Source organism: Theobroma umbraticum, unplaced genomic scaffold (genome assembly GCF_002168275.2).
Source record: "Theobroma umbraticum cultivar Fairchild unplaced genomic scaffold, ASM216827v3 scaffold_30.0, whole genome shotgun sequence".
NCBI classification, from domain to species: Eukaryota; Viridiplantae; Streptophyta; class Magnoliopsida; order Malvales; family Malvaceae; genus Theobroma; species Theobroma umbraticum.
The window spans coordinates 2,211,814-2,281,406 of NW_018397254.1; the positions used below are offsets into that span (position 1 = coordinate 2,211,814).

Genomic DNA, 69,593 nt, shown 5'->3' on the forward strand with positions numbered 1-69,593 from the left:
AATATTCTCAAATTGTTTTCATTTAAAACGTGTCTTATATATTTTGTTTAATCAGGTAAAATCTTGACTCTTATAGTGATTTTATTGTATTTTGATCAATTATTAAGATATGTGATAGATAATATTTCATTAGACTAATATGTCATATATTAAGTACTTATTTGATTTAATTTTTTTTTAATTTATCTATCTCTTAAAAGTTAAAATCATGTTAAACATGAATTTTAAAAAACTCTTAACAAAAGTAATTTTTTTTAATTGTTTAAAAAATAAAACTTAAAAAAAAAAGAATTTCAGGAAAAGTTTTTATGATAAGTTTTTTGTTAAATATAAAAAAATTTTATTTTTATTTTAAAAATATCTTTATCTGTTAAAAATAATTATAATATTATCTTCTTAAAAAGAAATACTATTTACGATAATTTTAACTAAATTTATAACTTATAAAAAAAATTTACTAAATAATTTTAATTTAATTTTAAAAATTATTATTTTTTATAAGAATTTCATAATAACTTTTAAGTTAAAAAAAAATCAAACCAAACAAACTCTAAGTTAAAAAATTATAAAAAGAATTCTAAACTAAGAAAGGACCGATCATAATTTTCTTTTTTATTTACTTTTTGCTTTTTCCTTCCCAAGCAATCAAGCTATTATCATTTTTAGAAAATTCAAAGAAAAAAAAAAAGACCCAAATATCATATGCACTCCTACACTCCATGAAAGTCAGTTTATCAAAAATTTTCATGTTAATCTCTTCCATCCATCATCATCCTAATCTCCATGATTTCAAAATCACTCACTCACAATTACAAACTTCATCCTAATTATCAAAATTCAAGTTTGAGAAAGAAAAAAAAAAGCCCCCAATTTTGTACAATTTTCACATTATTGAAGTCTTTCCCTCAAAGTTGACACGTGGCATATATTGCTACACTCCATGACATCATTTTCGAATCTGAAAAGGAAACTGAGTAGAACTTCCTGACTGCTTTGTCTGTTTTGACTTAGTAAAACGGGGACAATATATTGCTAATTTCCTCTTCTTTCTTTAAGGCTTAAGCAGCGACCCTGTAAATACGCACACCACACAACGCCATCATCATCGAGCGGACAATTTATTCATTTCAGCCAACAAATGAATAAAATTGCAGAGAAAGTTGGTGCTGTAGTTGGATTTGGAAATTTATATAAAAAAAAAGAAAGAAAAAAGGATTGAATAGAGGAAACGTGACGGACACAAGGTAGGGAAAAGACTAAACTGCGCCGTATATTGACTGCCTTGGAGTTGGAAAATCCTGGAAGTTGAAGTTGCGTGGATGTGGAGTCACGGGCGGAAAACAAAGGTTTATCTGCCACGTTTACTCCTTGTCAGACGGAAAATCCATGCATTCATATCTGCGCCAGTAAAAGATCAGATTGCGTTGACGCATTTGATTAACATTTCCCCTTTCACAAGGGTTTCCGAGCTCTTGTGATCAAATTTCCAGATGGAGAGATCATTGAATTTGGTAAAGAAATTTCATATACAACGAGATTGTTTTCGTCTCTATAATAAAAAAAAATTTATAATCCTACTAGTTTATGATTAATTTAATTATGTCCAATTGTTGGATAAAATAATAATTTTTTTATATTTTGTTTCGTTTAAATTTAAACTTGATGAATTTTAGATTGGAAAAGTATGACAGAGTTTGAGTTTTCCTTTTCTTTTCTTTTGTTTCAAATCAAGGTTATTATTGAATCATGCTTTAGCAAGCGTGACAACGGCACCATACTAACCGAAAAATTTGTTTAGGTGAAGTATCAGTGTTTCTGATTAGTTTTGGAATTATTTGTTATGGAACCCACTGTAGGCATATACACTTTTCGATGTTGACCTTTAGATTTTACTCCATGGAAGGCATAACGCTTAAAAATGGTTTTTGTATTAGTTTCATTTATTTAATTAAAGTTTTTAATTTTTATTTTAAATCAAATAATTTCTTTTATTTAATTAAAATACAATTATTGTTAGATTCAATGTCAATTGTTTATTTTTTACTTAGGCGACATATGATTTGATTAGTGTGAAATTAGAATATTCAAAAAAGTAAAATATCCTAATCTCTTTAAATTTTGATCATAATTTCATATTTATTAATATTAAAAATAAATCATTCATCTTAAAAAAATATCTTTTTCTAGTTTAATCATTAATGTTTTTGTTAGTTTGATAATATGATAATATTTTTAAAATATTTTAATATTTTATTAATTTTTAAAATTATCACTATATAAATTATAATTTTTAATTTTTTTTCTTTTATTCAAAAAATTTTCTTTATTGACCAATCATCCCATGATTGGATCTAGCTGAGAAGCATCAGATCTAGCCAGATAATCAACCTTCCTTTGAGGAGTACTATTGCTGAATCTGGCATTCCACTATTAGATCCGATCGTAAGGTGGTTGATGTAAAAAAGTACTGCTAGCTGGTACGAGAAAGGAAAAGAGTTTAAAAAGAAAAAAAACATTTTAGATATTTCACGTTTAAGTATTAACATTATTTACATGTTTAAGATAAAGTATCTATTTGAAAAATTAATAGACTCACATAAAATTATAGTTAAAATTTAAAAGATCATGATATTTTTATCCTATTCAAAATCATAAGTTGGCAATTGCCAACCATCGTCGAAATTACAAGATAAAATTATTTTTTATCTATCTCCTTCTCCTCTTCCTTTAATGATAATGATTTCCAAAAATTCATTTTTTTCCAAACTTAAAAAAAATAAAGATATAAAAATCTTACATTTTTTGGTTTTTGGAGATATGAAGAAACATGAAAGAGTTTTAAAAAACTACTCTAATTAAAGGAAAAAGAAAAACTTAAAGAATCAAAATATGGTTTTTCTATGATTTTGTGTGATTGTCAATTATGTACTTTAATTTTTTCACATAGTCTTTTTATCGGTCCACATCATATACATACCATAGGCCCACACAAGTAGAAAATACATTGAATCTAACCGCGGTTTGTTTTTTAATTTGAGTTGAAGACTTGTTTTATATATATATATATATATAATTAGAAAAGGGAGATTCGAATTTCACTTTTTTAATAGGAGATTATGTACCAAGCAATGAATTAAATGTTCGGGTGCAAATTGAAGACTCGTTTAATTCAAAATAAAAATTTAAAAATTCTTTTTAATGTAATAAAATGTGAAGAACTTAATTGAATAAACATATATAATATTGATGCTTTTTTAGGTTTTAAACCTCAACACAATATTGAAAAAGAAAATGAGAAATTTTCAAAGAAAAAAAAGAAAAAGAAAATGAGAACCGAAAATGTCATGAGAAATAGAAAACTAGAAATGTAAGAAAAAGAAAAGAACAATATTAATCCATTATTATCTCGTCATTATTTTTTTCTTTTATCAAAGTATAGTTGGTTACCCTAACCTCTCTTGAAAAGTGGTAATCTAAATGCAAACAACAAAATAAAAGGAAATTAATTTGTCTCTTACATTGTCCTCTCTTTTAATTCTATATTTCTCTTACCAATAAAACTCTTATATATATTTTTTAATTAAAAGATAAAGAATTTAAACTTTACTCTCTTTAAATAAAAAATTATACATTGCATAAAACTCTTATATCTTTATACTTCCAAAATATTGTATGGGACCTTGTGGGGTTCAATTGTGAGACAGAAATGAGGAACTGACGTGGCAGCTGGTAGAAAAGCACCCGCCGCTATATATGGAAATTAATACATATGGAGTTAATGCCTTTTATGGCCTTTGTAGTATACATCGGATTAAGCAACAGCGAAGCACGTGACAATTCTAGGAGGGAAGAAAGAAAACAAATTAAGATCAATAATTGTGACGGTTTAACAATTAATAATATTTAATTTTACGGCTTAATTTTCCCTTCAATCATGTGTATGAAACTATCTATCACGGTTTAACAATTAATAATATTTAATTTTACGGCTTAATTTTCCCTTCAATCATGTGTATGAAACTATCTATTTTTAGAGATTTATGCATAATTAAGCAGGAAAATGGAAAGAAGACAAAATCTTGGCATCAAGGTAGCTGTCCTCAACGTTGATGCGTTCATCATTTCTACCACTAGCCCACGCAAGGCATCTAAACGAGCGGTGCTCCACCATCAGCGCCTCCGATCGATATTCTTCCACCAATACTCATTCTAGTAATTAATGGGATGAATAATGACAAGTTTCTTTTACCTTCCACAGAATTATTTTTTTAAATTAAAAAAAAAAGAAAGAAGCAAATTTTATACTAATATTATTATTAAATTAAATTTTTGAATATCAATAATTTTATATTTTGGTTTCATCTTAAAATAAGGAAAAAATATAATAAAATTAAGGATGATATATATATATATATATATTCGTAATTTACCTAATTATTTTTTAAAATTCCACCTCTATCTTATTAAGGCTTAAATTGTCTTATGATTTTATTGAAGCAATGAATTGTAATGCGATGACTATTAAATAAGTACATGTATTAAATTGACTGTAAAAAATTATATTTTAATTTAAAATTTTGAGAATAGGTATTTTTAATATAGTATAAAGATTAATTATATCATTGTAAGTAATGTTTATATGTAGAAAAAATAATAAAAAAATTGCGATACATGAATAAAATACTACAAAGACTCGACCAAATTGTTGATGCTACTTCTGTCATGTGGAAGTGGAACTTACTCCCGAAGCTCACATATGAATATAACAGGAGAGATAGAGAGAGATTTGTTTGAAAAGCTAGAGCCCTTGCCCATGACTCGTTCCTCTTCCGTAAACGAAGTAATTACCCGAGACTCAGGGTTGACTTCTATGATCAATTAACCCCAACATCAAAGAAACATTCAGCGTTTAAATTTCTCAACCCCGGTTTTCCATGTCACTCTCACTTATTCTACACGAAGCTGCACTCTCAGTAACCCCTCTTCAACTTCCCCAAGCACCCCTCCCTCCTCTAAATTTCCGGTTGCCTTTCATTCGATATCTTGTTGTATTCCATGTGCTATAAATCCAAACCCCAAACCAGATTCGTCTTTCTCATTTCCTTTCTCCATCCCATCAAAACAAAAAATCCAACATGTTGGATAACGCCAGTCATCACCAGTTCACTTTGGAGATGACAGTGGTTTCAGCACAGGGTGAAGAACACCTCTTTCTCTCTTCTCCCACCGCTCCGCCCCTTCTTCACCATCACACCTTCCCGCCAACCCATTCAACGGTGATAATGGGCACCACATGTATCAAACGAGGGTCGACGATCAAGTGGAGATGAACCCTACTTGGGGTGACAAGTTCATGTTCCCATAGATGACACCTTCTTTACCAATAGATATTCCTGTGTATATCTCCACTTATTCACCAAAAGACTCATTGCTGGCCAGGCTCAACTGGGTTGGTGCCAGATTCCAGCCGCCGACATAGGTCTCCCACCGGTGGGTTCAGTCAGGCAACTCAGCTACCGGCTGCGGGCTGGGGACGGTACGAGGACTCAGGGGATTGTCAATGTAGCAGTGAAGTTGGAAGGTCCAGCAGTTCCGGCTGCCACTCATGACCAGCTTTCCGACAACACGTGTCAGACTGTGATAGGTATACCGGTGAGGGTAATGCCAGTGTGAGGGAGATGGGTGCTCGTTGGAAAGGCAGAGAATGTGACAAGTGGGGCAGTTGTGGGCAGTGGAGGCGTTGGGCCCAATCGGATGGAGCGGCGGGGCAGGATTATAGGGGATGTATAATGAGATCGAGTGTACTGTATGGATTTTGAATGTTATATAATTGTGGATAGAGGGCATTTAATTGTTTTATCTTAAAGGATGAAAACAAAATATGCTTTGACCCTTTTAAAGTGTGCAATCATTGTTTGTTCTATGATTTTATATTTGTGTTGGTTCCGATTACAAATTAAGGTAGGGTTCTTTTCTTTTTCCCCGAGAGTTGACATGATTGATGACTAGGGTTTGTTCCTCAAAAGTTTTTACCATCTCCATCCAAATATAAAATTTCTTTTCATGAAATTACAAGTGTGATAATTACTTGAATTTGTTTCAAGTAATTGGCCAATGGGAATGAATGATTATATTAATTAGATGAAAATTTGAAATTAAAGGTTCTACCTTTTCTATCAATATATAGTGTTATAGTGATTATATACGGTATGATATTATTAAATAATAATTAAATATAAAAAATTTGATAGTTTTATTCTCTAATTTTACCTTTAAACTTAATATTGAGTTAATTTTTAACACAATCTTTAAGGTCTGAACTCTAATGTTGTTTATGAATTGAAATGTAAGAAATTAATGTAAATACCTCTAAGCTGAATTGAGAAATGTAAATATTTTAGAATGGTTTGGTTCTATATTCCAAGAGATGCTTGGTCTAAACCTTTTTTTCCAAACCAACAATTGGTACCATGAACACCTTTATATAAAAGTATATATTTAATTCTCTATTTCTTCTTTTACATAAAAAAAAGAGTATAAAAAAATGAATCTAAAATCTAATTGGATTTAGAAAAAGGTATTGCCTCATACTAAAAGTTCATTCCATTATTGGAATGACATTAATGGAAGAACAAAAGGAACATGGTATCCCATTGAAGGAAAGAGGGCAGGGAGGGGAGAGGGGGATTTGAGCATTTTTCTATTAAATCTTTGAAATGGTTCATTTTTCTTCTTAAAGACAGTGACGTGACTACTAACTTAAAAAAGAGTTGTGATACATGAATCATCACCCACCTTGTAATCAATATTGGGAGTGTGTTTTCCTTTTACACTAGGAATAATGCACATAACATTTTTCACATTTCACATTACTAGCAATTCCGTGTATACAAGTTTCTAACTAATAAGAAAAAGGGATTGCTGTTATGACAAGTGATTTAATTATTGCTTGCTTGATTGGAATTTTAGGTACAACAATTAGCAATGGAGAACATTAGGTACAGAAAGCTAATAAATTAGGAATCTTTAGCTGGAAGGGGACCATTTTCGTCTAGCTAAGCCATACCAGTTTTCTCTCCACGTATCCATTCATCCGATGCCACATTTCTCTGTTAAAAAGGGTCCATGTATACGCCCCAGTGAAGGCTCCACTATCCATTAAAAACGTACGGATTAATTTCCAACAATATATGTCAATGTGTCAAACCGTCTGAAATGGGGCATCATCAGGTCCTGAGGAAGGATTCACGAAGTTGCATGTAAATCTATACCCTAAATGAACAACAAGATACAATTGCAGTGCTGTATACTGAGAAATATCAGTTCTTTTTATATTATTTGAAGAAGGGCATTCGTCGTGGACCATGCAATTGTTGAAAAATTATTAGTAAATGATTGGGAACATTGAATTGATTGGGAACATTGGGAGGAACTTTCTCCGGTACTCCAATTCAAGAACAAGAAGGAAGAAACCAAAACATTTCCTTCCCTTTCCGACACTTGCATCCCTTTTGGACAGGACATCTTCCACTCAAATGAAAATGGTGAATGGTGTCATTTACCCTCTCTCTCCTTTGTTAAAAAAGGGAAAAGGGTTTATGTTCCTTTATGGTTTGCTGCAAAATTAGTTGGTTGGTATCCGATCAAGATTCTGTGATGAGCAAGTGTGACTATATAATATATATCTTCACTAAAAGTGGAGGTAAAACAGGTGTGACTATCGAAGTCAACAGTGAGTGGTGGCAAATTACTAAAAGGAAACCTTAAGAGAGAGAGGGAGGAAAGTGTAGATCACTGAAAAGTAATGTCAATGTATAATTGAATCTTAGCCTACAAATAATTGAAGCTAATTTTTAAAGTATAAAAATTCTGTTGAGTGACAATTGATGTGGAGACATGGGTTAAGCACAGTTATGTTAAAGTGATGATTAGATATACAATACGTATTTAAAGAGGCAAGAATTGTTTGGTGAAGGATGTTGACATTAAAATGATTAAAATAATTATATAAAATATCTAATTAAAATTATTATATTTATATGCATATATATATATATATATATGTATATATGCATGAAAGGATTTGGGTATGATGGGCTTTTCAAATCAAGCTTTGATAATCAATCCAAGCCTAGTCCATCTAAAAAATAAATATATTCTTGAACTTATCGCTTTGTTTTGAAAATACGTAAACATTAATTATTATTATTATAGTCTACCAAGTTTATATTTAAATATATGCACTATACTATAAGAGTGTCCAAAATATATACTTTTTCCATATTGTATATACTTCATATAAACCTAGTCCACTTCACTCTCTGTCTTCCCCTCGTATAAGGGCACCCAATATTCAACAATATCATAATTAGTCCCTTTGATACGCTAAAGGCCTCAATGCTTAATTGTAATCTAAACTAGTATCAAACCCAAATTCAAAACAAAGATAGATATATAATTAGATTGTTCGAAGCAAATCTCAATGAGTTCTCATTTTTTAAAAAACAGAGAAATTTTTATAACGAATTCAATCATTAGTATGTCAAAATTTTATTTTCAATAAGATAATTCATGATAAATTTGATATCATTTACTATCTCTTTTATTTTTGATAAATGTAAAATATTTACTGCTCGCTTCACATCATTTACCTTGTTCGTTTTGATAATTCACATCATCTATTATCTATGTAATTAAGCTTATGGAAAGAGGTAAATTTTACTAATATATATGAATAAGACAATCTAAAATGAAATGAAAAATGATTTTAATAATGCAGTAATAAATAAAAGAAAAAACAACTAACTCAATATTGTTATTTTATTCTATCTTCTTATCCATGACCTGTTATAAGTGCGAACAAGCAATCATATTTAATATGACCTGTAGAGTCAACATTGACACGACTCTAGAAATCTTTAAAGAAAGTTTTTGTGGTTTCAGTGTGATGTTGGTAGCTGCATTGGTTCGAAACATCAGAGGTATACTATATCGTGTCAATGAAATTAACTTGGCTACCCATCTCCATCTACGAAATTAAATCCATTGTTTCTAGGCTTGCAAAAAAGAATATGACAACCCCTTTTGACATTAACCAAACAATTCCCATATCCAAGTTTTGGCGTTCTTTGGTTTGCTAACAATGACCACAAAGAAGAGAAAAAACGGTCATAAAAGTTTTTTCTCAGCATTGACAATTCGGTTGTGAATGTGTCATTAAGCCCTTTGCTAGGACTTATCATTGGGGTTTTCCTAATATGATTTTGCGTTCGTGGACTCTTCTTAAGGCGTTTGCTTAACCTTTGGATCATATCGTAGTGGTTAGTCTAATTCACTCATTTGTGTACCTCTCTCGACTTCTCTAAGCTAAATCTCTTGCCTCTGAAACGTCCATGGCTAGCAATTACCCACAGTTCGTAGCGGAGATCACGGTCTTGTCAGCAGAGAATCTCAAGAAACCTTCTTTCGCTCTCTTGTCCCGACGTTTAAGACCCATCATCTCCTTCTCCATCTCCAAGTTGAACGGCAACAACCCACGGGCTGATTACAAAACTGATGCTCTCACATCAGGTGACAAGTTTCTTGTACCGATAGAGGCCAACTTCTTTGCCAGTAGATGCTCTCGCATACATCTCCAACTACACACCAAAATGCTCCTTGGCCGCCAAGCTCAACTGGGATGGTGTCGGATCGGCGCTGATGATATTGGGGCGCCGCCAGTGGGCTCAGTCCGGTATCTGAGCTACAGGCTACGGTCTAAAGATGGTACAAAGTGTAATGGTATTGTTAACCTTAAGCTCAAGTTGGACAGTTATGGTTGCCCAGCGAACTCACGTCAGGAGGTGTTGCCACCAAGCAATTACGCCCACAGAATCAACTGGCCGGACGAGAGTTGATCGTTGATCACTCCGCCCACAGTTGCTTAATGTTTATAGTAGTTTCTAGCAAAATTCATGTCAGGGTTCAATCTTGTTTCATGCGGCTATCTCGTTCTCAAACTTTCTTTTTCTTTCACTTTCATTCTTCTTCACTAGAACCACCAACATCCGCTTTATAATTTGTTTGTAGGAAAGCGACATTAATGCTGAAAATACTAGTGGTACAGCAAGCTAAATGAATATGATAAACATCGTCTTGTTAGAAAGGCCATGTATTAAATTCCAAAGAAATACTAAGTGCGACACGTTAATCATCTGTTCCTTTCAGAAGAAACTAGAAGTGAAATGCTGAGCAGATAACTTCCATTCAGTGGGCATCATGTCACTGAAATATGCACCCCAAAAAGGGTTCCATGCTTTCTTAAGTTTTCTGTGTTAAAAAAGAAAGCCAAATGATAACCTAAGATGAAATTCTTCGTACACTTTTAAGAGTAGAGGGTAATTGAGATGGATTCAAGTCAAGCTATCACATCGTCAGGTAAACTGCTTAACTATTTCAAAACACAAACTTAAGATTCTCACTCCCTTCCAACAATTGCTTAATATGTAAGTCAACTGCATTGATCCATGCCGTTTATCAAGAAGGGGGGGTAAAATATTAAAAAAAAAAAAACAGGAAATGAACATTTGTTTCCAATTTAATCACTATTAAAACAAAACATGATACCTAGTTATCAGGGGCCTCTTAGTGTTCTGAATTTGTCTGGGTAGATTTACATGAATTTGTGCCGACAGCATTACATTCTCAGGCCAGTTGTTTACATGTGGCCTAACTAATGTTACCTTTTACTTGTATCGAACCACAAAAAAAATTGGATTTTGAGGACTAACTTGTTACCAAGCACAAGGAAACAGCTACAAAATGCTCTATTGAAATTTGAGGAAGACTTATGAAAGCATTTATAAAAACACCAGTCTGAAGCTACATTACCTTGCCACATTTCGGATTTCGTTTGTTGCGCCTTGAAGTTTCTTCTTCATTGACTTTAAACCACTTTGGCCTTTCTTGGTCCAGTGAATCGAGGTGCTTCGCTTTAGAACATCTGATATAAGAGGTGATCTCGAGGTTGAATCCCTTGATGCAGCATCATCATAATCTAGTCAAAAGTTGAACAGTTGAAATTTCAGTAGCTGAAACTTGCATTGATAACCAGGAAATAATCAGCACTTCCAACTCTCAGAATGTAAATTATTTCAAGATACCCTTGGGTAAGGTTTCCAGCTAAAGTTTGATGATAATCATATACTGCTTAAATTTCTAAACATCAACTGAGCAGATATTTAGGCCTCATTTCTTGACCAAAGTAAAGAAAAGAACAGAAAAATTCCTCCCTTTCCCTTTAACCAAACCTGTGATATTTCAGATTACTTCTTGATCAAAATAAGCCCAAGCAAGAAACGCTGGGATCATAACAATGGACTGCTTTGACTTACCATTAATTAATAAAAGTAGCCTGATAAAGTATGCAATCTTAAATGACAAGCATCACTCTGTTTCTTGCATAGCCTTTTCTTTTAATTCATTAATAGTTCTGAAATAAATTGTTCATATATTTGTTCGAACAACCGAATAGGATCAAATAATCATTTAGCATGTAAAAGACAAGCACTGATACTTTTTGCAACCACATTGCATAGAAGCTATCACCTGAAGACAGTGGTAGCTGATATTGCACTTTCAAGAACTTTGATGCCTCCCTGTCTTTCTTGTGGCATAATACTCGTACTAAAGTGTGAGCATCTCCCAAATGCAAATGGTCATGTTTGTTTGAATCTAGTCCCATTGAAATGAGCTCACTTGCAGTCATCAGCATTTGAATAACAGTTTCAGTCTGCCAAAATGCAATGATTAAGCTGCTATACTAATGATTCACTTATAGATAAGAGACCCTCAAGTATGAGCTAGAAAACCTGAAGAGAAAACATTTGAAGAATGCGTTCGGCAAATTTTGCTTCCTGTTCAACTAATGAGCGAGGAAGGCCCTCTCCATCAGCAATGAAGAATTCCTAGAGCAAATCAACACAGATCTATCAACTAGCAAAACATATCATAAAGATGACAACATCCTGAATACATGCAGCAAGTTTTGTGGAAAAGTTTGTTGGGTATTAACTATGGATGTTACTGACCATCAACTGCATATGCAGATGGTCACACAAGTCTTTCTGACCATTGGCTTCAAAAAAGCACATGGTCACCAACTTTCAGTGAAAGGTTAAGTACAAATACGATCAGCACCTATCTTTTTGCAGGAACCTGTTAACTGACATAGCTAGAAAGATCACCCTTACTCAACATTTCCAGCCAAGACATAATTCTAGGTCAGTAAGCAAGTAAAATCATAGCCACTGCCTCTTGTTTTACTATACCATAAAATGTGAGGAGACCATTTGAATAATGGCTATAGTCATTTTTTTCATTATTCAGGAAACAATTACTAAATATCATTCAGAAGAGATCCTATCATCTTGTTTACTTCAGGTGGGAAGATGGTGGGGTGGTGTCTTGCAGCTTTACAACAAAAAAACACAAACCTTCAGCATCACAAGGTCTTCTTCCATAAGGATGATATCTGAATCAGAAAAGGCACGGCAAGGGCCTCCATCAAGCAATACCCAAACAAATCCTTCCTGAATCATGAAAAGTAAACAAAATTAATACCACCAAACACAGGGCCCTAACAGATCAAAAGAGAAGCGAACACACAAGGGCATACCAATGAAGCCTGATATACACTTAAACCAAAAGTCTCTGACAGAATCATCAATCAAACACATACATTGTCCAGCACCTGCATTCAAGCTAGCCAATATTAACACAATATATCTTAACAGGGGTAATGAAAATTAAAACTAATGGAAGTGCCATAAAAAAGAAATTGTAAACAGACATACCAACACGCATAGGTGCTCAGCAGAGAGAGAGAGAGAAGGGGGGGGGGGGGGGGGGGGAAGCCGTCTACTTTAGAGTCTCACCGTGTCAAAGTCGGTAAGGAAATTTTCCAAGCGAGCACTTTCAACATTGCCACGATATAAATGGAACAGGAACACGTCTCTAAGATCCCAAAACACAACTCTTGTTCCTAGATGTTGAGATTAATAATAACAGTATTATGCATAAAATTATCTCAGTAGCTTACATGCCAAAGCAAAGAAGAAAAGGGTGAATAAACATCTTTTGGACGCTATATAGTTGATAAGGTTCTTTGTAGCAATAATAGATTTAGTATGCTAAAAGAGTGTGTTACCCGCTACACTAATGCCATAGTTCAGCAAAGATGTATTTTCCAAAAAGGAAAAAAATCAAAATAAATATAAATGATTTTTTAATGACAATCATTATATAATGAGACCTAATTGGTTTCAGTTAACAGATCTTTTATAGTTGAAGGTTCCTGCAAAATAAATAGACTTCAAAGCTAAGTTTGATCTCTGTCAAACTAAGAATTAAGTTTAAGATAAAGATAAAAAAATAGTTAGATTAGAACATAAATAGAATACTTAAACTCATATTTACAGCCCTTAAATGAAAATTCAACTGGCTCACCAATCAAGTCACAAATCTTTCTGCCAGTATCTTTAGCAGTATCCCTTATGATGTTAAAGGTGGTTACAAAGAGTTCATCTACTGCTTCATGATGTGTTAGTGAATCACTCTCCAAAATCTCCACAGGCTCTTCTTTAGCTGGATGAAACAAAGAAGACTATCAAAGTTATAGTAATCAACTTCACTACTTCAATTATCATTGGATATAACCAGCAAAAAGTGGAAAAAGGAGGGAATAAAAGAAATAAAAGATCCTTTTATTTTGGATATAACCAGCAAAAAGTGGAAAAAGTTCTTCATATCATCATTACGCAACAATCGCCTAGAATGTCCTTGAAAATCTCAACTGCAAAGTTTCTTTTCCCTTCAAAAGGAAAGTTTGTGCTGAATATGACAACTACTGTTAATGCTATTTCAAACTAGTCCCATAGTCCATCTCGTATAATTGATCATTCATCTAAATAGCCAAAACTAGTGCTATTAATTATTTAAACCATATCCATAATGGTGTGGTTCTCAAAAATCTTTTGACATATCTTCACCCAACTTTACCTAGTAAATACTTCTTATTGTTTGTACTATAGCTTCTACAGCTCATAGATGTCACTAGAGGAAATTAAAGGAAAAATAAACTAAACAAGATCTATACATATAGAACTTACCCTGTCCTTGATTAAGAGATGGCCTCACAAGTGCCCAAGAGTTTCGAATGCCATCTTCAAGTAGGCCAACCTGTTTCTGAATATACTGCATGGAAACAAGAAAAATGATGCAGGCATAAGTTTTGACAATGTACCGATAAGGTTAAATTGTGATACCAAGGCTATAGATATATCATTAAAAAAATACAAACTATTATCGAAAATAAAAGCCAGCAATACAGAAAAACATTGAGGAGAGATTAAAAATAATTATCTCAAGTAATAACACAGTTAAAGGCCCATTTTGGAATTCTCAAACTGTCAATCTAGTTATAAACCAGCCTTTAAGTATTGCATAGTCCAAATTTGAACGAGTTCTAAACCAAATCTTTTAAATTGTGTAACCAATTTGGTAGAAGAAAATCATGCAACTGGCTAATCTGGAGGTTTACAAACAAAAACGAATGTTTCAGACAAAAAAAATAAGTAAAAAAATTGAGTTATCCAAAAATGTTAGAATATCACCAGGACTAAATCAACACCTAATAGGTATGAGAATAAATACAACTGAAAACAAGTTACATCAAATACAAAAATTCTTTGAAGACAGGAAAGTAAGTTGGGTACGTTATGTATTGGTCAAATCGATCTCTAGCCTAACCTGAAAACCAGGTACCCAGATAACCTGATGATGAAATGATGGTTATTAGATTCCATTCAGCTTGAAATTTCTTGACCTGACTCAATGTAGGGTTAGTTCATACTAGATAAATTGAAATGGCAGGTCTTAGGTTGCATTCAGCTTGTAATTTCTGGACCTGAACTCAATGCAGGTTTAGCTCAGACTTCGAATTGTGGAAAGTCCACCTTGCTGTGGAAGAAATAGAATTTCAACTTTTATCTTGATGTGTTAAATTCTGTATGTTCTTAAAAACTTGAAACATATAAATTCCATAATCCCTAAGGATAATTTCTCCAACAAAGAGATGGCACCCTTATTTTGTTTGTTTGTATCAAAATGCATTATAAGATCTAACTATTAAAGCTTTTAACGGTGGTTATGCTTACCTGAAGGGTGTTCAGCCGGATACAGAGTTTAGGTATTGTCAATTCATTCAATCTATCAAGCACATTGTCTTCTAAAACTGTGTACTCATTCAACCTTTTCTTAATTATAGGAATAACTGTCTCAGTGTAACGAGTCAAAGGAGGGGCTGATGGATAGAGATGATTCTTCTCAACTGCAATATTAAACGTATTATCATCAATATGTTCTCTCTACATAAAATAAGGTAAACATGCGCATATTGACTTGAATGAACTTACAGAATACAGAAAAAGCAAAAACATTAAGGTTCTTCATTAATTGCTTAAACAATAATCTTGAAAGGGCATACAGAAGAACTCCATCATGTTAAAAACAAAACATAAGTAAATAAATGAAGAACAATCTTCCTACATAGCTACCATTAGCCATTTAATTAGACCAAAAGAATTAGCTAGATCTTAAAAGAAATATCAAGGATTTCAAAGAGAATGTAACTACCCCTTTGAGCATAGAGAGGTCCTGCTTTTAGCTAATAACAGTTAGAAATCACCATCAACAAGATAATTGCATTAACAATGCCCAACTTTTCCAAGCACAATGAAATGAGCAAAAGTAGGAAGCAAAATATAACAAATACCTAACTGGTTGAGCACTCTTGACAAATACCCATCCAAGCTGTGAAATACTATAGATAGAAGGGCTTGTAAATGTGTGATATCCAGAGGGAGATTCATCCCAAAAAGTTGATCCACAGTCTGAAAGTTAACACAGTTATGAGAGAGAAGCAACAAAAGAGACCACAACCAAAAATGTCACTACGCAAATATGATCCAACTATTGCCATTTAAATATAAAATAATAGAATGCAAATACACAAAAAGGAACAACTACACAGTTATTAGTATCTTCCCGAGTGGAAGTTGTTTTACGTTTTCTATTTAATAGTTGTATAAGTTAGTAAGAGTGAAGATTCCCGAGGCAAGGGAATGAGACGACAAAGAGCAACTTATAGAGATGGAAATTCCCATGTCTATAAATCACACAAGAGAGTTGCTGCATATCTAACCAGAAATGGCATACCTCCTCTAGTATCCTAAAAACTTCAATTATCGATGCTGCCTGCCTTTGATGAAATGACAACGGCTCCCAGTCCTGCACATGCCAAAAGACCAGAAGTAGTTCAAATGTTGTTCCAGGCTTCCAGTTGTTTTAATTTGAATCAACTCATGATGATTGTCTATTAATGGGACTAAGACAGGATGTTAAAACATGTTTTCATTGAACATCATCAAATCCAATCAAACATCCAAAAAAAATCTTCCTTACAATTTCCCTAGCTCTGCTCAAATAGGCAGGTAAGTTTTGTCATCTTGATCAGTCACTCATCGATGAAAGAAGCTCATGAGAAAAGAACCAAAATATATGCAACCACACCACAACTTTTGGAGGGAGTAAGAATGGAAGCACAGTGAAAGGGAAATAGAAAACAGATGACATTTTGTTTGTGCGTGTGTGTGCATGCATGAAAAAGCCGACTGCTGACAAAGAAAACAGAAAAGAAAAAACGATACAACAATATCAAAGACACAACAAACAAGAGTTAGAGACTAAGGAAAAAACAAGTTCTTTAGTACATCAAATGTTTCATTTTCTCATCTTTCTCTTAGCAATTCCTAACCCAGAAAAGGTACAACATTATACAGTCTCAATACAAATTGATACCATCCTACTAACCAGCAAAAGAACAAATTAAAAACATCATCCTACTCAGTCTGGAACCAACCTCAAGATCCAATACTCTTCCAGTCCATTCCAATATATGAGCATGCTGACCAATCACCCAATCAAGAATTATTGGCCCCGCGACTTTTTCAATCTGTAACACAAGGAAAATTAAAATTTAATTCTCCAGCTAGGCATCACGTCATTAGCTAAAGCCTTATAGGAAAAGCACTTTTTTCTGAAATGTTTGGCTCCAATTCCGTGTGGAACTTTTTCCAGCCTGAACAATACCATTACCCATGCTATTACTTACATTGACCTAAACAATGTTAAATTAACAAAGAAAATCAAATCCAAGACCATCAAAGCCCTGAATCAAAAACTTCTTTGATCACCAGAAGTTCAAAACAGCAAGCGAACCAATACCAACAAGCAAAAACATGTATAGGAAAAGCACTTGTTTTTCTAAAATGTTTGGCTCCTAAACATTTCCATGTGGAACCTTTTCCAGCCTGAACAATACCATTACCCATGCCATTACTTACATTGACCTAAACAATGCTAAATTAACAAGAATCACATCCAAGACCATTAAAGCCAGAATCAAAAACTTCTTTGATCACCAGAAGTTCAAAACAGCAAGTGAACCAATACCAATAAGCAAAAACATGCCCATATATTGTACATAATCTCTGATCCCCCCCCCCCCCCTCCTATTCACTGCTCACGTCATTCTAGAAAAAGACCTATAAAGCTGCTTATGACATAATATGGATCATCCTATATAAGATCCACAGCCACTCAGAAATGTAGAATGTTCAAAATATCAGAATCCTGAGTTTAGGAAGCACTAATCCTTAGAGAAAAATGATTGCTTCTCCATTAGAAAGAAAAACAAAATTGTAATCTACAAATCATGAACAAAAAAATATGGCAGAAAAAAATCAATATGGCAGGAAGAAAAAGACAGAAGAACTGAAAAAACACATACAGTTAAATGACAGCAGACATATAGGACAACAAACATGATTCAAAGCACTTAAAACTTGATAGGCAACACAGTATCAAAAAATGCAAAACAACCTGATAATGGTCCAAATATGGCCTGACAGAGTGGTGCGCTGTCTGTTCCTCAAAAGCAGAAGTATAAAGCTGGCCAAGTTTCTGATCCAGCATAAAAGCAGCAGGAAGTACTGATCTAGCCTCTCAGATAGAGATGAAACTCCCTTCAGGAATGGAATCTACACATCGACAAGAATAATTTCCAATAAAGATACAACCTACTAATTGACAACTACAAAGAGATTCTGTTAATTTCAATGGAACAAACCAGTCGTTGCCCATAAACACGGTGCAACTGCTGCATTGAGATCATTATAGATTCAGGAGACCATTGGCGAAACACTGGGAAAAATATATTCATCTCCCTCTCAGCAACCAGTCTTAATTGGTTTGCTAGTAGAGCCAAAGGATGTGTCTTTTCAATTTTAGATTCAAGAATGGATTTTGCCACCTAACAACATAATTCAATTAACTATCAATAAAGAAAGGGGAAAAAAAACAATATGACCTTGGATTATAAAAGAGACTCACCCGCCCAATCGCAGCTTCAACAGATCTCTCCACATAATTTTTAATTTTTTCACCAGAAGAACTCTTTGATCCATTCATAGTTAACTGCATGGAGGAAAATTGTCATTAGATATACATAAGGTCTGTCACCAAAATGGGATAAGACTTTCACTTGCTAATAAGTGTAGAAAGTGCACACCAAATCATCCAACTGAAAAGTGCTCAGCCATAAGAAAAACACAGGTTCATGACATGAGTTTGGTTAAAATTGCCCACTTACAAGGGAGGGGGGCGACACTAAAATGAAACGGGATGAAAACTATGATGGAAACAAGTCAAGACATCACCAATTTGATCCTCCAAACCAATATGGCCTCAGCAATAAGAAAATAGTATCATTAGTTTGTTGACTTACTGCACAATGAACCAAGTGAAGCTGCACTCAAACTTAGAAATTTAACTAGCAAAGCTCAAGCCATTGGTAATAAGCTCATATTTAACTTGAGTTTAGCTCAAACTTTAAATTTATGTCAATCTGAGCTTCAGTTTTTTTCCAGTCCAAACTTTTAAAAACTTATTGGGTTATTAATAACATGGTTTGTTAAACAACCAAATATGCATATGACAGAGTAACATCACGGCAGACTTAACCTTAATCTCAGCACAATTGACAGAAGTGAGCATTCCTATCGCTGACGCCAAAGCCATCACTCTTCTGAAGTTAACAGGTTTCTGGGAAAAAATGTTCAAAGTTAAGGGGGAAAAACCTCTGAAATTATGAGCTCATTTTAAAAGATGATATTGAAAGAACCCCCAAGCAGGTACCTGGAATTTTCACACATAATCAGCAACAAAAAAACACATAAAATAAATGTACAATTATTTAACAAACTGGAGTGTTGGCAAATAGAACCAAGGAAAGATTACATGCAATTTATTAGCCAATTCATATGGCAGAAAAATAAAGTGTAACCCAACCAACCTAAACTAGCAACTTACCTCACTGAAATGTAGATGATAGTCTTGTAGTCTACTATCACACCAAGTGCCTATGGACAGGAAAATAGCCTGCACCAGATTTAGGTTTGTTTCACTGCCATTGCATTTCTTCAAACATATTATACTATGCATATATTGCCCTTCATTCCAGTCATCTTCTTCAGCAGATACAACTCTCTGCAACGGGAAAACAGCATGCTCCAACAGAGTGCCTTCATCTGTGCCAGCAAACTTCAACAACAAAAGTAGCATTATACCAATGGTCAAAAGCTCATACCAAACGATATTTTAATATGGTTTCCAAGCATAACTAGGTTCGTAATTAAAGCGATGAGTGAAATGCATATAATTTATATGGTCCAGACACAACCACAAAAAGGAATTTTGAAATTTCATCTTTTGCACAAGAAAACAAAAAAAAATACAAATTATTCCTTTCACAATATGATGACTGAAGAATGTAGTTATGCAACAAAAAACAGAAACATTACAATGACATAAGACATACCTGTTGAAGAAGGACCCACCCATATAAAGCATTATGCATTTTCTGAGTGATGCCTAAAGTGGACCATGTCAGTTTGATAAGCGACTGAATTGCATCAGCTTCCTAGCATAATTTTAAAAGTAACAAACTAAGCATCATAAAAAGCACGAATACTAGACAATATCACCAAAGTTGTGCAAACGAAAAATCAAGCCAACAATGCAACTAAGGGTCTAAGGTGGTACCTCTATGAGTTGGCCTTCATCAAGAATGTCGAACATGACATAAAGTAATTTCTCATAAAGTCTAATGTTCAAATGATAAACAGCATGCCAGTAATAGGTTTCATTTTGGAGACCAAACAGCCCCTGCTGAGAGGAAACTTTTGATGCCACCTGTCTAATAAATGATATAACCTCGACTCGTTGAGAAGGAGACATTGCAACATCCCATTCCTAGAGCATCCGATGAACAAGAACATCCTCATTTCAAAATAATAAATAGGCGATAATGACAATTGAGGCTATTTCACTGATACATCAAAATAATTGTCCATGAATATCAAAAACCCACAAAGAAAACATACCTTTGTATCTCTAATCTTTGCAAGACAACTTTTAATGGTTAAACGTTCAGTTTCTGGAAGTTTAGCAGAGAAGTAGAGAAGTTCTTCTAACATATTCACCTAAAATAATAATAAAACAGCACAGTCAGTCCTATGCTGAAACTCTTCCATTTTTCACTCTTTGTAGATTTTAATAACTAGCCAACATTTAGGCTCAACATAAATGAACACAAACATACCTATTTCACATTTTGCAGCATCATTTTGGTAGATATAACTCAAATATACCATATAATAGCCCTAATGCTTCGCTAGGAAAGTACTTTAGGCTTAATCGCTTTTTATTGGAATACATTTTGATATCACCAACGTTGCCCAATGCACCATGATTTCAACGAGGTGATCCAAATAGCACATCCATAAGCCAGCACTGTTATTGGTGCCTCGATATGTTTAGCTTTCCAAATACATTATTTAAGTAGCATTGACTTATGTTCTTAGCTCCAACTACAAGCATATTTAGTTTCTATTGGGAAAAGACTGGTACGAAACAGTACATAAAGCTGATAATTACCTGTCTACTCTTCCATTGGATATAAGACTTTTCATTAAGAAAATCAGATCTGAAAATGCCAATAAGGAGCTCTAACGAGATCTGAGGAAGATCAATTTGCCCACATGTTCTTCTTGCAGCCAGATGTACCATATTTCGCCGAATGCATCCATCCATTGCTTCTGAAATCTAGTAAAGGAGCAATATTTACTTGTAAGATTTAATTAGCAATGCAAGAAAGATAAAATGATTAACAGTTGAGACAAAATAGCATGGTTAATTTGTAATTGACTAATAAAAGCTACTAATAATTGTCAAATAAAATATCTGAATAAAAATAAGAATCCTCATATTTTTCCTTATTCAATATTTAAGGTACCATTATTTACTCAAGATGACAGTTACTTCAATGGATGATAACTACAGTTCAAGAGTTAGAAATTCAAATGTTTTTACCAGCATGAACTCTATAATTACTAATGTGATTAACCCATGATTATAAACAGACAAAGATCAAGTCTTAACACCCACAGTCAACATTACATATACCAGATAAAGAAAGTTTTTGCAAGACGGGATAGTCCATTGAAAATGGATACTAACAATAACTTAGAAACTTTACTGTATTTTCTCAAACTCCCATACCTATATTCATAAGATATCAAAGCTACACCAGAAAAGAAAAGATTTATAGCTTGCCTGCATCTGTGCACGGATAGTATCAATAAGTTCTGATTGTCTCCCAGACAATTGAGGTTGCAAATGGGGTTTTTCCCTTTTACTCTTTAATCTAGACAAAAATTTAGAACTCTTATCCTTCTTTCTATCCTCAACTGGACAAACTTCAACCCTGATAACAACAAACAAGAGATAGAGACGGTAAGCAGACATCAAATAAAGAGGCAGAAATATTAGGATATATATCATTGGATTTCATTGAATTTACTAAACTAACTCACATTCACGCACACAGACAGAGAAAGGAAGACAGTACCCAGAGAAAAGCATAGATGCAAGCAATAACTCGTAGGCTGATTCCCGCAAATCATCATCGGACAATCCTTCAAAATTCCTGAAGCTATGTATCAGTTTATTCAAACAAGAAAGGACAGGACTCAAGAATAAAATATAGCCTCTAAGTATCTCTACCACATCGTGGGTATAAGTAAATACATGATAGGAAATAAAAACTTAGACAAATTTCCCACAATTGTTTTAAAAGTCTCAAATTAAATTGTTAAGCACACAAGAAATACAAGTTTATCCAATCAATACCTGTTTTCAAGGGGGGTAACCCAAGAGAAGGAATTCCAGAATTCCCTAAAGGTGCCCTTTCTACTGCTGTTTCTGCTTTGTGTTTCAAACCATAGTCATCCCCAGACATTTCAACATTCTTAAACTTGGAAGAATCAAGCTCACTAGATGAAGATGAAGCATGATTATTAGTTCTGCTGACGATAGTTGGAGGCACTCGTCGAGGAGGAGATCCAGCCAAATCTGGATCAGAAGTAAGAAAATACGAATCCCCTAATTTAGAATGGATCTGCAATTTAAGAACCAAAGACATAAAAAAAATAGCAATAATAGTAAAACACAGTTTCAGTCATTCAAGATTAATGTTTCAGAAACACAAGGACAGAGATATCCCCAATAATTTATAGCTTATTTTTCGTTCAGTGCACGATACCCTGCATCAAAGATCAAACTCAGTGTTTTCTAGACTCTAATGCCACAAGTTACACAATGAAACATAGAACTTCAAAATTATAACTCTAGTTTTTGTCTCCCTCTTGTTCCATGATTAAAGAAAACTATAGATAAGAATTAGCTTTAAGAACTCCTCATTCCTAATAATAGTTATACTTTTCGAAAACCTAATCTCGTATTACTCGGCAACTAACAAAGGAAATAAAAAGTATATACAAATTCATTCAAAGGCGTAGCAATAGTAAAAGACTTAAAATCCTAGTGCATTTTTGCAGGAGATAAAGTGGTTCAGTACCATTATTGGATGAGTAGATTCCGCATAGTACTTCTTAGTGGCTTCAGAAACATCGACGATGCCACCTGCAAATATTTCAGTATCCAAACACTCCTTTACTCTCAGAGAAAAAAGAAACATAAGAAACGTGACGGATATTAACAAAAATAATTCTACAAAATTTCAAAATACATTTTCCAGCTGAATTCCTTCTTTATTTTTCTTTCTGATTCCATTTTCTCGATAAATAAACGCGACGTAAAGGGAGACACACCGGATTTAATGCAGTGAAGGATGTAATCGGCACTGAGGGTGTCGAAGTCCGCGTCGGAGAGAGAAGGAGTGGAGCCAGACGGTGTCAGAACTTCCTTTATCAAACCGGAAGAAAACAAGAACTCCAAGAGCCTCCGGCGATCGCGACGGTAACATTGCAACAGAGAGTCCTGTTCCATCTCTCCGTCCGGTTACACAAACACAAGTACAACAAATCACAAATACAAGTTCATGTGTTATGGACTTAATTTTGAATTTTCAGATGCTAAAAAGAAAGCAGAAGCACAGGAGGCGTTTGCACTGAGGGAAATTTGTTTTTTCTTTTTCCTTTCCACTTTGGAGGGTGGAATCAAGAAATATGGTTTCATTACACAAGAAAATGTCTATTTCGGGGAGCGCGAAAAGCCCACTCCAAAAAGACAATATAGATGGCGGAGATTTTATCTTTTCCAGCCTTTTGTCTTCCATATTTTGCTTATTTCTACTTCCGCCATATGTATTTTGGGTATTTCATTTTCAGCCGACCCACCTTTTTATTTTTGTCCGTTGTTTATTAATTGTATGTTTGAATTATTAAATAAATTAAAAAGAAAAGAAGACCTACGCTGCCTAACACAAAGGAAAAGAAAATTTTGATAGGCTTTGTAACTTTCACAAAGAGGTGGCCGTCGAAGTCATCTGTGTTTCTCAATTATAAATTCCGAGAATCCATGGGGTTACTTCTGAAGACGTGTTATTCAAGAAACATGTTCATGTCGATGTCGTCAGGACACACTACAAACAGTCCTGACCGCATAGAAAACGACGGATCTTTAGATACCCAGATTTGAAGGAACACGGAAATGGAAAGGAAATCATCTCAATAGCCATGAAACTCAACCCCCATGCACTTAGGGATAGGAAGCTGATTTTCCCCCACGCAAAATACTGCTACATATGGTGGACATCATTCAGGCAGAAGCATTTCTTAACATTACGCACTTGGTAAATAACACCTCTTGCACTTGTTCAAGATGGTTTCACCTAAAACACTTTACAAATGAAATTCAAAATACAGAATGAAAACCTTAAACAAGGGTAGACCATAGACGCCGACATGTTCCTAGCAGAAGAAAAAGCAAAGTGAACAGAAGCAAACGAGTTCTTCAACTCAGTTAGTGCTTTAGATGCCCCAATAAACATTAATATACACAACAACTCCATGAAGGCCAGAGCTAAAACAAGCACATCATGACTGTCGCCAGCACTATGATGACAACATCTACAACTATAACCACAAGAACAACAACAGAATTGCCTGTATCAAGTCTACACGACATGCTGATGCTCTGCATCATAATTCTCTCAGCCAAAATAATATGCAGAGGCCGCAGATGTGACCACAAATAATTATTTCCGTTCTTCTACACTTCCTCATGGCTACTACTCTTTAAAATGTTATACTTGCAGAGAGGACAGGTTGCATTGATGTACAGCCACTTATCTACACATGCACAGTGAAAATGGTGACCACAAGGAAGTTCCCTTAGCTCAACTCCGTCATCATAAGGAGAAAGGCAGATGCAACATTCCTACAAATTAACCCAAGAACGAATATCAGTTGGCTACTTGACTTAAACTTTGTTTAAGTCACAGCATGACAAAAGGAATTATCACAACAACAAAAAAAAAAAAAGAAACAAGCCTAGCTTCATATCATATCATTTCCAAATAGGCAAATCATAGTAGGAAGGAGATAGGTAATAAACGGCATAAAAAACTAAAAACAAAGAGATCAACTCACTGCATCATCCTGTGAAAGCACATGTTCCATGGGGGAATCAGTACCACATTCAGTCATTATTCCCCCAACAGGTCCTTCAGCATCACCAGCAATCTTCTCATCATTGCCAGTTTTTCGATATTTGAATTTTGACAACTGATCAATGTCTTCCTTGGATGCTCCTTCCTGCTTCAAAAGGTTGTATGATGTAAGGAAAAAGAAAAGTATATCAAAACAGACAAAATAGAAACATCAAAAAGAAAAAACATTCCAACTAAATCCATCTTAATTGCCAAGAGCCATAAAATTGTAGAAATTGTAAATTTTAACTTGAGAGTGCTTAAATCTTTCCAGTCAAATGCAGAAACCAGTCTTTCTTTAAAAGTGCTTAAAGCATGGTCATAAAGTAAAATTCAACATTCAAAATGTGCATCATGCCAAAGTCCACTATCATATTGTATGACTTTCTGACAACAAACCTCTATCAACTTCACTTCAATCATGTGTTCTGCCAGCCATATAGAACATTAAGACATTGGTGATGCTAAACATGAGCTATGACCAAAATGACTTGAAAGATGAGAAAACCTTTCTGAACAGAAAAGCAGGAATGGAGCTTGGTCTACAGGTTTGCTATTTTCTATATAAAGAAACATCCAATCATAGCATAGACTCCTATGAAACACTTAAGCCAGAATGTATATGCCAAAAACCCATGAAATCCTATAGCCATAAAAAATTTACTCCCCTCAAAAAATGAAGTAAGAAACTGCATCAGAATGCGAAAGTCAGAGACACTGATTCCAACATCATCTAAACACAGAACAATCTTAAATGCTCAAAACATTCAAAGCAAATTAAATTAGAGAAAAGCACCATGCTTTTGCACTCATGTTACTTCTAGCATACCAGAAATTTTTCCATTCATAGAGCAGCCAAGCTTTCAAGATATGTTTGCCAGCCATTTCATAACAAAGATGTGAACTTAGATGTGATTACATCAACTACAAGAACAAAAGGAGGCCCTCCCCATACTAACTAGGTGATTCTCATGTCAACTTCAATATTTACTGACCATATTTACCTACATTAACCATCTCATTAGGAAATTAGATATTCAAGCACAAAATCAAGCACCAATTACACACAAACAAATTAATGACACATATACGATCATGATAATCTTACATGCAGCAGGAAGTGATAGTTACCTGATCTGCCACAGCATATAGGATTGCAATAATACATGGAAGACAGCAGCAAACAGCAATGCCAATGATGCATGCCAGTGCAACACAGAAGACAACAAAGAACACATCAAATCCAAGAAAAATTATACAAAGCCTGCAGAGAAATTTGCATTGAAAGAGTTAGGATCCAGTTACAAGGCCAAATCTTTGAACACCAAAAGAGCAGCAGGAAAAACGACACAAGAACTAACCAGTACAGCTGAGGGGAGCCACGTGCCAATGCTTGGCCACCTACCGATACCCAGTAGAATCCAATGATCCACCAGATGAATGAAAACATCGTATTTGCAGATTCCAGGTGCTTTGCAACACTACTGAAAACATCAATTTAAAATGGTTAGCCACTAAATGAGAGACTGCAGTATCATATACAACTTATGCTATAATATGTAAGGTTTACTATATCCAAGATACATTATAAAACAGACATATATCCCAAAGATCATAATTAAAATTTTCAAAAAGCTAACTTTACTAATGTCAAATGCATAGGGCAGATTCTCATAAGTCATAACACGATACAACTTGAAGGTAAATGATTGATTTGTACAACTTAACCAAGTTACATTGAACAGATAACTGAGAATTCCCAATCTGGAAATCTCTATCAAGTACCTAATTGCAATCTAGACATCAAAAGAAAACATGTACTAAGTTACACTTTCTGCAATTAGAGCCTATGTATTCCAATTTCCAAAATGACTTATGAAACAAACTGTCCCATTTCCTCTCCATATCCCCACAACCTAAAAAAAGAAAAACCATCATCTCACTTATCACTACAGAAATAATATCTTCCATCTCAACCACCAATAACCAATAAGAAGCAACATCTCCAAAGTAATCAAAAACTATCATTAACTTCTGAAAATCATCAAATACCAATAAACTCTTATCAATTAAAAATATACCTTCCACCATCCTCTTCCAACTGGGCCAATGTCACGTATTGCTCTGAATCCGCCCTCGATCCAGGACTCAAAACCCCTTCCTCACCGGCGTTAAATGGTCTGTGCTCCAGGCTCTGCCGCCTCCGCCGCCGCCTATACTCCACACAAACGCAAACCATGTGCAACAAACACTGCAAAGCGTACCCAATTATCCACAGCCTCAACGGCATATTGGGCCTCTCGACCCTACTCCAAACCAAAACCCCAACCGCCACCGCCACGAACGCGAAATTCCAGATAATATCGAGGATCACCACGGGCTTCGAATACGCCCAATCGCTCTGGCGCTCCTCGAGCTGCTCGGCGGCGGTTTCTCGAACCAGCATAGACGGCTCGCGCATCATTCTTCGGCTGCTAGCTCGGCGCAGGAACCGCGCCGCTTCACGAAGGCTTTGGCGACGCACCGTTCGACGCGCGGTGGACTCGTCCCGTGACACGCTGCTTGATGATGAGAGAAACGGCGTCGTGTCGATGATGTCATCGGAGGAGGATCGGTTCGTTGGAGTTGTCGAAGCCATCTTTGGGAACTCTCACGAAATTCCTAGAATGATTCTAATATAAATTTAAAAAAATAAGTGGATTTCAAAGGGCCTTTTAATTTTTATGCCATGGAAAAACGGATTAGCGGATTTTCCTTTTATTTAAATTTTGAGGGAATTTTGATAGTTAGGGTTCTGTGGAATGTTGGAGATGGATAGATGACGATGATGAATTGATGATGCTGATGAAAACAAACCAATGGCCGCTTGTCTTATTTTTTCTTATTATTATTATTATTATTATTATCTTTTTGGGTTTTGTTGTCAGGTAATGTTTGGTCCAGTTATTGCGCTACCATACCGTTAGCAGTAATTGATGTCGTCACTCGCACCTATTTAGGCCAATTAATTGTACATTCATTGTTCTTTTCTTCTCCTTTAAAAGTACTCGTAATTTGATAGGCAATTTATGATTTTACTACTAATATTGACAAATCATCAATCAAATAACGTGCCACCCTTGTATTCCCAGTTGAAATAATTATAATGCAGCCAAAGTTTTGTTTTATTTTCATTAATAATAATAATCGGATGACGAGAATCATGTGAGCCCGCTTTTTAAAAAAATAGCTTAATAAACTTGCATGTCAATTTTTTATCCTCCGAAGATGGTTATATTAATTTACATATCATAATTATAATTATAATAGGTATCTTCTAATATCTGATTAAATTAAATAAAATTAAATATTTCATAATGAGATTTGAGTAAGATTTTAATAGTAAAATTGCTATTCCTTAACGATCACATGTTAGATTATCTGAATTTGATTATAAATTAATATTAAAATTTTATTTTTTATATTTTTATAAAAAATTATAATGTAATACTTGCTAAAAATTATTATTTATTCTAAATATAATTTCAAACTTTAATACATTTTTTATAAAATAATTTTAAGTTATATAATTTAATTTTTATTAATAATATATATTAATTTAAATCTATGTTTATCTTAAATTTATACTTTTACAAATATTAATAATTAAATTCAAAGTTTAAATATATCAAAATTAACCAATATCCTATCCATCGTGATTCTTACCAAAGCATTTGATTTACCATAAGTAATTTTAAACAATATACTTAGTAATTACTTAAAACAACATTTTATTTTTATTTTCTTTTAAGGTTAGTATAAATGTGAAAGCTTTTCCTGGTAATTGACTATAGAAACAATTCAAATTCTTGAACTACCTTAAAATATATATATATATATATATAATTCTTGTACTAAGTTTTGAGTTGTGATTAATATTTGCCATTAACTTATCCATTGTCACGATTTAGCCTTGAATCTTAATTATATCTTCAACAAATCTCATTTACAATCGAGATATAGTTTTTATCCTTGAACACTCTACTATTGAGTAATTGAAATTACTCAGTGGATATATATATAGTTTCATATTTTAAATTTATCACTTTAATCTAATCATCTAGTCTAATGTAATTTAAATTCGGTCCATCGTTCCCTATTTTATGGTAATGTTGAAAATTAAAACTAATAAAATTACTAGTACAATGGTCAATGGATAAGAGATTATATTAATCAATTTTTTTGAATTCAACATTATGAATTTCATACATAAACAATTATTTTATTAATTGACTTAATTTTCTTCCTTTAACTGGGAGAATTTTCTAGAGGGAGGGATTGGCTAGGCTGCCTTAATGCAAACTTGTTCACTTTTTTGCCCTTTTCAGAAGCATGATAAAAAGGGGTAAAGAATAATACATAAGAGTTGCTACCTCATTTGCAAATTTATGCGATAATTACACAAAGGGTGCCTCAAAGATAAGTCCAAGGTTCAATAATCCAAGCTATATAAATGTTCGATATACCACTTTAATTATAAAATGTTTGTCGGTTTTCTCAATAAACTAAGACCAGTAATTTATGTCGGCAGGAGTAGATTCAGAAATTTTTTAAATAATGTCATAACATAAACAATAATAAGAAAAAGAACAATAAATTATAGAAGGTAATATTTTGAAAGAAGAAGAGTAGTTTAGGTTTAATTATAGAAAGTAATTTTTTTGAAAAGGAAGAGTAATTATGTATTAACGTTTTAATAAAAATTTTATCGTTTTATATAATATATAAATATTAGTATATAAATTACTTTTTGATAAATCTATTTTGATTTGAAATATTTGACTTCGCTCTTTATAAAATAAAAAAATAATAAATTTATTATTGTCATTAATATATACAAATTTAACTAAATAATATACTAAATTAAATTTTTGTACATTTCAATGAATGAGTGGTGTCATTCCAATGTAAGTCCATCCATATATATCGGTGAGGTTTAAGACATCTTAAAACTCTAAAATATAATTGTTTCAACTTAAATAACCTTTTTGAAAATAAGATGATTGGTTATATGTGAATCCAATAAATACTATTAAGACAATTCAAAGTAATTAATAGAATAAAACTCATAAGTTAATGATATATTAAATCAACAACTTTTTCTACTTCTTCAAGAGAAAGAAGGTGGATTATAAAGACGAGAAATAGAAATGGCATACCAAGTATAATAATAATAATAATAATAATAATAATAAATGAAAAGAGAAGTTTTAAAACAAATGTCTTTTGCCGCAAGTACGTGCCAATCTTACATCCGTGATAATTTTAGATCTAAAGAGGAGATACCCTTAATCCTTATAGAAGTGCATCATCAGAACTGTAAAGCAAGACTTGATAATTTTAAACACGATACAAAAAACTTTAAATATGCCAAACATACTTATTGTGTTGTCATATAAGTAGTGAAGTGAACACATTTATTGATGTTATTTATGTTAGATTTTATTGTATTTGATGATATTATTATCTTGTTATTATGATTGTTGATTTTAAATTTGACTAATAAATTTATATTTTAATTATATGTAATTTAATTTAATAGTGTATTAACTGTATTGAATGCGTTGAAAATTATATTGTATTAATTATTTAATCTTGTTTTTAATAATATTGTATCATATAAAATTTAACTTAATACGTTTAACAAACACATTAATTGTATCGTGTCATATTACATGATTAATAAGTTTATGTGTGTACATGTTTTAGATCTGAATTATGTTATGTTTGTGTTGACTTATATAACTATTAATATTTTATGTTTACACTATACGGTTTAGATACGAAAATATGAATTATCAAATCTACCAAACATGACATTTGTTTGATTAAATGCAAACTATGATGGTAAATTTACATAATTTAGTTAAAATTTAAAATTAATTTGAATATGGAATGTCTTTTGAGAGAAAAAAATTAAACTAATTCAATTTCAAATTCGGTTGGATTAATCAAAACATATGAAAACTTTCGGTAATGTGATTGCAGGTAATGTGATTGCAAGTAATGTGATTACAGGGAAAATAACATTACAGTGTTTGGTATGTAAGCAAAATAAAGGTTAAAATGCAGGGAAGATAACATTGCAGTGTTTGGTTTACAAGTATTTTAGTAGGAATATAATGTTAATTGTCAAAATTACCCCTAATTATTAAAATATAAGTTAATAATTTTATTATTATTTTTTTTATATAATATCATTCCTAAATATATTTTTAATATCATATATTTTATTTTTAATTATTTAAATATTTATATTTATTTTTAAATATTTATATTTATTATTATTTTTAATAATATCATTCTTAAATATATTTTTAATGTCATATTTTTTATTTTTAATTATTATATAATTTTTATATTTATTTTAATATATTTATATTTATATTATTAATTTTTATATAATATCATATTTTAATATATTTTTAATGTATATATTTATTTTATTTATTATTAAATTTTATATTATTATTTAATAATTTATATTTTATTATAATTTTATATAATCATTTCTTAAATATTTTTAATGTCATATTTTATTATTATTATTATTAAATTTTTATTTTATTTTAATATATTATATTTATATTATTAATTTATATAATATCATATTTAAATATATTTTAATGTCATATTATTTATTTTATTTATTATTATAATTTATATATTTATTTTAATATTATTATATTTTATTATTAATTTTTATATATATCATTTCTTAAATATATTTTAATGTCATATATTTTATTATTTATTTATTATATTTTATATTTTATTTTTAATATATTTATATTTAATTATTAATTTTATATAATATCATTTCCTAAATATATTTTAATATCATATATTTTATTATTATTTTATATATTTTATATTTTATTTTTAATATATTTATATTTATATTATTAATTTTATATAATATCATTTTTAAATATATTTAATGTCATATTATTTATTTATTTTATTATATATTTAATTTTTATTTAATATATTATATATATATTAATTTATATAATATCATTTTAAAATATATTTAATTCATATATTTTATTTTTATTATATAATTTTATTTTAATTATTTTATATTTTTTTATAATTTTATATAATATCATTTCTAAATATATTTTTAATGTCATATATTTTATTTTATTTATTATTAATATTTTATATTTTATTTTTAATATATTTATATATATTATTAATTTTATATAATATCATTTCTAAATATATTTTAATGTCAATATTTTATTTATTTTATATTAATTTTATATATTTTATTTTTATTTCTTAATATATTTTTATATTATATATTTTATTTTAATTGTTTACCTATATTAATAAATATTAATTTTATATTTTATTTTATTTAATTTGTTTCTTATATTATATATTTTATTTTAATTATAATATATAAAATATTTTAATAAAGTAATATTGAAGGTAAAATTGTCTTTAAAACATTGCAGAGTGCAATGTAATGTGATTGTATTGGTTTTGGACTGCAATCACATTACATCCATTGGTTGCAATGTGATTGCATTGCAATCTTCATTGCAGTGATCTGTTACAAAAAAACGCTGCAATGTAATTAATAAGTCACATTGCAGGTAAGGCTTTACATTGCAGCATAACAAACGGCCCTTATTTTTAGATGAATACAGTAGACGCACAAATTACAATAGTAGGCGCTATATTTCCTATTTCTGACGCCTGGAATGTAAACCCCTCCGTTTTGGGGGCGTTTGCAATAATACTAAAAGATAAGGGCCATTGCTTCAATTTTACAAATTTACAGACCCTCCAAGGAAAAGAAGTAAAGGGCGGGGAAAGGGCCGTGGATTTCGTTCTGTTTCCCTCCAAATTGAAGCAGTGGCGTGTTTGGGCCCTTGGTGAAAGGGGTTTTCTTCATAGTAAATACCAGGCACTTCGCAAAGCTTTCAGTGACTCAACACAAAAATGGCGTCCTCCTCATCATCCAGCAGCGGCGGTTACGACGTGCCGTGGGTGGAAAAATACCGGCCAAACAAAGTCTCGGATATCGTCGGCAACGAAGATGCCGTGTCTCGACTCCAAGTCATCGCTCACGATGGCAACATGCCCAATCTCATCTTATCCGTACGTTTTGCAACCTCTAATTACGATTGAATTGCTTAATAGCTATCTAAAATGGTTTATAACTACGGGAATTATCCGATTCGGTTAATGTAGTAAAATCCCCAAGTCATCATAACGAAGATTTTGCTAGAATAACTGGTGGATTTTGATTAAGCGTTGGAAAATGTGGTAATATTTACTGTTAGGTGAAAAATTTAGGAAAGGAAGATTTTAAGCATTTTGTATTCGAGACATTTTATCAATTGGGAGTGAAAAACCTAATTTTGTTGCAAGGACAATAAAATAAGTAGGATGGTCTTTTGCCCTAGTTGTAGGTGAGTTCTAGTGTAGTGAAAACATGTTTTCTAGATTGTTGTTTATTCAAGGGTTTAATGAGTTAATGAACAAAAGCAAATAAAAAAGCTCTAAGAAATGAACAAGAATTCTTCATTGCGTGAATATTCTGCATTGCATTTTTCAGGGTCCTCCTGGAACTGGTAAAACAACTAGTATTCTGGCTCTTGCACATGAGCTTTTGGGGACAAACTATAAGGAGGCTGTTTTGGAGCTTAATGCATCTGATGACAGGTAGGTGAACGGTTGGGCTTCCATGGCATTTTAATTTCTTTAACTTTTGAATTGCATGTTCGCATATTCCCTTATCGCCTTCCTTTTTCTTGTATAGGGGTATAGATGTTGTCAGGAACAAAATTAAGATGTTTGCTCAAAAGAAAGTAACTTTACCTCCTGGGCGGCACAAGATAGTTATCCTGGATGAAGCTGACAGGTAAGAACTGCTAATAATGTTCCGTGAATCTTGATGTTAATCATCAAGCTTGGTTGTTCTGATACTTTGCTTTTATCTGCTAAAATTTCTATAATCATTCAACTTTCATGTATTTACATTGGGAGCGTCTTCTGATTTTGAGTTTATATGTACTGCTATAACTTACAGTTGAATTAACTATTGTGTTTTCCTTTGTTTTGGATTGAGTATATGATGGGTATATATTTTATAATGGTTAGCATGACATCTGGTGCACAACAAGCCTTGAGGAGGACAATGGAAATATATTCAAACTCTACTCGTTTTGCTCTTGCTTGCAATACATCGTCTAAAATCATTGAGCCTATTCAGAGCAGATGTGCCCTAGTCCGGTTTTCAAGGTTATCTGATCAAGAGATTCTAGGCCGTCTCATGGTGGTGGTAGATGCAGAAAAGGTACAAAGTTTTCCCACAATGCTTTTCTCAATCCTGCATCTTACCTGCATATATTGGCAGAATGTGTGAACTCCTGTTTAAGGTACTTTTTTTTCTACTTTTCTCATTCTTATTTATGAGCCTCTATCAAATGCTAACACTTCTGTATGTCGCCAATTTCACCATTTTTACTTTCGAGGGAGTGGCTCCTTTGTTTAATTGCTTTATTACACAAAATATAGTAACAGATGGTTCCATTTGTTAGCCAAAAATAGGAAAGAGATGGAAAGTCCTATCTACTTACTTTGAAATGATTGTTTAAATTTTCTGGTGAATGACTTAAAAGGTTCATTGGTCTGAAATATTGGAAAGCTTATTGTCATTGATTGTTCTTTAAGTAGATGCAAATGCATAATTGACCTAATTTTGCAATCAATGAAGGTTCCATATGTTCCAGAAGGTCTTGAAGCCATCATTTTCACTGCTGATGGTGATATGAGGCAGGCATTGAACAACTTGCAGGCTACATTCAGTGGATTCCGTTTTGTCAACCAAGAAAATGTTTTCAAGGTTATAACTCATAAAGGACTCCTAACATTTTGGTATGTTATTTGACTTTGGGAATGCTATTATATGTCTGGTTTCTTTTCAGGTTTGTGACCAGCCTCATCCATTGCATGTGAAGAACGTGGTCCGCTATGTACTTGAAGGGAAATTTGATGATGCGTGTTTGGGTCTGAAGCAGCTATATGATTTGGGCTATTCTCCTACTGATATAATCACAACACTTTTCAGAATTATAAAAAATTATGATATGGCTGAGTACTTGAAATTGGAATTTATGAAGGTTCATTTATCTTGCTAGGCCTGTATTTATTTCATATTAGCACAAAGTCTAGTTTTGTTACAATATTTATTCTCATTTCTTGCTGAGTTGCAGGAAACAGGGTTTGCACATATGAGAATCTGTGATGGAGTTGGTTCATATCTTCAGTTATGTGGCCTGCTGGCGAAGTTTTCTCTAGTTCGTGAAACTGCTAAAGCGGCATAAGTTAGTTGGTTAGTAAAATTAGAACCTGCTACATCTGGGGTCCTGATGGCAAGAACCTTTAGCATATAGCAATGTTGCTTTAACATTAGGTTTCTTGCAAAGACCTTTCGTTCATGGAGTGCCGAAGTTGCTTTTATATGGGAACTTGTGGTCGAATTCCGGAGCTTATCACCATCCAATTTGACTTCTCCACCTTGGCTTCTTTATTTCAAGGTAATGAATGAAGTTGGCGAATCTTTTGATTGTTTTACTTTAGATGCCACTTTCCTCATACTTAACATTTGTCTTCAGAAATGATGGGACACTAGTTTGGTTCACTAGTTTCATAACAAAATCAAGTTGCTTTTAGGTTCAATTTACAGTATACCAATGCTGATTGTTCTGTCATTCATAGCTTATACAGAGTACTGAGAAGAACAGCTTATTTAGTGTCAATAACTTAGGTTGGCATGGCTTCGGTGGTTCGGCCTAAGCCCGTGAAGTAGCTGAACAATCTGATGATGGGCAAGTGGGGTGTGGGCCTGTGACTTGTGCATGAGGGAGTTTCGGGGATTGTAGAACATGGACCAGGGTAGGAATGGTAGCTGGGTAGAGTATGCTTTAATTCTGAGGAACCGAATTCTTAAATTTTGAGGTATCGAATTCGAATTTCGTTAAAATTTAATTAATCATATTTTACCTATACTCAATTAAAATTTAACACTTAACATTTGAATTAGATTACTAATATTTGTAAAAAATCAGAATTTGAATTTGAATTCAAAATAAAAATAAATTAAAATGTTTTATGTATAGTATTAATGAAAATTAATTCATAAAAAAATTAAAATTTAAAATCATATTTAGAATAATTAATAAATTTTTATAATTATTTTATTATTGACAAATAATTCATAAATAAAAAAATGTATAAAATTAAAATTAAATATTAAAAAATTATTATTTACAAATAGATTCAAGAAGTAGTAGGCATCTTATAATAACAATTTAAATCTTATCTGAACTTGTTACGGATCATAGTTTTATTATTCAAATCTTTCTCAAATTCGATTAGGAAATAATTTAATTTTTCTTAAGTATGTGGGTAGAAGAGAGGAGAGTGGGTCGGCGGCTCACGATGGTTCCACTGGTTGTTAATAGTTGCTAGTTGCTACTTCTGTTGAAGAATTCTCTCTGGCCCATATAGGCTATAGCTTTCACGTCTATAGGTAAAAAATTGGTATTTGCTTAAGCCGTTGGTTTAATCGGTAACTCTTTCTCTCTTTGAAGTTTGAAGTAGAAATTTCCATTCCCAATTTTTCATTTTTTGAGAATATAACATCGTGATATATTTGAAGCTACCTACTCCATAAGATATGAACTGATAAGGATTTACACTGCACGTTTTAGGAGGAAAACAGTTTTATTCGTAGAATATTATGTGTGCATTTATTATCTTCAATGTGACTTTCATCGAAGGTGCTTCATATTCTCATTAAAATGGAAACATGATAAAAGGGACCTTCAACAAGGTGCCATGATGTAGGGACCTTGATTTGATCATACCATTAAATAATTGAGAAATACTTTTGTTTGGTAGGATAGGAACTTGATTTTCCAAATGCTTTAAGAAATTGTTTCATCCGGTAGATAGAGACTTACTTCCAAATGACTCGAATTTAATGCCACTTGTTATCAATCCACCTCGATGTTATTTCTACACATAGTACTCGCAAAATTCGTTGTTTTATTGATGTGGAACTGAAACAAAATGAACAAAAATTCCAAGACGGAAATGGGATTATTGTTGAATAAAGCTGTGCTTGAGAGTTTTTAAGATTTCCCAAAACAAATGCATTTTAGTTTTGTAATGCTTTGAAATTCGAAATCATTCTAAAATTGTTGCGGTCACCCACAATAGACTATCTAATCTAAACCTTGATGAGGCTCGAGGTCGATATTTGGTGGATGAGAGGGACTGAAAAGAAAGTGAGAAAAGGCCAATTGGCAGAGGCACCAAGAGTAGCTTCAAAGCGACCAATTCAGCTCACAACTCACCAACCTATACAGCCAACTCATGCCTCAACACTCTTAAAATTTTCCTTTTTCGCAGATTCACACTCACAGTTCCTGTGCTTTTTGCACGCAGACACACGCTTCTTACAAACAACTCCTCCCTCCGCGTAATCTCATAGTCACATGTTTTCCCCTCCTTGGCCTTTCCCAGTCGGATCATCCATACGCGTCTTTACTCTTTATAATAATTTCCTTCACCTCACCTGCCATTCACTTGTTTTTCTTCTTCAAAAGGACTAAGCTACCCTTTTGTAATCCTTCCAACACCTATGGAAACTATTTAAGCAATTTGTATGGTTAAAAAAACCTCCAATTGCCACCCTTAAACCTGTTTCATTAAAGGTTTTATTGACATTTTCGTGTGTGAGATGAGCCATTGACCGGAAAGGCTTGCGCTACAAGGACCATACTAAAGGCTGTCCTCTTAAAGATGCAAATTGAGTAGTATATATCTTGAAAATAGTCTAACTTTCACATCAATCTCTACCTGAGGTTGCTTATGATAATTTTCCAATATAAAATCAAGTGATTTTGTTATTTTGTTTGTCGTTACGTATGTTTAGCCGGAATGCTTGACGCATTAGATAACAATAAAAAACAAAAAGAAGAAGGTGTTGTTCATTTTCTTAATTGGTTGACTTAGTACCTTCAACCCATAGGAGAAAGACAACCACAAAATGCGTGGATGGAGGGCCGTCCACGTCCTTAAAATGAGTAAGGTTTAAGAAGACAAGCAAGTCATCCAGAAGTTGATCAACATTTGTTGCTTAAAAGAAACTGTGTTGGAAGATGATGCAAGTTGTGAATTGTCAAAGGTTTTTCGATTTGGAGAAGGAGTCATGTCTTTGGCAGGATATATAACATAATTATGGAACCGAGACAAGGTTGTGTTTCAGCTAAGACAAGCTGCATTTTGCTTCTCTAATGACAATAAAGGGGCCGACCACAAATGTCATCTCATCCAAAGAAAAGCCTTTGCCTGTCCAGACCACAACTCCACAATGCATTACGATGATATCATTCCAACGAAAAAATTTCCACTTCTATATAATTAAAATAATTTGATGCCAATAATGAAGTGGCTTCAAAATAAATATACATATACATAATTACGGTTTAAGAAGTATTGTCAATAATATCATTTTATTTATTTATTTTTCAGGGTTTACCTTTGAAATTAGTCATTAACTAACTTAATTTTGCCAACCTAAAAGCAAGCTAATATAATCTAAAAATGGTAAAGGGGGGTGGGGGGTAGTAAAACAGTTGAGCTAATGAAACCAAAGAATGCAACTCAAAATAAAAGTTGGAAAAGGAAATAAAACTAAAACTCAATCAACAAACTCCAAATACAAAATGATGAACCGATTCGAAAATGACCTTATGGAAATATGATGCAAGCTTGACTTGAACGTGATTAAACTTTTTTTTCCAACGGGATTTGTTTACCACACAATCTAACACTTTAGAGAAATACATATTAATCATTCCATTGACAAGAGCTACAAAGGGAAAGATATAACTACAAAGTGGAGATTCACATTCCATAACGTTCGGGTCTTGCATGAAAAGGTGAAAAAGAAGGGAAAACTGCATCACTTTATAGGATTTGGGGTTCACTAATGTTATCCAAATGCTCCAATTAAAAGGATCAAAAGAGGAGAGAACCCCAAGTTTTCACTGCTTTTTATATCATCATTTTGTCTCACAATTTCCCTTTCTCCCAGCCTTCTTCTGTCGAATTATTATGAGTATAATTAATCACTATCTTATTAGCAATAAAAGGAAAATTAAAACCCTTACTCTCATCTTTTGTACCCGACAAATTAAAAGAAAAGGGCAAATAAGTAATTTGAAGTAAACTATTGTTTTATTTAATTTTCTTTATTGCATACAACAAGTGGTGATTCTATCAAACCCCACCGCCTGCCTGACAAACTACCGAGAAGCAACCGGTGGGGGGAGAGAAAGGGATGTTTTAAAACCAATCGGGAATATAAAAAAAACTCAGTATTATATTTTAACTTCAACGGTTAAATCTGAAAGTAACAACAAGAAGAAGAGGAAACAAAGGAAAGCTCCAGAGACAGGACAAAACCCAACTCTCTCTCTCTTTGTTTTTGTCCATTCCTAGCCATTAGTTTTTCCTTTCAAGCCACTCTTTTCACATGCATATATAAAGTTCAATTCGATCTCAATTTCTTTTCAAAAAGAAAAAAGACCCAGAAAAAAAGATCAGGAATTTTTATCCATTAAGCAGTGGAAAGGAAGGATTTTCTTTTTTCTGAAGGAGAATGGCCAGTGGGGATCTGGAGAGGGGAGGAGGAAGTAATGGGAAGAACAGGGCAAATAACTATTACCAATCATCTTCTACAGGTCCATACTATATGGAAAGTGCTGAAAAGCAATGGACTTCGTGGCTTGTTCCGATGTTTGTGGTGGCTAATGTTGCTGTTTTTGTTGTGGTGATGTATATCAATAACTGTCCTAAGAACAATCTGGGATTCGAAGGGAGCTGTGTGGCTAAGTTTCTTGGCAGGCTTTCTTTTCAGCCTTTGAAAGAAAACCCTCTCTTTGGTCCTTCTTCTAAAACGTAAGTCACATCGACCCATCTCTAAATTGACGTCTTTCTTTTTTGTTGGTTTTAAACCAACTTTCTGGAGTCTTTGGTTTGGTTTTGCTTGAGTCTGGGATTTTTGGTTTCTGAGATTTTGTGTTTTTATGCATTAGTTTTGTGTTTCTATTAGTTTATTTCTAATTTTAAGAACTTGTGATTTGGTAGCTAATGTATTGCTGCAGTGAAAGAGGGAGTTGAACTAGAATTGAACTTGAGGCTACTTTTGCATCTTTCAAATTCTAAAACACCAATTCTAAAGAGACAATATTATACAGCCAAGTCCCAGAACCCATTGATTAATTATCATGCATAACGAATGAAAAAGGACAAAAAGAAGAGTGGTTGTCAGTTTTTGGGATTAGTCATAGATTCTGAATTGCATGTTCCTGAAACTTTTTGGACTATTTGTTAATGTCTTTTAAAAGTTGTCTATGTAGGAAGATTTTCTTTGATGATTCAACTTCAGTCCAGTTGATCCTCTCATAGGATCCTCCTCTGATTATGCAAGAGGATTTATTAATCTGTGATTTATTTGATTCTGACTATGAGATGATGGATAATAATACATACTGGAAATTTGTGTGATTTGGTTGGTACTTTTTAAACTTATAAGGTCTGTTACTGCTTGTTGATTTTAATAGTATTCATAATTCTCAATATGGGATTGTTAACAAAAGTCCATTACTTGGCTTCTGGTATGTCATGGTTTGCTTTGTCTAGCTGAAGTGTAGCGGGACAATTTTATGATTAGGAACCTCTTCAGGCTTAATAGCAATCGAGTGTGGGTGGTTTTTCTGTTAATACCTTCAGGGTTCTGGATTTTGATTTGACTTCTTGCTCTTTTGTCAACTAGTGAATTCCTCTTGCTGCTTGCCATAATGTAGTAAATGAACAGAAGGGTATTGAGGTTGCATATTATTCCAGGATCAAGAGGTTAATACCTGTTTATTTTACTTGTCATAATTTCGGAACAATTTTGACATACTGAAGGGAATGTTTCACTTTATCAAATATTACGAGAATGCCAGTGTGGGAGTCATTGGCTGGGTAATGCAGTTACTTGCTCAATTCATTTAGGGATGCATGGTTTTATTGAAGTTGAAGTAGGAAAGACATGGGTCTTAATCAAATAATAGAGAGACAGTTTTGCTTTTGTTTTTGATTGGTCTAATGCAAAATCTGAACTTTGGTTAAGGCTATTTGCATTCAATATATGTATGTACATAATTTTCAGTTTTTCACTGGATTGAAGAGGGAGTAATTGTAAACATGAACATGCTATATCTCAATGGCATGTGTCCTGTTCTCTTCTTTTTCTATCTCTAGCAACCTTTTTTTTTATTAGGCTGCGACATTGGTGATAGTTGTAGCTCTTGTAATTTGCTAATACTCCTCCCCATTCTTCTTCAGATTGGAAAAATTGGGAGCACTAGAGTGGAACAAGGTAGTGTATGGCGATCAAGGATGGAGGCTTATCACTTGCATCTGGTTGCATGCAGGTGTTATTCATCTGCTTGCAAACATGTTGAGCTTGGTCTTTATTGGGATTCGCCTTGAACAGCAATTTGGATTTGGTATGTGATGTGTCCTTTTTTTTAATGTTTGATTGATTATTCCAAATTTGCTCTCGGGAAAATTTTTGCATTATATAATATCTTTTTGCAATATGTAACATTTCAATCTGTATGTGTTGGGTCAGTCTTGATCGATCAGCAAAATGAAATATCATATATATTTATGTGTATGTGTGTGTGTGTGTGTTATAGATGATCCATTGATTGTATTACTTGGTAGATGAATTTTGTTTATTCCAACAGTATTATGGTACAGCTTCATTTTGTAAATTTTATACTTTGGATATCTTTCTAGAGGGTGATTTTGTAAATTTGTTTATTTCATTGTGGTGTTATAGCTGATATGTGTTCTTTCCCCTGACAGTGCGAGTTGGGCTTATCTATCTATTGTCTGGATTTGGTGGGAGCATACTATCTTCTCTTTTCATTCAGCGTAATATTTCTGTTGGTGCCTCTGGTGCTTTATTTGGTCTTCTTGGAGCAATGTTATCAGAGCTTTTGACTAACTGGTCTATCTATACAAATAAGGTATGTTACTTGCCCTTTGTTTCCATCAACTTAGGAAGGAAAGCTTTTATATGCTAAATGCAATTTGGAAATAGTTGCCTTGATGTTTGGAGCTTAAGATAAGTAGATCTTGGCACCCATGATCTAAGGATCAGCAAATGCTATCAAAAGGAAAAAAAAATGGGAGGAGAATGGGTGGTGATTGGTGAATGTGGTTTTGTTGCTATATAAATGTTTGCCTTGGTTGTGTCATTTAAGTATTTATTCTAGACTTTTACCTATTGCTTGACAAGTAATTTAGGAGATTAAATTCTTTTGTATTGTAGGCTGCAGCTCTCATCACACTCGTAATCATCATTGCCATTAACTTGGCCGTAGGAATTCTTCCTCATGTTGACAACTTTGCACATATTGGAGGTTTCTTGGCTGGCTTTCTCCTTGGGTTTGTTTTGCTGCTCCGTCCCCAATTTGGGTGGGTGGGACGTCAGCATCTTCCTGCTGGTGCTCGTGTAAAATCTAAGCACAAGGCATACCAATATGTTTTCTGGTTGATTGCTGTGGTTTTACTCATTGTTGGGTAAGTTGAAACCCCAGGTTTTGCTTGACATATCGGAAATGAATATTCATTTGGTTTCCTTATTGAAACTAAAATTGCCATAGATGGTTCTTCTAGTTACTTGTGTTTAATACTTACCCAGGGTTTATAATTTACACCAGTGATTTTATCCTGGTGACAAGAAAGATTAATCAACTGTTTTCTTTTTGAATGATGCAGTTTCACAGTTGGGTTGGTAATGCTGTTTAGAGGAGAGAACGGAAATGACCATTGCAGCTGGTGCCATTACCTGAGTTGTGTGCCTACATCAAAATGGCACTGTGGAAACTAATGCAAACATTACGAATACCACGATACCTAGACTTGATCTCGCTCACTAATTCTTTCCTGATTTCCCTTTTTTATAGTTTATTCATTTGTTAATTTCTTCGAGTTGGTATTGCTTATGTATATGCATAGTTTTTGACTTCTGAGATTATATATCTTTGGACACCATAGAATCCGTTGTTATATATTTGGGTATATATATATAGATATTCTGATTGTATGCAAATTTACCTACAGATAAAAGCATTTCTCTCTTTTTTCTTTTCCTGTAGTTGCAGCCAAAGATGCTTTTTTCGTTTTTGTCCCTGCCGAAGCCAGTGCCAAGGATTTCTCTGTTCTCTTTGCCTACGTGCATACCTTTAAATGACAGTTTAGTTCCAAGTGTAATTCAGAAACCCTTTTCTTTCTTCAAGTAACCATGGAAAAAACAAAGAAAATCACTTGGCAAACGGGTAAAGCAAACCTTCACTGTGATAACCAAACTACACGACAAAAGCAGCTGACGGATGCTGCATCAAACAGTACCTGTTGTGTAAATCTTCAGATATCTTTGAACTTCCAAACAACCAGAGGCATTGTACCAACAATTGCTGCCCATTGAGCAAACCCACTGCTCTGATCAGAACATGGCCACATGGCACCTACAGGAATGCATGGCCTTTGGCACTCTGCCATAGGACATCCGCTGCCTGCTCTCCAATGGAGACATTTCAATGCGAGGTGTACTGTTTGTTTTTGACTTTCTGCATACGATGCCGTATTTCCGTAAACCTGACTGGGATTTTGGGTCAGCTTAGTACACCCACCGACATCATCGACCGAAAATCTTCCAGTACAAAACCTTTTGTCTATGTAATCTTGAGTGGGGCATCTTCAAGTACCCGTCTGCGTCATAAATTCCATTGATTGTTTTCGTTTACACATAGCCAAATGTAAAGGCCAAAGCCACAAAAACGACTACAAACCAGAGTTCAGAGTTCCACTGCTTTGTATCATTATTTATTTGATTGGGGCAAGTCACCAAGCCATTATCTAGTCTAAGTCACTTAGTAACTCCAAAAGTTCAATATTGCAAAGGTCGCTCAAGGAAATGATGGTTATGGGAAAAGATGTCACAGGTTTTGCCAGATCTAGTTCACATGTGAAAGTAATTTTTCACGACTTGGGGCCTTTTGGGTTTTGTCAGCATGCAAAGCTTGCATAGAGAGTAGCAAGCAGGAATGAATCACTTTAATCACTTTTACTTAAAGGGAGATAAAAAAGGATAAAAAGACAATTATGATTATGTTTAACCACCCGTGAAACACTGTTTGAGCACATATTCTTTGGAAGTCACATGCACCTAAAACATAAAGATGGCTACAAGAGTTATAAAGCTAAGGTCAGATTCTTCATCATGACTAAACCTAAACATAAAGAGCTAAATGTTCCTAGAGCCAGGGGTAAAAACAATTAAAGGACACGAGTTAGCAGGATTAGATAAATACTAACACCAAAAATACTTGGGACATTACTTGAAACCACTGTTTTTAGTATCTATACCCAACAGGCATTCCTAGCCTGTCCAGACGACCTGATCCTGGGTAAGCTTTGCTGGCGAAGCTTGCATGCAACGAAGACCTCTGAGTGTTTGACTTCAGTTCAGCAAAACCGTGAATGGAATACCTTTTTGTTGAACTAGATCTCTCATATTGGGGCCTCTGCTTCGGAGCACTGAGAGACCTCACCTTAGCCATTGAAGATTCAGTGTAAGCCATGTAATTTGGGTGGTCTGAGTAGCCGCTTAGAAAGCTTCTGGAGCCATCACTCTTAGCAGGAGTAAACGGGCTTCTCCCCCTAGAACTACCCCCTTTAGATGATGCTGAATAGAATTGTGGACTGTTATCAGCAGTGCAGAAAGCGCTTTCCTCGACCTTGTGGGAGCACTTCAATGGACTTGTAGACTGAACTTCACCCGATGAAGGACTAGGAGCTGTTTGGTGCGAGTCTCTGGAATTTGTGAAACTACAACTATAGAGATCGGAGTTGAGAGCAAGGTGTGTAGAATGAAACAGGTTTCTCCTTTTAGAGCTGAACTGGGGTTTCCCAGTATCAACCTCAAGGATCTTGTCATTCTTTTCATCATCCATAGGACCAACTCTTGTTGAATGCACTCGTTGGTCCCATGATTGTTCATCAATCCGACGGTCTGATCGATTCCTCCCTAGAGGTATTTTCTCATGATTATCAAGAGTCCTTCCACTCGACTTTGACCCATTTCTCTGAAATTGTTGGAAACAGGTTAATTAAGCATGTATATTCAATGCCAAACGGTACTACCATAAAGTTTCTTTCTTTTTTTTTATTCCTATTTCTATTTAAGGTTCAAACACGGGCAAAAGACCATACCTTCAGCATTGATGATTGTTCATGTTTTGTACTCTTAGATCGAATAGCATGTTCAAATTTTTCAGGGGTTGGTGGACCCTGCGTATAAAAAGAGATTTCATGGTCACCGACAATTACAAAACAGACAAGCTGATATCAGTCTAATATACAAAGAAAAATGTGACCATGCAATAAATCCAACCAACCCTTGTCAATTCATAAAGTAATGAGAGGAATCTAAGATAATATGCCCACCAAATCGCCTTTCAGCAATAAGTTTCAAGATCGTACCATTTAAAGATAAACACAAATATCTGCAGCACATAATTATTGGTAGGCAATATGCCTCAGAAAATTACTTAATTTCTATTATATTCAGACAAAATGTTGGATTAAAGATGTAAATGCAAGCACTGTCATTGGGCCAACAACTCGTAGGTCCCTTAATTTTGATAATAATATTGCCACCAATTTGTTTTAATGCCCTCCATATCTTTTAATTTAAATTTAAAATATACAGTGTATAATTGGGCATGACAACTACTGATCATAATTTCTACAAAATTGAAACCATAAATATTAAATTCATACATGCGCTGGTTGTCAATAGGTATAAAGGAAAGGAGCCCACAATCCATAAAGCAGGTGTACTTGGGGCAAATAAATTACCATGAGAAATTTCAAAAAAATACAGGATGGAAGAACAAGTCTGACTTACAGGATGGTGGAAGTGGGAAGATTTGCTGCTTGATTGTGAAGACTCGGAAATTTGGGCCCGCCCAGCACGAGCACGTGCTTGTGCTCGCAACAATGCTTGCATCCTTCTTACCCATTCTGCAGTTCTCTTCCTCTCTATATGACCTCTAACCAATGCCTGAAGCCTCACTAAACCTTTTAGTGCACGCAGCGCCCTCCTCGCCTTCAAAAGCACATAAGAAAGGTATAATGTAATCAAGCTAGCATATGACAAAACATCTTAGGGTCATTAGAATTACATTATTATTAGCATATCAAACTATTGCGTTAAATCCTCCATTTTCTATCAAGTAAAGAGCTTTACATTAATGGCTTTGTGCACAACACAGAAACAGGTGAGGAGCAGAACAACTAAAAAGCAACTGAAAAGGCAAAGAACCATCTGCTCAGGAATCAGGGGCAATCACAAAGACGTAACAACCAAGGTTCAAAAGACAAGGAAACAGGACCACATTGAACCATTTATTGAATTACTTTTAATATGTAAGGGAAATGTTTAAATCTGGCGCCAAAGGCAAATGCAGAAAACAAGTGACATTGAAAATTTAAAGGTAGCAGGCGCCATGAAGACGATAGATAGTCATAGACTCATGGTAGTAGTGGTATTTTTTTTTTCCAGAAATTTAAAATTCTGACATAATATGAAAGGGGAAAAGGACTTCCCACTAGCCGCCCGACCCCTCCGGTAAAAGCAATCCCCACGAGGCTCTGACCATAGATAAAGGGTTTTGTGTAATCATGTTCACACTATGAAGTACACAACTAACACCAAACCTTTAATATCATCTCCAAAAAGTCATACAAATGCACTTAAGGAAACAGAGATATTACCCACGACAAAGTTTCCACTGGTTCGGAGCCACCTTTCCGGAAAAACCAAAACTTTCCATTACCCAGAAGATTCAACCCAAGGTATACTTGGACCCAGGTCATCCATTGCTCAAAAAGGTTCCATTGCATTCAAAGTCTTCTGATCAGATAATGCTGACAATTGGGTTGATTCTTAATTTGGTATTCTAATAAATTATTCCATAATTATTGAGCATGGCAAAAGAGTTGTTGGGTGTATCCTTTTAAGCTTTCAATAATTAGACAGCAATAATAATCCACAACCTAAGCCAACCAAAATATCGTCAATACTAACTAACCCACATTAATTAACACCCAAAATTAGATAATCCACTTTCATTTACTATAGTTACTGCCAGTACTATTTAGATATAAAATGAAAGATTACCTAAATAATCCCAGAAATAGAACCAAATGACTCAACCTCGGAAACTATATTCTGCCCCATTAAATGTTTGAAAACGCCATGGCTCAAGAAACACGAGGAGGAAATTTCTAAAGAAAAAGTTTGCGGAGGTCCAAAAGGGCTTTTTTTGGGGAGGGGTGCGCAATGTGCAACACGGTGCAAGGTAACGACATGTCTATTTTACAAAGTACTTTTAAAATGGAAAGGTTCTTTTGGAGATGTACTTATTGAGGTTTTCGAAGATAAACGACACAAGAGAAAACAGCTCGGATGTAAGAAAATGGGAAGCTTGGTCGGTAGCTTCCTTGCTTCCACCTGCTGGTGGGGAGGACGAACTGGAAAACGACATCGTTCTTGTAATTACACGAATCTCGAAGATAACTAAATTCAGTAATGGGAACAAAACAGTTCTTAGCTTTGATTCCTATATGTTTTCGTGCTCTCTTCTTCCTTTCAAATAAAATAAATAATTAAAAAAAACGTTTTTGTTCGCATGGAAAATGAATTCTTAGAAGAACAAAATTAAGGTTCAACGAGTTCAACGCCTCGGAAGCGGAAGAATCAGGTGTATAAAATGAGCACGAAGGACACGTGTCGCGCATTCAACAGGTTGTTATTTGTCAATCCCGGAAAAAGCTTTCACCAGAATCGATAGTAAAAAACGATAAAAATGAACAAATTTTAAAAATAAAAACTAACCAGATATCCGCGAAATGCAGATTGTATCTTAACCGCAGCGAACTCCTCGTGTGCGCCGCAGCTGCTGCTAACGTGAGATGCCGGGTCACGCGCGCACCTTCCGCTACTACTAGTGAGCCTAACCACCGCCGCGGCAGCTTGAGCAGCCGCGACAGCCGCTTCAGCAACAGCGGCGGTAGCGGCAGCGACAGCGATCGCGTGCTTGTTAGGATCCACTACTTGACACTCGCCGTTCGCGCCGACGGAAACATGTTCTTTCTGTTGCTGCTGAAGTCCGTAAGGCGACGACTTCGCAACACTGCTACTGCTGCTGTTTGCGGCGGCCGTGTGTTTGGTAGTGGAGATAATGGAGTCTTTTTCGCGGAAGGACTTGACGAAACTCCAACGGCGTTTGTCTTTATGAGGTCGTTGTTGTTGTTGTTGCGGTGGCTGGGAAGAAGAAGAAGAAAGCTGCTGGAGGGAGTCGGCTTTTTTCAGGCCGAGGATGCTGCGGAACCACTTTGAAGCCTTGCCCATTCTGTGTTTCTTTATCTTTATTCTCTCCTTGTCTTGTTTAACTTGGTTTGGTTTAATGGTGGAGAAGTTGAAAGAAGAAAAAAGTATTGGGTTTGTGAGGTTTCTTGGAATACATTTGCAGAGAGACGAGAGACGAAAGAGAGAGAGGAAGTGGGGAAGAGGAGACGTTTGTAAGTTTGTTCAGAGTAGGAGTGAGAAGGAAGGGAGAGAGAACATGATTTGTATATAAATGCGGAAATTATACGGTACGGTGTATGTGTATTTTATTAGTATTACTATTTACTAACTCTATCATAAACTAATATTACAAGCAAATAAACAAAAAAAAAAAAACATATTCTTGGACTTGATGTGATAGGAAATGGTTAAACGATAAACTTAATAACGTTATGCGTTTGTCCCAGATGGCGCGTGTATCACACACCCCACAACCGGTTTACAGAAATAATCAAGCAATTTCAATGTTAAATTCTTATGCACCATGTTAATAATAATACGTATACTATTTAAAAAAGTTTTATATTTATTTTTTTGACAGGCAGGTTCTTGATGTATTTAAAAAATGAAAAAAATTATTTATATTTTATTTAATTAAATTTTTATATTTTTATTTAAATTAAATAAAATTTTATGAATAATAGTAGTATTGATAATCAAAATATTATTTATAATTTTATGTTATATTATATATTGATGGGATATGATAATATAATTATATGATATTTTTATTTTTTATATTAATATTATGTAGATATAAAATAATATATTATAATGATAATTAGTGACATATTAAAATGATAAATAATATTTTTATTAATGATAATTAATAAATTTTTAATTATAATTTTTTTTATATTATGGTATAATGATATATGAAGACTAGTCAAAGTTAAAAATTTGGTAATTCCCATCCTAACCAATAACTTAAATATCAGGCATGTGATTGAAGTTGAGAATTGGATTCTTCATAATCTTCAAATGTAGAAATTATACTATATTCAAACTTTGCTTATGTATTTGACTAAGGTCTAAACTATCATTATCAATTACCAACAACCCAGGCCCATGGCAAATCAGCCCAACCAGCAAAAAGTTATAGTAAAAGAGGACAACGGGAAGTTTCCTTCGATCGAAACACGAAAGGAACCAACGATCAACAGAAAGTAGAGCTGAATGGTCAGTCGGAGTCCGAAGGGAGCAAAGCTAAAACGTTTCTTCCCAACATTTCCGCCCACAACAGCATGATCAACTGCATCGATCATGAACACTACAAGTGGGTCACCACATCTGATCGATCAAATCACAAGGTGGAAAGAAACTGAGAAGATGTTGGTAATTATTGTGTCTCGTAATCCCACCTGATGGGTTAATCAGGTGGATACGATTAGATTTGTTCAAGCCTGTGCTTTTCTTTTATATATATTACATATATAGGAGGGTAGATGTGTGCAGTGTAGCTTTGCTATCTATGGCTGAGCTCTGACGTCAGAGCCCGGTCTTACAGGTGATGATAAAAAGAATAATAAGTATTAATAATTAATTTCCTTGAAGGTCTGATCAAGAGAAGACTAGAGAAAGAATTGTTCGTTCAAAGAAGCTAAAAAGCCTTATCTTATTCTTTGTCAATTTTTTTTTGAATGTTGTTGTCTTATCAGAGTGAAGGGAAATACACAGAGGAAGGATTTCTATATTTTTATAGCCAAGCAATGTACTCATATACTTCCATCACAAACCAACGAATATACCACTATCACTAATATTTTCGTTTAATCTCTTTTTCTCATGTGAAGTTTTAGTTTAACCAGAGTTTGCAAATGCCCTCCTCTTCTCTAACATGGGATGTGTATGGAATGGGTGCTCCTAGTAGTGCCTACTTGACTGTTTGAAGCAATCGGCTACCCTTGGTTATAAGTATCTATGTCTGTAAACTCTAGAGACTAGACCCATTGTTGAGGTGTCCAAGGATGAATGCATTTCTGAGAGTTCACGGGCCAAATTTTCTTGGAAATATAACCTCAGACGGTCTTGTTTCCTGAGAGTTCACTGAGTAAAAGAGCAGATAGAGAAATTGTAGGTCACCCTACCCTACTGCTTAACGTATAGGAACTAGGATCTCCCCTTAGCCTCCCACTTGTACAATGGTTAGTGAACCCATAGGACTCGAAGAATAAATGACAGACATGGTCAAAAACAGACAGAGGATAAGGTAGGGTCGTTGTTTTGGAGTCTAAAAATCGGACGGATGAGAAGGGAACTGAAACCCTAGAAATCTTGGACTTTTTCCCTGTGATAACCAACAAAAAGAATCCAGAGAAAAGATACCGTGGCCTCATGCCGACATCCATCAATTTGGCTTCCAGCTCCGTTTTGAAATTACCCTCGTGTAAGTTTCTTATATAATAACAGGTACTAGACAAGAATGGCAATTTCTCTCGTTTTCAGGCCAACAGATAATACTGATACCCAGCATTTGTTCTTTTCATTTGATGGAATGGAAATATGGATGCATGTTTGGGCCTGAACCTGCTGAGTTGCAATGGGAGGGTAGGCTTGGATGCTTGTCTACGTTGGGCTGTAGCCCTTACTAAATCAAGAGAACAGAATTTGATTAACTAGAAACTTCACTTCTGCTCTTTCAGCTGCCACGTCCAGCTATGACTCTTGAGTCTTTTGAAAGCAGATGTTGTAGAGGATATCTTGCTCAACTTAATCGAGAATACTTTAGTCTGTGGGTGTAGATTAGCCAAAAATAGCTGCTAGATGTTATTTTCTCTAGAGATAACCTTTATGGTTTTGTTGTGCTGTCTTGGGCTTGCATCCTTTGCCAATTTTATTTAGTTTATTTTGTTCAGAAAAAATGTTGTTCTCATTAAATTTAATTTCATAGGGGAAAGATGGAAAAGAATCCTCTCACTTACAAGGAGAAAAGACTTCAATAATAATAAGACTATTTTTCTTTGCCATGCACAACAGTTTTGAATATATTATATAAGAGGATAAACAGATTTCTATAAAGAAACATGTTTCCATTGTTGTAGTTTTGCTTTTTCTTTCTCTTTTTAGAGAAAAATGATACCCCAAAATCTAACACTTCATCCCCCTTCCCTTATTTTCTTAAAGGAAAATAAAGAAACAAAATGGAGGAAAAAATGAAGGTAGGACAAGCTATCTACTACTAAGCTATTTGTACAGTTGACTAGTTTGATTTCTCCTATAGCCTAAGTATATCTATGACTATCCACTAAGTGAGAGTTAACAATGGTGCTAACTCCCTCCCATTGCAGTATTTATTCTTCGAGCCAATCCTGTGGCAGATTTTGGGAAAATGCCTGTCATTCTATTGATTATGTCTTCAAAAGATGGTCGATTTTCTGGTTCACTGCTTGTTTGAACACAACAAAATGGTTAGTTTTTTTATAAGCTTGTAAATGTTCGGAAGTAGTGCACGATTGACATACCTTCGCCAGCAGTCACTGATAATTGATGCTACCTGAGGATCAAGGCCTTCTGGTAGCTCTAATCGTCTATCCATGAAGCCTACAACTCCAACAACCTACATTGTGGTTTTAGTAAGCGTAGAGATTAAGATATCAAAGAGGTTATGTAGTTTTGTGATAAAGAAAATAGAGAAAGCTGTTGTAGTGTTAAGAGGTAAAAGACCTGTAAAGAGTTCAAATTGTTCCACGGAATGGAGACAGTCATTAGTTCCCATAAGATGACTCCGAAACTGAACACATCAGACCTGTTTAGATTGATTTCGGTATTATTTGATGTCCCTCTAGAAGAAAATAAAGAACCAGCTAGAAAAAAAGAAACGGTTTCAAGCAATTACGTTTCATTTGAAGGTTCATTCCTAAGGACTTCTGGGGCCATCCATTGGGGCTGCAATTGGAAAAATATATAAAGAAGTTGAGCAACATTTTGTATGATAAGTAGTTGTTAGACACAAACATTGATGCAAACAAATTCAAAAAATGCAGTGAAGGATATTTCTCGTCACTTTGCTGCTACAAGATCTATTAAAGAAGAAGAAGAAGGGATCATTACTGTTCCTCTCCCAGACTTTGTGGTTAAGAAAGTTCCATTTTTCCACCTTGACAGGCCAAAGTCTGCTACCTAAGACATTATACGAACTGTAATAAGCAGTCTGCAAATGCTCAAACCTGCTTGAACTATTTGAAGGAATTAACCAGTATATGTGCTACCTTGACATTCCAGTTTCTGTCAACAAGGAGGTTGGAAGATTTCAGATCCCTATGCACTATTGGCGGATTCCTATGATGCAAATAATTCATGCCTCTGGCCTGCAGAAAAAGACAAATGTGAGGTTTTATTTCACAGCTAATAAGCAGAGAACCTGGAATGAAGGGAAAGATAGAGAGAACACGCACAACATCAAGGGCCATCTTCATACGCCTTCTAAGGTCCAATGCCTGATTATTCTTGTGAAGTGTTTTGAAAAGGCTTCCCCTGATTACAGAACAAAATAAATATGAGTGGTACATTCATCATGAGGAGCAGCATGCATAGGACCTTTCAAGAAGCTGATCCCTGCAATGTACACAGGTATCAACTATTGGAATGAGTATTGTATAGAACCAATGCTGTGTGTATGTTTAAACACACATTCACCCATACACAGTATTCCTTGCATAAGAAATGGTAGGAAATAGCATAATAGGACACTGAAGGACCATCTGTAGATGGAATAATTAACACAGGATCATTGGTTGAGTACCCCTTAGACAAAATAACACGTCCGTTACCTAGGCAAGTACTCTGTGACAATGGCAAGTCGTTCTTGTGAGTACACTGCTCCCATGAACAACAGTACATTTGGATGTCTCAGTTTCCTCATTATATCAATCTGAAGCGTAAGCAAAAGAATCTAAGGATCAGCTTCATTTCCCACATGATATTGTTTCATTGAAAACTTGAAGAGAATTCGGAGTACCTCTTTTTTGTACTCTAGTAATGTTGACTCTCTGTATTCACCCGCAAAATACACCTTAACGGCAACATCCTTCAGGAAGCAAAAATTTTGCCAGGCTATTAAATACTTTTACATGCTTATTTGGAATAAGAAATTGCAAAACTTGGAAGTGAAAGAACTTACTGATCCATTCCAAATTCCACGATAAACAATTGCATATGAGCCTGAAGGCAAAAGCAAACAAAATGATTTGGTATATTAAAAAAAGTTTAACATGTATGCTATCACTCCTCTGATATTAAAGAAGGCAGCAAATTGATCGCAACCAATAAGCAATTACAGAGTTTATTTAATGACCAACACTTCTTGGAAAAGGCACTTAAAATGGATCTGTAACAAAAAAAATACTGAACTTCATTTAAAAATGTTTGGTTTCATGGAATTGCTGCTAAGCCACATATCCCAAAATTTGTTTAAAACAGAGACCAGAGGCAGTTCTCTTAAATCATGCAAGAATCCATTTCTGTGCTGATCAAACTCTTTTTTCTACTGATGTGCACCAGCATGCAGGGATTTTATGCATGTTATAGCTAAGAAGTTTACCTTGTCCAACCTCCTCCCCCAAATGTAGGTCTTCCCATTGAATCTCACAATCAACAATAGAGTTTGACTCATTATCCCCTTTGCTTGATGAACTCCCTTGGCTGCCTATGCTCTCCCATAAACTTGAGAAGTTTTTTCCGTCTGTATGCTTTTGTACTTCATGTTCCATCTCTGAAGCATACATATTTGGAAACTCTAGCTCCAACTCATTGCCATTTCCTTGGCACGCTAATCCTGCAGTAGAATCTCCTATTCCGGCTAAGCAAAATTGTCCATTGCACTCTTTTGAAGAGGCTACAACATTTTTCTCTTCAACAGATGCTGGACTTGTGTGCTTATGTACACTTGCAATAGCATTTTCAGCTGCAGAGAAAGGATTGAAGTGGTTCGGAGTTGATGCATTTGAATCTCCAAAAGAATTAGGTACATCTGTCGCATCATTCCTTGCCAATCTACTAGTTGGGCCATTCTGCTTAACACTTTCATCATATTCGTTGCTGTGGTTGCTAGTTTCCCTGATGTGCAGTTTTGCCAAGACCTTTGCTGCCTACAGTCATCCCCACAACAAAATTCAGCAAAAATGTCAACAATAGGCAGAAGATATAGACAGTGAGGTACAATAGCTTTAGCATAAAATGAATGCAATCTTCAGTAGGATAGAACACAAAAAGTGTCTACTCCACTGCTTTTTAATAAGTTCAGAAACAATTCAAATTACAATAAAAACAAGCACACACAATTGGAAACAGGGTAAATTCCCTAAAGAATTCTGATTCTTGAACTTTTAAATAATTGCCTAGATGAAATGACATCAATTAATTATATGCAAGAAAATGGAAAAACAACTATGACGTCCCTAAATTTTCATTCAAACACTCAGTTGAAAAAGCTCATAACAAATTAAGGTGAAAGAATGTCAATACAATTTTGGAAGGTTGAGCAAAATTGAATGCATTTTCATCCTTTCGACAGCTTGTTCCTTCAGCTGGGTTGCTCTCTTCATGTGAATTTGTGTAAAGTTTACCTTCCTTTTATAATACAAAGAAAAGCAAAAAGAATAAGTTAGATATCTGCTCATATACAGAACCAGCTGAGATTGCATCTGACAGAACAAAGCCTTACTGCTGTATTAGGTGTCTCTAACTTGGCTTCAGTACTTGTTGCAGCATCCTCTTCGTCCCTTGATTTAGTACCATCCTGTTTGTTGAGTAGAAACCTTAAGGCCTGGGTGTTTCAACAGTGCAAAATGTCAAGCTTTTCAGTAAATGAAAATAGAATCAGGAAAGAAAAGAGAAAGAAAATGCGACAAAGATGTAGCAATGCTATACAAAAGCACCAGATTAGAAACAGATGGTCCACTCTGTGGCCGTGGTGGATGCCACTGGATCGTTTTCATCTTTATTCTCCTTAGTCTACCATGATCCTGGTATGTTCCCAGACTCTCTGAATTTATACCATTAAAAATGGCTGCATCACTTGAGACTGTGATAATACCAGTGAGCTGCCCATCCTCATATAATGGGCTTTTGCTTACCAACGCCATAAACATTTCACCTGACCTCCTCTTCAAGGGGAACTGACCTGACCATGATTTCCCAGAGCTCAATTTCTCCATAATTTTTTTTAAGGGTGTATTGTATTCTGCAGCTATAAGAAGCTCTGTATCTCTTTGTCCAAGGACTTCATTGGACCTCCATCCAAAAAGATTTTCAGCTGAGCGATTCCTGTGGTAACAGAACCCTTTTCTTTGTCAGCTGCACAACTTGAAAGTGATGTGTGATTCAATAAATGATTCAGTAAACAAGCAAAAAAAAATAATCTTCTATCTTAAGGGCAAACTAGTTGAGTATAGTACAGTAACAGTTACTTAATGCCAAAGATACAGATACCAACATTAAGAGCAAACTCGAAGATTCACTTTCTCTGAAACTGAGCATGCCTAAATAATCTCAAATGAGTTGAAGACCTTGGATCTTTGCTTCTATTGCTACAATGTAATTTTAATTTAGTACCAGGAATTAAGCAGACTGAACCTGTTTTTGTAACTTTTGTAATATATCTTGTGAGACAAACAACAAATATAAGTATCAATTACAGTCCTTCCAATTACACTTAACATAAATTGAAGACACTTTTCATTTCAACATTCCTCATGACCAAAGTGCTATCTAATTAGTTTTAAGTTGGATACACATATCTATCAAAGCAGAGAAGAACACAAATCAATTGCACCATAAAACATCTTAGAAAACATTTTGTTATTTATTTTTCACAAAACCTTTCTTGGAAAGATTCCAAACTTCTTCTAAACTTTTGTTTCTAAGATAGAAGGATTGCACTTTCAAATGTTGTGTAAATTGGCATAATCTTACTCTATGCAGCTATCTAACTTCATAATTATTCAATGCTAATGTCGTGAGCTTTTTTGGGGGATATTTTCAATCAACTTCTAAACTTTATCTTTCCTACTTTTGGGGAATGGATAACTAATCATCATTGTATGACATACGGCAAGCTCCTCCACCATTATTAGAACTCATCTGATATAGACACATGTATGTGCAAACACGAAATGGTACCTGCTTATTAATGATCTAGGCAACACTATCCTTCATACAAATGATGCACATCTAGCCTTGCTAATTAACCAACCATTTAAAACCCGGGATAAAAGAGGAAACATAAGTAGTGTAATGTTCTAGTTCAAAAGTGTGTTCATTACGAGTGTGGTGCTCTTCGGACTATCAGTTATAGAAATTCTCACAATTCTGATGACAATTTTGATATGCATGTGGTTCTGATAACTAGTTTGGGAATCTTTGACTAGCAGTTGTAGAAATTAATTCTTAAAATTAATGGATGCCAATTAATTTCCTACTACCTGAACATAAACCAGAGCCATTCATTTTGAAGATGGACTAAACAGGGGTACTTGAACTTCCTCCAAAATAGAAAATTGCAAAGGAAAAAAAAGGGAAGAAAAGAAAAAGAAAACCAGAGTTTGGATGTGAACTTCTATCAAATATCTTAACCATAATTTAGAACGATGCCATTTCAATAAGAATACAAATAAAGAATCCAAAAGAAACTTCACTTTTAAAAGAACCCAATCTAATGCTTCATTTTTCTTTACATTCACATTCTTATAAACTTGACCCAAAGTCAACATATTGCTAGTCCTGAGAGACTACTTCCATTTCAAACATGATTTATACTTTTACTTAACTTAGAACCTTAAAGTTTAACTTCCAATTTTTTACTTAAAAAGATAATGTTTACTACTTTAAAACCAATAGGAGTCATCAAAATGAAACAAAAAACTTTTAAAGTCTACCAACTATCATTGACCTTTAAACTTTCTGCATATATGCGACTGTACATCAAGACAACTACTAATCACCACAAACAAAACTCAATCTTTTTCCAAAAGAAGAAAAACATGGCACCACTCAAATAGTCAATAAAAACATCAAAAAACAATAATTAAGAAAAAAAAGTATATATGTTTTTGCTATACCAAAATGTAATCTTTTCCGAAGAAACTGAGCAGACATGAACAGCATGTCCAATGGACTCCAACACGTTCTTAAAAGGACTCCCCGTCGAGAAGAACCCCGGAAACGTTACGAAACAGGAATATGGCGTGGCATCGCCTGAATCTGACGTCCCCACCACCTCTGTTTTACTTTTATCTTGCTGCACAAGCTCGTCAAACTCTTCCCTCAGCTTAGCATGACTCGCTTCCAAACCCAAGCAACGATCCACTAAGACTCTGTAGCGACTCGCTTCAAAGTCGTCCCCCGCCATTGAATCACTGACCGTGACTCGCCGGAGTTGGATGCAAGTCTGCTGATGCTTCGTTAGCTTTTGATAATTAGTACAAGTTTATTACCAAGGTGGTCGCTTATCGTATTTGTTTTTGGTAATAAAATATTAACTTATTTAATATTTATATGAAGGAATCGTGGGTCAAAGGTTGTCCGCCACGTGTATTGGCCGGCTAGGGGAAGCTATCAAGTGCGGACATGTGTAACGTTGGGAACTCAAAGGCGAATGAGGAAAGGGATTTGATATTTTTAGAAAGGAGTTTCCCATTGGTTAAGGAAACTACCTAGCATTTTGTCTGAAATAACATGACGAAAATGCCCCGAATTTGTGGGCTTAGTTACATGTCTTACCCCTGCCGCCATGGGTTTCAAAGGAAGCAAGTGGGCGGGGTGGGGTTAGGTTGCTTGAACTCAAAACCATTTCCAATTATTTTACATCTTGATGACGTGGATTTAGTCAAATTGTAGAGACGCAATCAGTTACGGTCGGTAGTAAATGAGATTTCTGGTGTTCCTTTTATATTCAAGCCTGATCAATCAGTTGGGAGGCGTCCATCTTGAAACGTGTTGACTACCGGTGGGAAGCCGATGGTCAGAATTACATAATGCCTTCGTTGAACGTGGGATGGAGCATCCGCGGGATTCAACAAGGCGTGAAAGTTATTGACGTTTCCATTTTATAAAGGGACATAATTACGCCAACTGTACTTGCACTAATTTTTCTGATTATTATCATTTCACACTTTTTGTTTAGAGATTTTGGTGCCGGAATTTCACCGTACACACACTCTCAGGCACAAATCTTAAATTAGTGATGACATAAGATTCCACAAGCTAGATGTGTACTGTATACGGTCCCGATCCTATAAAGTAGTAATTGCCTATTTGAATAAACCATCACCACATATTTAGAAGGACTAGTACTTTTGAAACTAATATTTTTACATAATACATTAAATATCAATAAATAAATGTCAACTATCATATTTACTGTGACGACTTTTTAAAAAAAAATTCATGTAAATTTTATCATAAATTATGTATAGAAATAATAAATGTAAGATATATATTGTAACCAAAAAAAATATTATAACTTACATATGCATCTATAAGTTCGCAAATTTGATCAAATTGACAAGTCCAATACTAGGGAAGTTTGGGAAGATTGGACCTTAATAAGTCCTGATGGCCTTAAATTTAAGGCCCACATGATTGGGTCAAATGATTTAACTTTAGGCCCACAAAATAAATCTGGCTGGATCGACTCAATATAACCGGCAACGGCGTCGTTTGAACGCAACACTTAAGGTCGGTTACTGGCAGTTTTAAACCTCCCTGTAAATCCCTCCATACCCGCATTTTGGATTCTGCAAATCTCAACGGGAAAAAAAAAGATTAGTCCTGAAAATGGGACGATCAAAGCGATTTCTCTTCTGCATTTTCAGTCTTCTCTGCCTCCAATACGAAGTCGTTTCAGTCCAGATCCTCTCGAAGTCGAAGCTAGAAAAATGCGAGAAGAGTACGGACTCCAACGACAAACTGAATTGCACCACCAAGATCGTCATCAACATGGCCGTTCCCAGCGGTTCAGTAAGCACTCTTCTTAATTTACTGATTGCGAATTAAGTTTCTCTTAACTTCTGTTAATTACTTTTTTTCTTTCTTTCTTTCTTTTTTTGAAGAGTGGCGGTGAGGCGTCGATGGTGGCGGAAATAGTGGAGGTGGAGGAGAATTCGACGAACAAGATGCAGACGTTACGGATTCCGCCGGTGATAACGATCAACAAATCCGCTGCCTACGCGCTTTACGAGTTAACGTATATTCGAGTATGATCTTTAATGAAAAAAAAAAACAATTTTTCTCCTTTTACATTTTGAATTTTGGGAGGGAAATGGAAAGAAAAGAAAATGGGGAGATGGTCGAGAAATTATCTCCGTTTTTCAAAATTATTATTTTTTCTTTAACGATTTTTTCTTTCAGGACGTTCCTTTTAAACCTCAAGAATTCTATGTTAAGACACGCAAGTGCGAGCCAGATGCTGGTGCTAATGTTGTTAAGATATGTGAGAGGCAAGTACTATCATTTTTGTTCTAATTTTCAGTTGTATTAGGGCTTTTCTAGAAAAACTATAAATATGAAGCATTAAATAATAAATAAAGAGATTGACTGGTTCCTAGTGTCGGTCTCGTAGGCTGCGCGATGAGGATGGTCACATCATTGAGCACACTCAGGTTGCATTCTCAACCTGTTTGATCTCATTTGTTTTCTGAATTGTCACTTTAAAAGAAAAAGTCTTAATTATCAAATTTAATTTATAACTAATATATATATATATATATGTATATTACCGTTAGAAAATTATACATCAACCTTGAAGCCCCTCCTTATTTTCTGATTATAATTTTATTTTCTGCTAACTGTTTCATGTCGTTTTAACATACTGCCTGGTTACCTACCTTTGTTTCTTGCCATGGTGGTTATAGATTTCTCTTGCTAGGTTTTGTCCCATATCTAATGAAATATAGTGTGAAATTTTACTTTGTCATTCCTCTTTGACTAGTTATTTGAATTATTCTTTTACTGAACCTTAGTTTTATTTATTTTCCATCTTCTGCCATTCCTGCTGAAGCCTATCTGCTGTGCTTGTGGGTCTCAAAGGCGTGTACCATCATCTTGTGGAAACATCTGTGAGTGCTTTCTGCTTTTTTCATCATTGTCAAGATTTTCTTTTGAATGCAGAGTTTTGTGGCATCGGATTATCCTCAAATTTATGTTTCATTTCTGCATAGTTGACAAACTGATGAAAGGAAAAGCCAATACAGCACACTGTCTCCGTTTTCCCGGTGATTGGTATGGCCTTTCACTTACCTCTACATCCCTCTTTTGGTTTCTTCTCTTGTGTTTTTTGTGTTGTTATTGTTTTTCTGGGCCAACCATTTTTGTTTAATGACATATTCTAAGAAGACACATTTTGTTGGAGGTTTGTGGATTTAAAATAGGTTTATGGATGTTGTGTTTTTGTAGATGTATAGTGGGAAATGAGTGATTGATAGTTCAAAGTTTAATAAAACGTTTTCAAATTTGAATTTCTTTTTTATGATTTCCTTGCAGTAAAATTTTATAGAAATAATTCTAGATAAGATGAAAATAGAGAAAGATAACTGAAAAGGATTTCTACTTAGATTGGTGAGAACATGGGATGTTAAAGTCCATGATGATGATAGCAATGCAGCACTCTTTTTGCTACAATGTCCCAAAGCTTAATTAAATAAGCAACTGCTGACTTTCCATCTTTTACAGCTTAATTTTTGTAAGTCTTGGAGCATATGTTATAACTAGTAATAATTATTTATCCACTTAGGTTCCATGTTTTTGGTATTGGACAGCGGTCAATTGGATTCAGTGTTAGAATTGAGATGAAGACAGGATCTAAAGTTTCGGTATGTTGTGCACCATATCTTTTTCATTAGATACCTTGATTTAATGTATGTGGTATGCCTTTTTTTTCCTGTAATTGTACGAACTTTTTTTTGGTAATTTGTATATTTTTCTGGATCTGGTTTAAATATATTTAAAGGATAGTGAGAGTACTAAATAAGTGCATTTTGGGGTTGATTGTATATCTTTTTTTTTTTGGATAAGTGTGTTGGTTGCATATTTGTTGGTAGTGTCACATGGTGCTGTTAGAATATGATACCAGTGTGGTACATTATTAGTTTGTATTTTGTTTGCTTCAATATCTTAGTTAAATTGAAGAAAAGGGATGTGAAATTATAGCAACACAAATTTACCTTTCAGAAAAATTATTTATGTTTGCAGGAAGTTGTTGTAGGTCCTGAAAACAGATCAGCAACATCCAATGACAATTTTCTAAGGGTTAATCTCATTGGAGATTTTGTTGGATATTCAAATATTCCTACATTTGAGGACTTCTACCTTGTCATTCCAAGGCAGGTACGCTGGCTTTGCAGATATTGCTATGACTCTTGTGAAGGAGAAAGTTATAAACCTGCTAATAGATTTATTGTAGTCATCTTATCCATTACACTAAGATGGATTTTCCTTGGCAAGAATTGAATGAATTCATACTATCAGGTCATTTGGTTTGTTTTCTTATTTGCTCTTACAATGTAAGGATCATATGTTGTTTACAGCTTAATTATGGCCCAAATAGTCATTGTCTCTGAAATTTTTACAAATATATGAACATTGAACAGTATTTTATGTTTCAAAACATACAAATTTCCATAAATTCTCAGATTGATGAAAGAGCTTGAATTGAAATTCTGAACCTTGTATAAGCATTGCTTGGTTTTCTAAGTTTTATTTTCTTACTGATATGCATTTTTTCAGTAGAAGGTACTAGATTTTTTTTTTTTAAAGATCTACTATTAATCTTATTTTTATACATGCTTGTAATAACTGTTTTCTTGTAATGAGTTCATGTTGAGTATCTACTCCAACTAGCAGCTAATGCTGTTCTTCTGTGTCTTATTTACAAGTCATATTGAAGATGGGAAATTGGCTATAATATGCGTGGAAATGCCTTCTTGGCTATGTTCTTTCAGAAGCTTTTAGCTAATTGCTTACAGAGGCATCTTATCTTCATTTGTTTATTGCGTTTTTGGGGCTTGTTCAGTTATTTTATATTGCCACAACTTTTTTTCTTCCTGAAATGACAGGGTGGTCCAGGTCAGCCAAATGATTTGGGAAGGAATTTTTCTATGTGGCTGCTGCTTGAGAGAGTGAGATTTACCTTAGATGGTGTCGAATGCAACAAAATTGGTGTCAATTATGAGGCTTTCAATGGTCAGCCTAACTTCTGCTCATCACCATTTTGGAGTTGCTTGCATAATCAGTTGTGGAATTTCTGGGAAGTTAGTATATGAACTAAACAGTGATTTTTCTAACTTTTCTGACTAGTTTGGTGTAAGATTTAAAATTATGACTCTTCTGCTGTTTTGCAGTTGACTTCTATTACCAATAGTAAATTTTGTTAGTTTCTTTTGATATTGCAGAAGTTAGTTTCTTTTCCATTGTTTCAAACCATGAAAATATCTGGTTATGCGTACTACATATATGAAGTCACTTTTGGCGATTCGAGCTTAATTAATTATGAAAAACTTCAGAAGTTAATTGAACATTCATTACTTATGTATTTTGTTTTATTTGGGAAGCACTTTTTCCAATTTGTAATTGATGAAACATTCAGTATTGTTGTTGGTTAACTTTGATTAAATTGCTTAATTTCCCTGTTGTTGTCATTGTGAACTAAGAAGGCTCTGCCTCATTGCTGACAGGCTGACCAAAACCGAATTAACAGAAGGCAACTTCCATTATATGGTGTGCAGGGGAGATTTGAAAGGATAAATGAGCATCCAGTTAAGCTTTCACAATTGTAGATTCCTTCCATGCAAGTTTGTCCACAATTTAGGTCATCTAACTTATGGTTTCCATTTAGCTGCAGAATGCAGGGTCTCATTCATTCTCTATTGGAGTGACGGAAGTTATTAACACAAACCTCCTTATAGAACTAAGGGCTGATGACATTGATTATGTTTTTCAAAGGTAAGCCAATCCTCCTATCATTGATATTTATGCAGATTACAGATTTAGATGACTTTAATGCAGTCTTATTATAATTGGTGAATAATTCATCAGGAGCACGGATTTGCATTATTTAACTTGATTACGTCAAGTTTAAAATATTTTGTTTTCTTAGTTGATTCCCTTGTTGCAATGTGGACATATAATACACTTGTAAGGTTCATTTTCAAGATTTGAGATGAAGTAAAACCTTAGATTGCCTTTTAGAACATTGACTGCTGCTTTATTCTTTTATTGGTGCAAAGCATGGGTCTAGCAAATCGTCCACTTGCAGAGAACTGCTGCACTTCTATTTTTTTTTCCTCTTCTTCTAAGAAATTACACTTGTATACAGCTGAAGTAATGATCTTATGTGGAACATACAGAAGTCATTTGAATATTGTGTTTACCGCAAATATTATCTTGCCACTGGTGTAGTAATTTCTCCTCAATTTCCTAGTGTATACAAGAGCTGAGAATGTGGTGTTTGTGTGTGTATGTATTTTTTTTTTCTCAATTTCTTAGGTTGGTAGCATTTTTGGTTCAAAAAACTTCTTGAACTTACATAGACATATCATAGTAGAACAGATTCCTTCATTAATCGTGAAGTGTAGCACTGGTTTATTCTTACCATCTAGGACAAGGTATTAAAGATTGTGATGCTATGTGCTAGTATTTATTCATACACTCAATATATAGATTTTTCGTCTTTTCAAGTGCATCTAGGTAATTATTTCTTTCTTGTACTGGTCACCAAGATGTATTTTAGGATTATTTATGCTAATTGATGTCATTTGTTTCATACCTCAGCAGTCCCTCATCTTAATGCCATGTCTTTTATATATTGAGGTCAATATGACATAGACTTCCTTTTTTTTCACAGAAGTCCTGGAAAAATCATCAGTGTCACAGTTCCGACATTTGAAGCCCTCACTCAGGTTGGAGTTGCCACAATTACTGCTAGGAATACTGGTGAAGTAGAAGCATCATATAGCTTAACGGTACTCAGATCCCTATTTTAGTCATATTCTTCCTAAAGCTTAAATGTTCCTTCCCTGAGGAATGATTGGTAAGTAGATAAGTAAATATGCAGTAGGATGTTTTCTTTAATGTATATGAGCATCTTACGTTGTTAAAACTCTATTACTTTCTAGAATGATTGGTAACAATTTTTAACTCCTTTTAAAAATAAAAAACAATTTTTAACTCTGTACATGAAGTAAGAAGGAAACAGTGTATAAAACTAAGTTAAAAGAGGGAGAAAAAGTTTGATGGAACAAATATGTTAAAATTGTGTAGCTGTTTTTTCAAGAAACTTTATTGCAACAAATTGCTCTACTTTCAGCTGTGATGAATTTTTCCTTATGCAGTTTGACTGCTCAAAAGGTGTCGCCCTTATGGAGGTATTTTCTCAATTTTTTACATATGATGTGTATCTGTTTTCATAATGAAAAAAGGTCATCAATGGTGAGATTGCTGCAGGAACAATTCTTCATTTTGAAGCCAAAAGAAATTTCTGCTCGATCTTTTAAACTTTGTCCAGCAACTGATCAAGCAGCAAAATATGTTTGCACTGGTAAGATTACCTGGAGGTCTTTAAAGCATCTTGTATTCTTTTTACCTTCCCAAATGTTAAGGTCACTGAAATTAACACATTTCACTGAGCACGATTTTGCTTGAAATTTAACGCAGCTATACTGAAGGACTCTGAATTTAATGAAGTTGACAGAGCAGAGTGCCAGTTTAGCACTACAGCTACTGTTCTTGACAATGGATCACAGGTACGATAGTTTTAAGTTTATGAACTGCTTACATGTGGTCACTGCCTTGAGATAGAAGTCTCAGCCAAAAAATATTTGTTCTGAGCAGATTCTGAATTTTCTACATGGAATTCTATAAAAAAGCAATGTGGTATATGTGCATTTCTTCTCTTTTAGTGTGATTTGATAATGAAAACAAAGGTCAAGAATAATGCAAGTAGTTGAAGCATTATAAGGGACACTCTATGTGTTGCATTTGTTGAAAATAGTTACATATCTTTTAGACATTTTCTTCCTTTTCTAAAGTATATCAAGGGGCAAATGAACATAAGGGTCCTAAACAAAAGAGAATTGGCATCGTTTTTCTGTCTATTTGAACTTTGTTAGAAAGCTATATGTGTCAACTTTTAAGAGTGTAATATCTATCACTTTAGAAGATGTAATCTGAGTGCAATGTAGCTCAGAAGTATGAGATCAATGTGTCACTTGTTGCTCTTGATGTATATGGTTAGTAAATACTTAAAACTGTGAATTTGTTTCAGATTACTCCTTTTCAACCACCAAAGACTGGCATAAATGGTTTCTTTGAGTCTATTGAAAGAATTTGGAAAAATATTTGGGAAATTTTGGTTGACTTCATCACTGGCGAAACTTGCAGGTGCATTTGGAAATGACATTTTATGTTTCCAGTTCTGTTTTTTTGAACCTTTAATTATGTAAGCTGCCGTTGCATTAACTATACTTGTTTCCTTTCTCTGTGCAGAAGAAAATGCTCTGCTTTTTTTGACTTCAGCTGTCACATACAGTATATCTGTATGAGTTGGATAGTGTTGTTTGGTTTACTTTTGGCTATATTTCCGACTGGTAAAACCTTCTTTCTGATCCTCACATGCTAGGGAGAATGCAAGAATAAAGTCATATTTCATTGTGTTTTGAATGCAGTTCTTGTGTTGCTATGGCTTTTACATCAGAAAGGAATCTTTGATCCTCTTTATGACTGGTGGGAAGATCATTTTGGGTTTGACGATCAGAGAATCAGAGATTATCACAGGCACAGTATTGGCATTGGCCACTCCCATGTTCATGCTAAAAAACATAATAAAGCTAGGCGACACAAGCATGATTCTCTATATAAACGAAGCAGCATTCACCAGGAGCACAGGCACAACCATTCAGAAAGGGATACTGATTATTATTATTATCTGCATCGTGTTCACAAGGACAAGCACAAACATAGACGTGTCAAAAGTTCTAGCATCAAACAGAAAGTCCACTTGGACAGGAGGAAAAATGATGATGTTGGGCACCACAAGCACAGAAGGGCAATAGAGACTATAGAAAGACCATTGAAATTGAAATAATGGACAGCGAGACAAAAGTTTTGAGTTCAGATATGGGCTGTTGGAGAAGTTGTATGGCCAAAAATTTTCCTTCATCCTTTTTCATTTGAGGAAATGGTGCCACCTGAAAACTCCAATTACAAGAATAAAGCTAGTATTTTAAAAAAAAGGGAAAAAAAACAGTAAAAGCCTGAAAACATTTACAATATTACATGTAAGACCCATATGTCATGTTCTGTTTTAAATTTTTTTTTTTCATTTTTCTCAAGTATATGATGAGATTAGAAAACTTTGTATATGAGCATTCGTAAAACTATGATTTAGTCTTGGTTGGAGACATAGAGAAGTAACTGTTATAATGGCTTCTCTATTTTCTAAATTTTTTTACAATATCAAGGTATTTATAACTGCTATCCACTTCTGCAGTCCAAAAAAAGCAATGCTGACTGGTAAGATGCCAAGTTGGAACATTTGGTGTTTCGCTTTCTTAGCCATGTAGACTGACATGGCTTGACATTAGTCTAGTTTTCTCCATGAGCTGAATGTGAAAGCCATCTGGAAATTGTAAACCTGGAGTTCGGAGTATATTTCCTCCTTTGACTGGTTGCCACCTGAAAAGTTCAAAATTTAGTTGAGTTTCCATTCCTTGCTTTCTATCACCAAGTGTGCTGGGCAGATATAGAACATATTGTAGTTTGTAGCAACATGCTCTTACCTGTACTTTGTAACCAGGCAATGGAGAAACACGGCCATCTGCACTTTAGTGAAGTCCGTTCCCACACAAAATCTCATGCCACCACCAAATGCCATGAAATTCTTAGAGGCTCCATTCATTTCTACTCCCTGCAGTTAAGAAGTAGAAGAATCGTTTAGAGCTTCAAAGTAAAATTTTATATGTGGGTTTGTCTTAGAAGCAATCTTGCAGGCGAATGAGGGTAGAGCTTCCAGTAGTCACCCACCTCCCATCTTGATGGATTGAAGGCCTGCGGATCTTGGTATTTTGCTGGATTCAGGTGCACAGCTGGGGGACAAACCATTACTGCCCAACCGGCTGGAATGGTATATCCTGCATTCATTCCAAATTTTATGTGTTACTTTTTATATTAATTGAATGACTAAAACTTTTTTATAACAATAGGAAAAGGGGTCAGACATTTTTTATGCATACCCTTGAATTGGATTTCTCTTAGTGCTTTTCTGAAGATTCCTGGAACTATATTTGCCAGCCTAACGGTTTCATTGATGAACTGCAAGTTGAACTTGTCAGTATATGGAAATAAACAGCCTAAAGCAAATGATAAATGTCATTAGAAGTATAGAGCATAACTGTCTCACCTGGAATGTATAAGTCATTGATTTGTATTCTTTCCATGTAAGTCCAGAGTCGGGATCTTCACGGTTCCGTAGAATTGTCTCATGCTCTTCCTGTAAGGTGGAAATACTTAACTGTGTGTTTGTTTCGGGAAACAATGAGGATTTTCGCAGATACGGAATTATTAGCTGCAATCATTTCACATACCGTTAACTTTTTCAGCACTGAAGGGTCGTCAGAAAGGAATTTAACGGCTAAAGTTAGAGCCAGGGAAGTTGTTTCAAAGCTGGCAAATAGTAGCACGAACATCAAATCCAGGGCGATTGCCTCTGAGAGAATTGTACCCTCTTTCTGAAGTTCTTCAAGGACATAATCGAAAAAGTCACTTCGGTTCTTCCCGGGCATTGCCCGCCTTTCGTTTAGCAAGTTCTTCAGCATTTTCATGCCATTTCTCCTTCCCTGGATAAAAACTTCGAAGAGTCAAGACACTAGAAGATGGACCCATGGAGGCATATGTTTCTAAATTCAGGGGAGCCCATTTAGTTGCATGGATAAAAGAATTTCCATTCCAACGTACACTTTAAATTAGTGTTAAGTTACATACCCTGATTCTTAATTACCTTGCTATTAATTATGCTCAAGAATGGGAAAATGCTAGTATAAATTGGTAAATAGAAAACATTGTTGTACCTGTAAACATTTGTGATAAGCTGTTCCAGGAATATCCAATGGGAAGGAGATTAATCCTTGTATGAATGCAACAAAATTCTCCCTCAGATTTTCCGAGGAATTGTCTTGGTCATAACTTATCAGTTTTTTGGCTGTCAGATCAAATATCATCTGCAAAAACACCAAGTTTTCATTAAGTCTACTGACCAGGAACTTTACGAGAATGCTCAGTTGAAAGATGAACCATGAATATTGGGTATGTGAAATTACACTAGCAGTTGCTTCTTTTAACTCAACGGTTTCTTGGCTTGACCAGCGTTGCAACCTTCTGCAAGCTGTCCGCTCAACTTCTGGAAGCATCTTCTTAAGGCTTTCGGGACCAAAGAGATTAAGCACCAAGTTCTTTAGGTACTTGTACATGAAGCCATGTAAGGAACCCACATTCTGACGTCCAAAGATCTCTGTAAATGTATCGGGATACCAGCTCTGAAACAGTTGCCCTTCTTGCAGGAAGACGAAATGATTGAGATCCGGGTCGGCTGATACGATTACCGATCGCCCCACTAAGCTAGTCTTGAATATTGGCCCATGCCTGCAAGTAAATAGAGTAGTTAGAATGGAAGGAGAGAAAAAGAAGATTATCATGAGGAAACTGATTGGTTGCACGCCTAGTTTAGCAATAAATGCAATTCATGGCCATTAATTTGACCTTTTCATCCTCTCTTTGACAAAGGGATGGATATCGGAAGTCGTGCTGGGGCCGAAGAACTGAAGAGTCTCG

The 69,593-nt window shown here is 34.4% G+C and overlaps 8 protein-coding genes and 1 pseudogene across 13 annotated transcripts in view; 4 read left to right on the plus strand and 5 right to left on the minus strand.

The window, feature by feature from the left end:
* The first annotated feature begins 5,048 nt into the window (after window positions 1–5,048).
* On the plus strand, window positions 5,049–6,035 carry LOC110420632 (uncharacterized; annotated as a pseudogene).
* A 6,438-nt stretch (window positions 6,036–12,473) lies between these two features.
* Window positions 12,474–23,727, minus strand: LOC110421429 (DNA topoisomerase 4 subunit B (DUF810)). The gene is given in 24 exon segments (XM_089784036.1): window positions 12,474–12,569; window positions 12,656–12,730; window positions 12,915–13,021; window positions 13,486–13,623; window positions 14,148–14,232; window positions 15,195–15,367; window positions 15,812–15,929; window positions 16,255–16,326; window positions 16,958–17,050; window positions 17,980–18,104; window positions 18,107–18,137; window positions 18,227–18,409; window positions 18,490–18,573; window positions 19,120–19,200; window positions 19,468–19,698; window positions 19,976–20,077; window positions 20,200–20,409; window positions 20,541–20,639; window positions 21,094–21,261; window positions 21,772–21,922; window positions 22,067–22,133; window positions 22,348–22,615; window positions 23,075–23,139; window positions 23,328–23,727. Coding segments are annotated over 23 exon segments (2,853 nt in total). The 5' UTR covers window positions 23,506–23,727; the 3' UTR covers window positions 12,474–12,569; window positions 12,656–12,706.
* Window positions 23,728–24,275: 548 nt separating this feature from the next.
* Window positions 24,276–28,039, minus strand: LOC110421251 (Zinc finger, C3HC4 type (RING finger) family protein). 4 transcript variants are annotated; one of them, XM_021434819.1, is made up of 5 exons: window positions 27,250–28,039; window positions 26,530–26,649; window positions 26,300–26,432; window positions 25,110–25,274; window positions 24,276–24,897 (listed from the first exon to the last, which is right to left on the minus strand). In XM_021434819.1, the coding sequence occupies exons 1-5, from the start codon at window positions 27,804–27,806 to the stop codon at window positions 24,730–24,732; spliced, it is 1,143 nt and encodes a 380-aa protein (XP_021290494.1). In that variant the 5' UTR covers window positions 27,807–28,039; the 3' UTR covers window positions 24,276–24,729. The 4 variants fall into 4 exon arrangements, with proteins under 4 accessions (XP_021290494.1, XP_021290486.1, XP_021290468.1 ...); XM_021434811.2 differs by having other exon boundaries at window positions 25,110–25,277; XM_021434793.1 differs by having other exon boundaries at window positions 25,110–25,277; window positions 26,530–26,652.
* A 5,023-nt stretch (window positions 28,040–33,062) lies between these two features.
* RFC2 (replication factor C 2) lies at window positions 33,063–35,952 on the plus strand. Its single transcript, XM_021431878.2, has 7 exons — window positions 33,063–33,322; window positions 33,783–33,889; window positions 33,987–34,088; window positions 34,328–34,523; window positions 34,944–35,072; window positions 35,155–35,349; window positions 35,443–35,952. Exons 1-7 carry the CDS (start codon window positions 33,164–33,166, stop codon window positions 35,551–35,553), a joined length of 999 nt encoding a protein of 332 aa, XP_021287553.1. The 5' UTR covers window positions 33,063–33,163; the 3' UTR covers window positions 35,554–35,952.
* A 3,695-nt stretch (window positions 35,953–39,647) lies between these two features.
* LOC110419050 (RHOMBOID-like protein 2) lies at window positions 39,648–43,472 on the plus strand. Its single transcript, XM_021431962.2, has 5 exons — window positions 39,648–40,201; window positions 41,636–41,799; window positions 42,164–42,327; window positions 42,633–42,883; window positions 43,082–43,472. The coding sequence occupies exons 1-5, from the start codon at window positions 39,903–39,905 to the stop codon at window positions 43,191–43,193; spliced, it is 990 nt and encodes a 329-aa protein (XP_021287637.1). The 5' UTR covers window positions 39,648–39,902; the 3' UTR covers window positions 43,194–43,472.
* A 975-nt stretch (window positions 43,473–44,447) lies between these two features.
* IQD22 (IQ-domain 22) lies at window positions 44,448–48,984 on the minus strand. The gene is made up of 4 exons (XM_021431845.2): window positions 48,267–48,984; window positions 46,275–46,475; window positions 45,578–45,655; window positions 44,448–45,450 (listed from the first exon to the last, which is right to left on the minus strand). Exons 1-4 carry the CDS (start codon window positions 48,780–48,782, stop codon window positions 44,719–44,721), a joined length of 1,527 nt encoding a protein of 508 aa, XP_021287520.1. The 5' UTR covers window positions 48,783–48,984; the 3' UTR covers window positions 44,448–44,718.
* A 2,729-nt stretch (window positions 48,985–51,713) lies between these two features.
* Window positions 51,714–58,258, minus strand: LOC110425636 (PAS domain-containing protein tyrosine kinase family protein). 3 transcript variants are annotated; one of them, XM_021440580.2, is made up of 15 exons: window positions 57,836–58,258; window positions 55,655–56,042; window positions 55,441–55,542; window positions 55,242–55,346; window positions 54,319–54,865; window positions 53,899–53,939; window positions 53,737–53,805; window positions 53,549–53,649; window positions 53,174–53,252; window positions 52,988–53,086; window positions 52,830–52,898; window positions 52,615–52,664; window positions 52,443–52,524; window positions 52,241–52,335; window positions 51,714–52,161 (listed from the first exon to the last, which is right to left on the minus strand). In XM_021440580.2, the coding sequence occupies exons 1-15, from the start codon at window positions 58,123–58,125 to the stop codon at window positions 52,047–52,049; spliced, it is 2,232 nt and encodes a 743-aa protein (XP_021296255.1). In that variant the 5' UTR covers window positions 58,126–58,258; the 3' UTR covers window positions 51,714–52,046. The 3 variants fall into 3 exon arrangements, with proteins under 3 accessions (XP_021296255.1, XP_021296262.1, XP_021296256.1); XM_021440587.2 differs by having other exon boundaries at window positions 55,655–56,072; window positions 57,836–57,977; XM_021440581.2 differs by having other exon boundaries at window positions 55,655–56,080; window positions 57,836–57,977.
* Window positions 58,259–59,526: 1,268 nt separating this feature from the next.
* On the plus strand, window positions 59,527–67,222 carry HAP2 (hapless 2). Its single transcript, XM_021430407.2, has 18 exons — window positions 59,527–59,735; window positions 59,828–59,971; window positions 60,126–60,214; window positions 60,337–60,376; window positions 60,775–60,832; window positions 60,935–60,995; window positions 61,507–61,585; window positions 61,965–62,099; window positions 62,828–63,022; window positions 63,446–63,526; window positions 63,613–63,713; window positions 64,615–64,732; window positions 65,102–65,134; window positions 65,214–65,307; window positions 65,424–65,512; window positions 66,034–66,149; window positions 66,255–66,355; window positions 66,434–67,222. Exons 1-18 carry the CDS (start codon window positions 59,553–59,555, stop codon window positions 66,850–66,852), a joined length of 2,136 nt encoding a protein of 711 aa, XP_021286082.1. The 5' UTR covers window positions 59,527–59,552; the 3' UTR covers window positions 66,853–67,222.
* Window positions 67,223–67,318: 96 nt separating this feature from the next.
* Window positions 67,319–69,593, minus strand: part of CYP87A2 (cytochrome P450, family 87, subfamily A, polypeptide 2) — a 2,397-nt gene continuing 122 nt past the window's right edge. The window contains exons 1-9 of the mRNA XM_021436930.1: window positions 69,522–69,593; window positions 69,083–69,404; window positions 68,834–68,983; window positions 68,351–68,602; window positions 68,167–68,256; window positions 68,000–68,078; window positions 67,791–67,897; window positions 67,547–67,674; window positions 67,319–67,442 (exon numbers count right to left, since the gene is read on the minus strand). The exon at window positions 69,522–69,593 is cut by the window's right edge and continues 122 nt beyond it. Of these exons, the coding sequence (XP_021292605.1) occupies window positions 67,319–67,442; window positions 67,547–67,674; window positions 67,791–67,897; window positions 68,000–68,078; window positions 68,167–68,256; window positions 68,351–68,602; window positions 68,834–68,983; window positions 69,083–69,404; window positions 69,522–69,593 (1,324 nt within the window). The remainder of the gene's footprint in view (window positions 67,443–67,546; window positions 67,675–67,790; window positions 67,898–67,999; window positions 68,079–68,166; window positions 68,257–68,350; window positions 68,603–68,833; window positions 68,984–69,082; window positions 69,405–69,521) is intronic.

Coding starts and splice junctions, on each gene's coding strand:
- LOC110419050 (XM_021431962.2), top strand. CDS start 39,903: ATGGCCAGTGGGGATCTGGAGAGGGGAGGAGGAAGTAATGGGAAGAAC. Junction 42,328..42,632: donor GGTCTATCTATACAAATAAG/GTATGTTACTTG, acceptor TTTGTATTGTAG/GCTGCAGCTCTCATCACACT. Junction 42,884..43,081: donor GTGGTTTTACTCATTGTTGG/GTAAGTTGAAAC, acceptor TGAATGATGCAG/TTTCACAGTTGGGTTGGTAA.
- HAP2 (XM_021430407.2), top strand. CDS start 59,553: ATGGGACGATCAAAGCGATTTCTCTTCTGCATTTTCAGTCTTCTCTGC. Junction 62,100..62,827: donor ACCTTGTCATTCCAAGGCAG/GTACGCTGGCTT, acceptor CTGAAATGACAG/GGTGGTCCAGGTCAGCCAAA. Junction 63,714..64,614: donor ATTGATTATGTTTTTCAAAG/GTAAGCCAATCC, acceptor TTTTTTTCACAG/AAGTCCTGGAAAAATCATCA.
- IQD22 (XM_021431845.2), bottom strand. CDS start 48,782: ATGGGCAAGGCTTCAAAGTGGTTCCGCAGCATCCTCGGCCTGAAAAAA. Junction 45,656..46,274: donor CTTCCCACTTCCACCATCCT/GTAAGTCAGACT, acceptor TTTTATACGCAG/GGTCCACCAACCCCTGAAAA. Junction 45,451..45,577: donor AACAATCATCAATGCTGAAG/GTATGGTCTTTT, acceptor CAACAATTTCAG/AGAAATGGGTCAAAGTCGAG.
- LOC110421251 (XM_021434793.1), bottom strand. CDS start 27,806: ATGGCTTCGACAACTCCAACGAACCGATCCTCCTCCGATGACATCATC. Junction 26,433..26,529: donor GGCTCCCCTCAGCTGTACTG/GTTAGTTCTTGT, acceptor ATTTCTCTGCAG/GCTTTGTATAATTTTTCTTG. Junction 25,278..26,299: donor TATATGCTGTGGCAGATCAG/GTAACTATCACT, acceptor AACCTTTTGAAG/CAGGAAGGAGCATCCAAGGA.
- LOC110425636 (XM_021440580.2), bottom strand. CDS start 58,125: ATGGCGGGGGACGACTTTGAAGCGAGTCGCTACAGAGTCTTAGTGGAT. Junction 53,253..53,548: donor GTCACAGAGTACTTGCCTAG/GTAACGGACGTG, acceptor TTCTGTAATCAG/GGGAAGCCTTTTCAAAACAC. Junction 52,525..52,614: donor AATGAACCTTCAAATGAAAC/GTAATTGCTTGA, acceptor CAATCTAAACAG/GTCTGATGTGTTCAGTTTCG.
- RFC2 (XM_021431878.2), top strand. CDS start 33,164: ATGGCGTCCTCCTCATCATCCAGCAGCGGCGGTTACGACGTGCCGTGG. Junction 34,524..34,943: donor TGGTGGTAGATGCAGAAAAG/GTACAAAGTTTT, acceptor CAATCAATGAAG/GTTCCATATGTTCCAGAAGG. Junction 35,350..35,442: donor TGAAATTGGAATTTATGAAG/GTTCATTTATCT, acceptor GCTGAGTTGCAG/GAAACAGGGTTTGCACATAT.